At 39.6% G+C, this 72,089-nt stretch overlaps 2 protein-coding genes across 2 annotated transcripts; one reads left to right on the top strand and one right to left on the bottom strand.

Moving 5' to 3' along the window:
• Positions 1–13,110: 13,110 nt before the first annotated feature.
• LOC130706265 (uncharacterized) lies at positions 13,111–13,968 on the bottom strand (the record flags this gene model as incomplete). Its single annotated transcript, XM_057537653.1, has 1 exon — positions 13,111–13,968. A coding segment is annotated over one exon (858 nt), but the record flags the coding sequence as incomplete, so codon positions are not given.
• Positions 13,595–16,644, top strand: PABPC1L2B (poly(A) binding protein cytoplasmic 1 like 2B). The gene has a single exon (XM_057538470.1). The coding sequence runs from the start codon at positions 13,974–13,976 to the stop codon at positions 14,574–14,576; it is 603 nt and encodes a 200-aa protein (XP_057394453.1). The 5' UTR covers positions 13,595–13,973; the 3' UTR covers positions 14,577–16,644.
• Positions 16,645–72,089: the final 55,445 nt, after the last annotated feature.

Raw genomic sequence — 72,089 nt, forward strand, 5'->3', positions numbered from 1 at the left:
ACAGTAACAAACGCAAAACAATTAAGAAAACGGTAATAGGAAAATACATATTGATAAATACCTTAAATGTAAATGGATTAAATGCTCCAACCAAAAGACATAGACTGAATGAATGTCTACAAGAGACACATTTCAGATCAAGGGACACATAGAGACTGAAAGTGCAAGGATGGAAAAAGATATTCCATGCAAATGGAAATCAAAAGAAAGCTGGAGTAGCAATTCTCATATAAGACAAAATAGACTTTAAAATAAAGACTATTACAAGAGATAAGGAAGGACACTACAAAATGATCAAGGGATTGATCCAAGAAAAAGATATAACAATTGTAAGTATTTATGCACCCAACATAGGAGCACCTCACTACATAAGGCAAATGCTAACAGCCATAAGAAGGGGAAATTGACAGTAACACAACCATAGTGGGGGATTTTAACACTCCACTTCCTCAAATGGACATATCATGCAGACAGAAAATTAATAAGGAAAAACAGGCTTTAAATGATAGATTAAACAAGATGAACTTAATTGATATTTATAGGATATTCCATCCAAAAAAAAAAGAATACACATTCTTGTCAAGTGCTCATGGAACATTCTCCAGGATAGATCATATCTTGGGTCACAAATCAAGCCTCGGTAAATTTAAGAAAATTGAAATCGTTTCAAGTATCTTTTCTGACCACAACACTATGAGATTAGATATCAATTACAGGAAAAAATATGTAAAAAATACAAACATATGGAGGCTAAACCATACACTATTTAATAACCAAGAGATCACTGAAGAAATCAAAGAGGAAATCAAAAAATACTTAATAACAAATGACCATGAAAACACGATGACGCAAAACCTATGGGATGCAGCAAAAGCAGTTCTAAGAGGGAAGTTTATAGCAGTACTATCCTACCTCAAGAAAAAAGAAATATGTCAAATAAACAATCTAATCTTACAGCCAAAGCAATTAGAGAAAGAATAAAAAAAGACCCCAACGTTAGCAGAAGGAAAGAAATCATAAAGATCAGATCAGAAATAAATGAAAAAGAAATGAAGGAAACAATAGATAAGATCAATAAAACAAAAAGCTTCCTCTTTGAGAAGATAAACAAAATTGATAAACCACTAGCCAGAGTCAACAAGATAAAATGGGAGAAGACTCAAATCAATAGAATTAGAAATGAAAAGGGAGAAGTAACAGCTGAAACTGCAGAAATACAAAGGATCATGAGAGATTACTACAAGCAACTATATGTCAGTAAAATGGACAACCTGGAAGAAACAGACAAATTCTTAGAAAAGCATAACCTCCCGAGCCTGAAGCAGGAAGAAATAGAAAATATAAACAGACCAATCACAAGCACCGAAATTGAGACTGTGATTAAAATTCTTCCAACAAACAAAAGCCCAGGGCCAGATGACTTCACAGGCGAATTCTATCACACATTTAGTGAAGAGCTAACACCTCTCCTTCTCAAACTCTTCCAAAATATAGCAGAGGGAGGAACACTCCCAAACTCATTCTACGAGGCCACGATCACCCTGATACCAAAACCAGACAAAGATGTCACAAAAAAAGAAAACTAGAGACCAATATCACTGAGGAGCAGAGATGAAAATTCCTCAACAAAATACTAGCAAACAGAATCCAACAGCACATTCAAAGGATCATCCACCAACATCAAATGGGGTTTACCCCAGGAATGCAGGGATTCTTCAATATACGCAAATCAATCAATGTGATAAACCATATTAACAAATTGAAGGAGGAAAACCATATGATCATCTCAATAGATGCAGAAAAAGCTTTTGGCAAAATTCAACACCCATTTATGATAAAAACCCTCCAGAAAGTAGGCATAGAAGGAACTTACCTCAACATAATAAAGGCCATATATGACAAACCCACAACCAACATCATTCTCAGTGGTGAAAAACTGAAACCATTTCCACTAAGATCTGGAACAAGACAAGGTTGCCCACTCTCACCACTATTATTCAACATAGTTTTGGAAGTTTTAGCCACAGCAATCAGAGAAGAAAAAGAAATCAATGGAATCCAAATCAGAAAAGAAGAAATTAAACTGTCACTGTTTGCAGATGGCATGATGTTATACATAGAGAATCCCAAATATGCTACCAGAAAACTACTAGAGCTAATCAATGAATTTGGTAAAGTAGCAGGATATAAAATTAATGCACAGGAAGCTTTTGCATTCCTGTACATTAATGATGAAAAATCTGAAAGAGAAATTAAGGAAACACTCCCATTTACCACTGCAACAAAAAGAATAAAATACGTAGGAATAAACCTACCTAAGGAGACAGAAAACCTGTATGCAAAAAACTATAAGACACTGATGAAATAAATTATACATGATACAAACAGATGGAGAGATATACCATGTTCTTTGACTGGAAGAATCAACACTGTAAAAATGACTATACTACCAAAAGCAATCTGCAGATTCAATGCAATCCTTATCAAACTACCAATGGCATTTTTCACAGAACTAGAAACAAGACAAAAAGGCCACCCACAGAATGGGAGAAAATATTTGCAAACGGAGCAACTGACAAAGGATTAGTCTCCAAAATATACATGCAGCTCATGCAGCTCAATATCAAAAAAACAAACAACCCAATCCAAAAATGGGCAGATGACCTAAGTAGACATTTCTCCAAAGAAGATATACAGATTACCAAAAAATACATGAAAAGATGCTCAACATCACTAATCATTAGAGAAACGCAAATCAAAATTACAATGTGGTATCGCCTCACCCCAGTCAGAATGGCCATCATCGAAAAATCTACAAACAATAAATCCTGGAGAAGATGTGGAGAAAAAGGAACCCTCTTGCACTGTTGGTGGGAATGTAAACTGACACAGCCACTATGGAGAACAGTATGGAGGTTCCTTAAAAAACTAAAAATAGTACTACCATACGACCCAGCAAACCCACTACTGGACATATACACTGAGAAAACCATAATTCAAAAAAGTCATGTATCACAATGTTCATTTCAGCTCTATTTACAATAGCCAGGACATGGAAGCAACCTAAGTGTCCATCGACAGATGAATGGTTAGAGAAGATGTGGAACATGTATACAATGGAATATTACTCAGCCATAGAAAGAAACTAAATTGAATTATTTGTAGTGAGGTGGATGGACATAGAGTCTGTCATACAGAATGAATTAAGTCAGAAAGAGAAAAACAGATACCGTATGCTAACACATATATATGGAATCTAGTAAAAAAAAAAAAAAAGGTTCTGAAGAACCTAGGACCAGGACAAGAATAAAGACAGATACCTAGAGAATGGACTTGAGGACACGGGGAGGGAGAGGGTAAGCTGGAATGAAGTGAGAGAGTGCTATGGACATATATACACTTAGAAATGTAAAATAGATAGCTAGTAGGAAGCTGCCACGTAGCATAGGAAAATCAGCTCTGTGCTTTGTGTCCACCTAGAGGGGTGGGAGGGAGACGTAAGAGGGAGGAGATTTGGGGATATATATTTATGTAAAGCTGATTCACTTTGTTATACAGCAGAAACTAACACACTCTTGTAAAGCAATTATACTCCAATAAAGATTTTTTTAAAAAAAATCTCACTAATGCACACCATTAATTAATTGCTTTAAAAACAAAAACACGTTTAAATACTTAAAAGCAGGCTGAGAATAAAAAGATGCACTACAGAAAGGGGAGTAAAGGTAACAATGACTTTTTTCTTCCTGTCGAAAAAATTTAAAATAAAACACTTGAAACAATCAGGGCATTGTTGCATAAATTCCAGCTTTTCCCCTAGTGCAGATTTTAATAAAACAAAATTAATTTAATCTACGTGTGTTAACCTGCTCTGTGAATGTAGAAAGTCACAGAAAATTGTAATCTTTTTTTGACAAAATAAAAGAATATCTCCTCAGGTTAAGGTCAGTCTGTTTTTATAGATTTCTATGAACCTGAGGAAAGTGTAAAAAAAAAAAAATCAAACAGGTAATTTTGTTCTCTGTAACCTCTGATGTCTGGGATTGGTGGGGGTTTTGAAAGTAGGGTGATTGATGGTCAACCATTATCCATACATCTGTGAGCTGTTCCACCTGTTTAAACAGCATGGGTTAATTTGGCAATAGTTACAGATTCTGATAAACTGAAAGAGAGAAGCTCATTGTAGAATAACATGGTGGTCACCAGGACCAGTTCTGGAACAAGACTGCCTTTCTTTGAATCAATTCCAGGCTCTACCACTTACACTATATGAGACCTTGCCTGTTATTTAGGTCCTTGCTACCAAATTTCCCCAGGTGTAAAATAGAGATTATAAGGACACACATTTTATAAATTGTTATAAGATTAAGTGGTTTAATGATCAATTGCCTGGCAACCATTTAATTGTGTGGTTGTTTGTGTGTGTGTGTGTGTGTGTGTGTGTGTGTGTGTGTGTGAGAGAGAGAGAGAGAGAGAGAGAGAGAGAGAGAGAGAAGGAGAGAGAGAAAGAGTGTTTGATGCATAGATCCCATATAAGTCAAACTCAAATGTGGCAGACCTTTCAGAAATTACTGGAATAAAGATATAGAGAGGATTTGGACTAGACACCAGGATTTAATCTCCTTCTCTGGTCCAGCCTACACTCAGTGAAGAAATGTGGACTTATGATCAAAATTATTAGAGATTCATTAAAAAGTAAAAGACTTGTATTTCTTTTCAAAGCAGAAAATGTTTTTTAGGTTTCCAAAAATGGATGTAAATGATAATGAACCTGGTAAGAAGAGGATGTGGAAATGAGGAAGAGAAGTTGAAGGAAGGGAAGGAGAGAAGTGGTAATATCCTCATTTTATAGAAGAAAAAAGAAAAGAAAAGTTAAAGTGACTAAGGTGTATGCAAGGAACTGAGGGTTAAGTACATTATTTAAAGCTACTAGAGTCATCAATAGAGAAACTAAAAATCAAAAGAAAGTATAAAATCTGAGAGAAAGAGAGGGCAGAATGAAGACACAGTGAATGAGTTAAATTCTCTTCTGTAGGAAGAATGTGGTCACTTGATGATGGCAAAAGTTGATGAATCATGTGAAATAGCAGATTAAGCACTTTATTTAGATGTAATACGGTAACTGCCAAAACAGTGCAAGCAGGAATTATTGAAATGATCTACCCTGGGAAGCACAACTGGGGAGTGGGAAGTGATGGGGTCTCAGAACTTTGCCTTTTATCACAAGCTTATTTGTACTTTCTGGTCACCACTATTTTATTTACCATGTCCGTGACTTCCTTTTAGTAAGAGCAATTTTTATTTTTGAGCATGGTTTCTAAAAGATGGTGTGTATGGAAGGAGGTCCCAAGGCTAATCATCATGACTTTACCAAGGCTTTACCACATGGAAGGAGATTTCATCTTACATCTATTATACACAGTGAAAACTTAAATTGCTCAGCAACTCATGGTAATGAAGATCAGCCACTCTTATGCCAATAACCCATGAAAGTGTCTTAGCACAATCATGAACGTTGGTAGGAGAGTTCCAGAGACATCATGAACACATGAAAACGCATTCAGTGTCCTATAGGAAAGAACTTGAAGGAACGTATTGCCTCATAATAATTTATCTCCAAAATGGTCCCCAAAAAGGGTGCTCAAAGGGATGAATAGCAGCTGAGGGAAAATTCAACACCTGACTCAACACCCCATTCTATGAGACAGTATTAGCAAATCTTCTAGGGGGTTTTCTTGAGTACAGAAAATGGCATTCTTTCATGTGTTGACTTGCAAGGTCCTTGGATCTCAGGGAAGATAAATAAATGGGTCATAAAAAGGTCCTAAGGTCAGGAGAACGAAGGAAAACCTGAATGCGAGTGTAAGTTAGGTGAGTTCAGGCCAGAGAATCAGGCACTTGCCTAGAGTAAAATCCAGCCATAACCTGGGCTATAACCCAGAGGATCAGACTCCCTCTGAACTGATACCTTGCTCTTGGTTAGAGAGAAAGTGCCAAGCTTCCTTGGACACCAGAAAGGAGAGACACTGGGCCTTCAAAAACCAGCTGAACAAGGATATCCTCAGGACAGAGGGAACTGACATTAATAAGGAGTCCCTTGTGTTGGGCACTGAATGCATGCCAGGCACTGTGAAAAGCATTTTCCAAACATTATCACGTCTTTTTGTCCTTACAAATATGCATCCCTTTGTACAGATGAGGACTCCAAAGCTAAAGAAACAAACAAAAAAGGCAAAGCAACTTGACCAAGGTAAGCATAGCTAGTAAGTCATGGACTGGGGATATACCTACAGGTATATTTTTATAAGGTCATGCCTGTAAACTGCCTAAGATTATGACAAAGAAGGTCATTAAAGTTTTAAGCATACATTGGGAGGAGAATTGGTTCCCAGAGAGAAAAGTATCTGAAATTCTATGTAAAAACCATCAGTCAGCCGTTTGTTCTTGGTTCCTAAGTAGGGTTGGGCAAAACTACTTGTTATTTTAAAAATTCCTAAGAACCTTAATTACAGTTTCTGAAATTCAAACTCAAAGCACAAACTGAGGCTCAGAGCGGTTAAGTGTTTTGCTCTGGAACTCTGCCTACAAGAGAGTCCATTTGACTCCAAGGCCCATGTTCTTTGAGGAATTTAAGCCCAGGAATTCAGCAACATACAAGGACTGCTAGGAGTATAGGCTTCTTCATTTCTCACGACCATCCTGAGCCCAAATATCACCAATCATGTTCCCTTTTGTGGACCCTGTCTGTTTCTGAGAGACAAACAGCAAAGGGTCAGAGAAATTCTCATGAAAGGAGTAAGGGAAAAGAGGCAGAGAGAGAAAAAGAAATTAGAGAGAGAAACTGAGGACTTACTTGTATCCTGCCTTTAATCACACCCAGAAGTAACCAAGGTTTGTGCCCTACGGGGTGGTGGCAAGGAGAATGGGATTGGGGGGGGGGGGCTCCAAAAGGGATGGTAGCTGTATTTTGTATTTTTTTATTATCCTAAAAATCTAACCATCTGATACAAAAATAGGACAAATGTTTTATTTTTTTCAGTTTGAGTGATGTGTACTTGGGGGCATGTTCTGTGACCCACTATAATTTTTTGTATGTTTAAAAACCTGTTAATGATATTAAAAAGATGGAGAAAGACAGTTTGAGGTAGGTGGAAGCCCTCAGGAAGGATGGAGATTGGATCATGGAGTAGTCAGAGTATTCTAAGAAGGCCCACAATGACCAGGATAGAGAAAGGTGAGAATGGGGAGGTTGGCAAGGGCCAGGTCATGCAGCTCATTATACTTAAGTCATGTTGAGGAGTTTGCCTTTCAGTCCAAGTGAAGTGGGAAGCGTTCTGGGGTTTTGAGTAGGGGAGGCAAAAGGCGCCATTCATTTTTCTGAAAGGTCAGTCTGGCTACTGGATGGACAAGGAAGTTTGGTGGAAGTGGGAGAACAGTTAGGAGGCTTGGCAGGATCCCATAAGAGGCTTAATGGTGGACTCCAGTGAAGTTGGAGAGGTTCAAGTGGTGTTTGGGAGGTAGAGGTGATAGGAATGGCTGAAGGATGAGACAGGGGCCAGAGGAAGATGTGGGAGTGGGAGAGGAAGGAAATAAGGGTGCCTCTCCATTTTTATTTCACTTGAATACCCAAGTGCATGGTGATGCCATTTAAGGATGAAATGCCTGTGAGACATCCAGGTGGAGATGTCAAGTAGGCATACAAATAAATATGGGATCACAACCTCTTATCTTCCCTCCCGTGCCCTGACCCCCAACATGCAAATGAGACCATATACTGTCCCCTCTCTGCAACTTGCTTTCCTCACTTAATAATAGCATATTTTGAAGGTCCCCCTAAATCAGACCCTATAGACATAACTCGTGCTTGGTAATGATTGCATAATAATCCATGGAATGGCTGTGCCACAATGTCTCCAGTCATTCCCCAGTTGATGAGTGCTTGCTTTGTATCCTAGTTTGCCCAGTGTGAGTCCTCAGGTGATAAATATGCTCGTGTGTGTATGTCCTGATGTCCTGGGGCTCTTATGTCTATTGACTCAATTCTCATTCCTTCCCTGCCCTACATCTCTGCCTCCCTTAACTCTTCACCTTATAAGGATCCAAAGGACCATTTGCTAAATGTGCTGTATTTATTCAAGACAATTTAATAATCATTGTTCTTATTTGTTAAATAACAGGGGCACACACCCAAACACTTTCCAATTCTTCCTAAATAAAAGTCTAAGGCTGCTATTTTTGCTGGCCTGTACGTCAAGATTATTTTCATTCGGGGGAGCTTGGGGGCAGTGTGAATTGACAAAATCAATTTCCCTACTACAAAATACATGTATGTTTTCATTCTCTATTCCCCTGAGCATCCTTCCTACAGCTATGTCAACGAGAAATTCATAGGAAGAGACTTCTTTATGTAGATCCCTGTTTTCAGTGTTTTCATTCATTTTTTACATATAGAGCTGATCTGTCCCTCTCCCCACTGGTACCCACCCCCCCCCATCCCCTACCTTCTTCCATTATTTTCTATTCTTTTCTCCTGCTCTCTGAACCGCATCCCCATTCCTTTCTATTAGTCCCTCCTGATAGGAAGAAGGAGGTGGGCCATATGAAATGGGAAGAGCAGGGCCGGCTCCAAACACTCTTTGAATGTCTCTGTATCTGAACCTATCTCTTTAAAGCTCCACCTTGAAATGAACAGAAAGAGAAATCTAAACCCTAGCACACAAAGTTCTTGTTGTCCTCCCGTTTTAAACCAAGTCCCATGCACATACAGCCAGGAGCACTGAAAGCAGGACCTGAGTGAGGACACTGAGGCTGGACCCTGCCCGGCCCTGGAGAGGAGTCAGGTTTAGGGCCAGCCCGTTTACCGTCCAGTCCTTCTCAATCTCTTCTGCTGGCTTGTTATCCTCAACCCAACTTCTACATGTTGGCGTGTCTCAGGGAATAGCCCTGCACTTTTCTTCTCCTGACAGTACTCTCTCTAGGTGATTCTGCCCAGTCTTGTGGCTTTAAATACTATCTGTGTCCTGTTGTCTTGATAATTCTGTTTCTGCAGCCTACATGGAGAGCGGACTTTTCCAGACTTCAGACACGTAACACGTGCAAATTGAAACTCTTGACACACATCCCCAACTGTCTTTCTCCCTTGTCTAAATCTATCACATCCACTCTCCGTATTGTCTGTGACTATACATAACACCTCCATGACCAAGACTTACAAGAAAAGACTCTCATAGCAATCATTCATTTCTTAAGTTTGTTCACCAACTGCCTTCAATCCACCAGCAAGTGCTGTCTGTTCTCTTTCCAAAATATCACGTGAACCCATGCACTATTCTCTAAATTGGTGCTGCCAGTCTGGGCCAAGCCACTGCCATCTCCCAACTGGGCTACTGCAAGAGGGTCCGAATTGGTCTCCCTGCTTTGCTTTGTGCCCTGCCCACTTGCAGATTTTTCCACAGAGAGCAGCCAGAGAGAAATTACTGAATATAATTAGATCATGGCACTCCCTTGATTCAATTCTCTCTCTGGCTCCCCAGAGCTCTTTGAGTGAAAACCAAACTCCATCATGGCTCCTTCCCACCACTACACTGTCCTTTGTTCCCTCCATCCCCTCTCTCACTGGGCTCCAGCTACACCGGCATCTCTTCTGCGCCTCCAGTGCCCCTCTTTTTTGTCACAAGGCCAGAGGAATTGCAGTTCTCCCTGCTAGGCAGGTTTCCCCCCTGTTTTCCAGCAGGACTGGCCACATATCACTGTCCTCAGAAAGGCCATCCCTGACCTTTGCCACTTCTCTTGGGTTCTAGGTAAGACGTACCAAATCATCTCGTTTATTTCCCTGAGGGCATTTGCAGCAACCTTTAAGTGCTTTTACATTTTCTGCCATGTTTATTGTCTGTCTTCCCCACTAGAAAATAAGTTCCTTGGATGCAGGGGCTCTCTGCCTAGAAGAATGCCTGGTACGAGGTAGCCCTCCATAAATACTTGTTGAATCATCGAGTGAATGAAATGAGTAACACTTCCTCCCACAAGAAAGGGACCTCTCCCTCCCTCCACTGACACTCCACAGGACTCTTCACTTTTGCCTCAATCATAGCAACCAGTAGTCAGGACACCTTTGATTGCAGATGTGACCAGGAACTGAAAAAAAGGAGACAGGAACCCCAGAGAAGCCTCTGTGAGAAAGGACTTGGAGAGCATTCCCCAGCTGCTCTCCTTGTCACTGTAGTAGCCTTCTTCCTGTTGCTGGAGGGTCAAGGGCCTGGGGATTGTCTTCTGGTTTGACAGGTTTGTGGATTCACTGGCCACAGCATGACTTTGCTGAACCTCTTTCTCCTACCGATTTCTGTTGCTCTGTGGGCTGGAAGTCAAAGCCAGAGAAAGAGATCCTGTTGACTCCTGGTCCTTGAATTGGTCCCTCTTGTCACTTCTGTCTCCAAACAATGGGCCAAGAAGCTCTTCTCGTCATCCCCACATCCCCTACCTCCCAGCAATCATGGCTTCCCCCTTGGCCGCTGCCTCCTCAGGTCCCTCTTGGTGACCACCTGGAATGGTGAGGCAAAGCTCATCTGCCTCCTGCCTACAAGCAACCTAGACCCTCAGGAGATGGCTCCTAAGAGTGGTGACAGTGACCACCTTGGTCAAGGCACCAGCTGCCCAGCAGGCTTTTCCTAAGTCTCTGTCCCTGCCCTTTGCTGGCACCCTGTCTAGGAGCAGAGGGCTAGACTTTGCAAGCTGGCGAGACACATGTCTGTATGTCTGCTTCTCAGCCATCTTGGGAGGCTTTCCAGCCAGCGATGAGAAAGTTCTCACTGCCTCACACCCCATGGTGACCCAGTCAGTTCTGAAGGTTCAGGGTTGTTCTATCATGTGCAATTGCCCAGGTCCAGCCAACGCTGCCACCACAGAAAACAGCTTTATTTACCCAAGGAAGGTGGATGGGTGGGAGTGAGGGGGAGGTGAGAATATGTGCTGGGCAGATGAAACTCCATGGCCACCATAGTCCAATCACATAGCACATATAGCCCTCTGCTGGCATTTCTCTTATTTGTATGGGCAGCCTGAGCTTTAGTGGAGTGAGGAAAGGCATTATGGTTTGATCATTTTTTATATCTGACCCCGAAGTCCACAGTTCAATGCCTGGCTCACGGTAAATGTGAAACCCCTATTTATGGAAGGAAAGGAGGGACGGAGGGAATGGTTGTTCTGACTCTTTTGGAACTGGTCACAACTGACTGTCTTCTTTTTGTTCTATCAGCTCTGTCTCAGGGGCGCACGCGCGCGCGTGCACGTGTGTGTGTGTATGTGTGCATGCATTTGCATGTGTATTGATGGGTTTCTCTCCAGTTTCATTGAGATATAATTGACATATAACACCGTATAAGTTTAAGGTGTACAACATAATGATTTGATATAGGTACACATCGCTAAATGATTACCACAAGAAGTTTAATAAACATCCATCACCTCAGTTAGTTACACTTTGTCTTCCCCTTGTAATGAGAACTTTTAAGATCTACTCTCTTAACCACTTTCTGTGTTGATGTTTAGTTTGTACTCTTTCTAAAGATCTGATCATACCGAGTCCCTCCTTGAATGTACTGAGTGGGCCCCGTGAGCTTGGGTATAGAGTCCAAGCACCTTAGCTTGCTTTTCAGGGCCCCCACACTTTCCAGCACCATCTGCTGCCATATACTCTTGGAGATCATGAGCTCTGTCCACACCAGATTATTAGGCATGACCAGAAGTGACCATGCATGTGCTAGCATGCTATAGAGCCTTGGACACGGACTGATGCCTCTGTCTGGAGTGCCTTCCCTTCTGCCTCGATGTGGTGGACTGCTACTCATCTTTCAGAGCTCGCCTTGGGGGTTTTGTCTTCTGTGCAGCCTTGCTTGATTCCTACCAGGAATGGTTAGTGGCTGGGTCCTCCTTTCTGGAAGAAGTGGGACTCTAGCCTCTGTTGTCCTCTACTCTAATGGTTGCTCGCTTGCCTATCCCCTCAGCTTTTGGTCTTGTGTGGCCTCTCTGCTCCCACAATACACTCTGCTCACCTTTCCTCACCTTGCCCCACACCTCCAACACATCAACATTCACTGCTCACTTACCACATTGCCTGTCTCTGAGCCCCCAGTGCCAAGTACTGGATAAGGCTTCCATAAATACTAGCTGGTGAACTGGGATGAGACACCTCATTCTAGAGAGATTTCAGGTTTTGTTTTTGTTTTGAACATGGATGTGCCTTTCTTGGTTCACGTTGGGAACCTCAGCACCTTGAGGGCAGAGACAAGAGCAAACTAGTGCCTGGCTCTGGACCAGGCCCTGTCCCCAGCTCTTGATTTGGCTTACCTCACCTATCATGGAGGACAGCAGTAAGGACAGGGTGTTCTTGATTCCCCCGCTTCCACGCTGCATGAATTGAGACTGGATAGGTGGGAGGAGTTGGTGGGGGGGGGGGAGGTGCTGAAGAACACCAGGTCCCTAGTTCTCCCATAGCTGGAGCAGGGACAGGGTTTCTAGCCCAGACTGTCCACTCCCAAGGTCAACCTTGGGAGTTGACCCGTCTATTTCCTCTTGCCTCCCGGACCCCTGTATATCCCTAGGGACCAGCAACGGCTCCATAAATATTTGTGGCATGGCATTATGGATGAATGAATACGTGTTCTTGTGTTCTTTATTTCCTCTTCTGCAAGTGTTGCAGAGGAGGGAAAGAGCCGGAAAAGGGGAAGGAATCTCTGAGAAAATGGGTCAGCAGGCTGCAGCGGGAGCTTGCCCCACTTGCCCCAGCTCCAGCTCCGAGTAAGAGTTGCTGCCTTGGTGGCGGTGATGTTGGAGAGCGTGTGTGCCTTGAGGTGGGGAGAACCCCTGAACGTGAGAAAACCATTTTTCTTGGCTTTGTTTAGGCCGGGCAAGTGTATTCTCAACGCCACCCACCTTCTCTTGCAAGGTGCTTGACTTAATCATTTAAATGTTCTATGGGGAGAGGAAGGATAAACCCAAACTCCCTAAATCTAACCCAGATTCCCTCGGTCCACATGGAGCCCTTTCCCTGGCTTCCTCTTCAAACACATCCAGCCGATCCGACAGGCTGAGGACTCACGCTCCCGCCCCCCAACCTCAAGCCTCCCGCTCCCGCCCCCTCCCACCGTCCGCGGCCCCGCAGCCCCGCAGCAGCCACAGGGGGAACCAAAGAGACAGAAGCCTTCCCAGCTGCCCGGACCACAGACGCCAACACCCCCCGCCCCCCACCACACGCCGCCCGCCCGCGCCCCGCACGCTAGCCCACGACCGAGCGGCGGCGGCAGCAGCAGCGGGCTGCAGGCTGCTGCGACTCGCACCGGTGCGCTCCTGGCAGCAGTCGCCATACCAGGTGACTGGGACTCGCCAGATCGGCTGGCCCGGGGTCCCCCGCCCCAGCTCGCGCTCGCGCCCCCGGCCCGGGTTCCGGCGCCCACCCGCCCTCCTGCCCTCTCCCGCCTCTCTGCCCCCCAGCTCGCGGGAAGGGAGGTCGCGGCAGCGGCCCGGGGGCACCGGCGACCGTGGCGACAGCGGCGACAGTGGCGGCGGCGGTGGCGGCGGCGGCTGCGGCGGCGGCGGAGGCTGCGGCGGCGACCGTGGCAGAAGCGGTGGCGGAGGCCTCCGTGGCGGAGGCGGAAGCAGAGGTGGAGGCTGAGTTGGAGGCCGAGGCCTCAGTAGAGGAGGCAGTGGCGGAGGCCACCCTGGGGGAGGCAGCGGCAGCCCTAGCGGGGGAGGAGGCGGAGGCCTCCCTGGCGGCAGCGGCAGTGGCCGTGGTGGAGGCCAGTGCGGCCGAAGCCGCCGCCGCGGCAGAGGCTGCGACGCCCCCCTTGGGGGAGGCGGAGGCGGATGCGGATGCGGATGCAGATGCGGAGGTGGCGGCGGCGGTAGCGGCGGCGGCGGCGGCCGCCGCGGATGCTGATGCGGAGACGGGCGGGGGCTCCGGGGGGAATCCGGACTTTCCTATGGCTTCGCTGTACGTGGGCGACCTGCACCCTGAGGTGACGGAGGCAATGCTGTACGAGAAGTTCAGCCCAGCCGGGCCCATCCTCTCCATCCGCATTTGCAGGGACAAGATCACCCGCCGCTCGTTGGGCTATGCGTATGTCAACTACCAGCAACCGGTGGACGCCAAGCGGGCCCTGGAGACCCTGAACTTTGATGTCATCAAGGGCAGGCCAGTGCGCATCATGTGGTCCCAGAGGGACCCCTCGCTCCGCAAGAGCGGGGTGGGCAACGTCTTCATCAAGAACCTGGGCAAAACCATCGACAACAAGGCGCTGTACAACATCTTCTCGGCGTTCGGCAACATCCTCTCCTGCAAAGTGGCCTGCGACGAAAAGGGGCCCAAGGGCTACGGGTTCGTGCACTTCCAGAAGCAGGAGTCCGCCGAGCGGGCCATCGATGCAATGAATGGCATGTTCCTGAACTACCGCAAAATTTTCGTTGGGAGATTCAAGTCGCATAAGGAACGAGAGGCCGAAAGGGGAGCCTGGGCCAGGCAGTCCACCAGTGCTGACGTCAAGGATTTCGAGGAAGACACCGACGAGGAGGCCACCTTGCGATGAAGACATCCCAGGAGCGAGCCAGCCAGCAGAGCCAAACCTTGGCTCCCACCCGGTTTACAATCCCACCCTTTGCCCCCCTAACCCACCAGCAGTGTATTGTATTGGGAGTGCAGGTCTCTCTCCCTCACAACCGCCCCCCCCACTTCCTTCCCTCCATCTCTCCCTCCCTCCGTCTGTCTCAGTCCCTCTCACTCTGTCTCTCTCTGACTTTCTCTCCCCTCCCCTCTCGTCCCTACCCCTCCTCTCCCCTCCCTTCCCCTCCCTTCCCCCAACACCCACCTTGGGTGTTGTGAATAATCTTGCTAATCTGTGCCACTTGACAGGTTAAAGGCTGTCTTCTCCTTGTGGTTTGGTTTAAAAAGCACTTTCTCTCTCTGTTTATTGCACAGGTGATACAATTTCATGGTAGAAACATCAGGAAGGAGAAGGAAATCAGATGAGGGAAACCCAAGAGAGTAATTGCTCCCCATGACCCTACTACCCGGAGACAACCACTTTTACCGTTTCCGTGTGCTGTTTTCCAGGCTCTCTCCTCTCCTTCTCTCTCCCTCCCTTCCTCACCTCCACCCCACCTTCCCTTTTAACACACTGTTATAGAATGGTTCATGTATGTGGTGTTTCTTAATCTGCTTTTTCAAAAACTAAAACCAAACAAAAATCAACCCATTGAACTTCTTTCCATGTTATTCAACAGGCTTCAGAAACGTCATCTTCAGTGCCTGCAGAGTGTATCGATGGACCCTAACATTTCTGTAGTCATTCCTGCATTGTTGGACATTCAGGTGGTGCCTAGTTCTTTCCCTGTGTTTAAACCCAGCACTGTGCATACTCCAATGAGTGAATTCTCCCTTGTCAAGCCAAATCTTCGCTAGCATACCTGATGATCTTAATTGTGGACTTGCAGGATCCACATATGGACATTTTAAAGACTTTTCCTGTGTGTTGCCAAATGGCCCCTTCATAAGCATTGTACCGATTTGCATTCATGCCAGCCAGCTCAGCTAGTAAAAAGAGTATGCCCATTTCCCCTGCATAGTCTCCTGGTCACTGTAATTGATGTGTGTGTGTGTGTGTGTGTGTGTGTGTGTGTGTGTGTGTGTCTTGGCCAGCTTGATGGGCTGCAAATGGTATTTCACTGTCCTTGGTTGTTTTGCTGAATTTAAATACTGTTTTTCACCTCCTTCCCCTGTGCCCACTTCCTGCCCTTTTCCCCATTCTCAGAAAAATAATTCAGCTTCATTGCAGGAAACAAATCACAAAGCGGACAAGTTAACAGAAGGAAATTAATGTCACCTGTAATCAATCCTAATGACCACCCACACCTCCCTGAATAATTTTCATCTGCACCTGCCCAGCATTTTTCATGTGATATATATGTGAATTTTAATGTATATACTGTTTCAATATCGGCTTTTTCACACATAAATATATGATATAGATAGATATAGATGTATAGATAGATATTCTTGAACTTCCTTTCATGTCATTAAATATTCTTCTAAAATAGTTTCCGTGGCTGTTGTATTCCAGTGGATGGGCTAGATAGAGGAATAGATAGATAGATGTATGCATCTATATCCATATTTAGATATAGATATGGGTATATTTGTTTTCACTACTTTGTCATTATTGCACATCTGGGTGGTTTCTTTGCTTTTTGCTTTCTTATTCAAACTCAAGCTGCTTATATCATAGTGCACAAACCTTGCTTACATTCAAGATTATTTCCTGAACAAACATTCCTAAAAGAAGAATTGAACGGTTCAAATTTTGAAATCTTTTTTTTTTTGGTTCATTATTAAGCAACTGTTCACAGATATAATTATCAATTCACCCTCATAAGTACAATAACATTGTGAGAGGACCTGGAAACCTGGATGATTTTCTGGACTTGCTATAGCTGGAGCTTTTTTGTTTTTATTTATTTTAAACATTTATTTTCATACAAATAATACAGTATCATAATAGAAACCTTTTTTAATTGACAAGAAAAAAGTCAAAATCACTCCTAATTCTACCACTTGACGAAAAGAAAAACTTTGAAACACAGGAAACATGTACATAAATAATACTTTAAAAATGTAATATGTATTGTTTCATTATGGGATAATTTCACTATAATCGGTCTTTCTTATCATATTTCCAAATTATTAAATATTCTCTAATTTTATTTTTACTTTATATTCTATATTATGAATGAGCTATAATTCATTAAACTTAGCCCCTTGATGTATGCTTATATTTTTCTGCATTTTCCCAGTAAGTTTAACTCTATGGGGAACACATTTGTAGCTGAATGTTTGCTGACATGTGGAGATATTTAATTGACTTCTATAACTTGCCAGTCTGTTGCTAAATGCTTCTTTCATCAAGTTTATGTCCATCAACAGTGTAAGAGATTGCATATTTCCCTGTTTTTCATCTTCTTAAGTAACTTAGTAGTTTTTTAAGTTTGAGAAACTGGTTTGGCTTTGTGGATGTTTCTTTTATTATTTCGTTTAAAAGTGCATTGCTTGGAAAAGAGGGCATACTTATTAAATATACACAACAACCATTTTAAAGAGATTATTTTTTGCCTTTTCAGGCTTTGCCTATTTGTCCATACAATTTAAAACACATATAGGATCATACTGAATATATTCTGTCAAAATTTCCTTTTCAATATATTGTAAATATATCTAAAACATCTTTGGCTATTCAGTATTCTCCCACAACTCATTATCATTGTATTGGGGGATCAGAATTTTTAGAAGTGTTTCTGTACTTTGGACTTTAAAGTAGTTTCTAAAATTTCCCCATTAAACCCCAGTCTATGGTGAATAATTTTCCTGCAGAATTATTGTACTTACATAAATACGTAGAAGTGGGATTGAAAAGTAAAGGCCTTTTAAGATTTTTTTAACTGTACCATCAGGTGGCCTGGATGTACCAATTTACACTTCAACCAATACTTTGGAAGAATGCCCATTTTTCTACACAGGTTTCTCCCTGGATATTACAAACTTTTTTTTAAAACTGATATAAATGCTATAAAACCCCTAATTTTTTGTTTTGCTTTTTCAGTTTTTAAAAAATATTTTGTTTTGCTTCTTATTCAAGGAATATAAATTCATTAAAAATATCACATAGCATTGATAGGCAAAATAAAGAAAATAAAAGTAGCACTGATAATATAAAGAATTAAATCTAAAACATTTAGCTATACATATATGTATATATCATATTGCCTTGTATAATACATACATCATTATTACATATAATAATTTAAATATTTATATACATAAGATATCAAATCATGCTTTACATTGTATCAAAACCTTATTCAGTATAAATAAACCTTGGTTATATTTTCTTATTTATTTTTTCACATCATTTAAAATGGTCTCTGAACATCTATTGTGTATGGGGATCAATTCATTTCTTAATTCCTACATTGTTAGATATTTTCTTTGTTCCCAATTCTCTTTTAATTTCAGACCACTATGTTGACTACCTTTTGCCTAAATTTACAGTCACTTGCATAATTGTTTCTGTAGTAAACACTCCTAGAAGAAAAAAAAAGCAGAAAAAATTTATAGAGCATTTTTCAGACTATTTGTCCATAAAATGTAAAACAAGTATGGAATCAAATTTTCATTCATAAAGTCGTGTCAAATTACTCTATTATTCTGTTATTTCCAGTCTATATGTGTGACCAGTTCTTTGCCTAGGGCTCTGAATTGGGTATTAGAATTTTTATTAAACTTTACTAAGTTTTCAATGGATAAAAGAATTCATAGTTTAAAACTTTCCTTGTTATAATAACCTTTTTTAATTTTTATTAACCTTTATTATTTGTTAACCTTTATTAACCTCTTTATTTGTTTGCTAGGCAAACAAATCCTAGAAATTTCATAAGGTATTGTTAAACTGAGTGATTAACATGGAACATAACCATAATCCTACCTCCGGCTAAAAACTACATATAAAATGTGGTTGTATAATCCTTCACACGTTTATATATGCATATTGTTAGATGGATACACCTGTATGTACACATTCATAAATACTAATATAATGCCTGCTTTTTAAACTAAAATATCTCATAAAAATATATCCATGTGAATTAATATTACATAATCCTTTTGACGGTTGTCACATAGTATATTATGGTATCTATAGGCCATTAATTTTGTAAACCACATGACTTACCTAGTGGATTTTTGTTTCCAGTTTTTTCATATCAAAATAAAGCCTGTGGGAAGACTATTTTTGCAACCATATCTTCACACACATTCAGGAGTATTTATTTATCATACATTTATTAGAAGTCTAACTACAAAATAAATCACACTGTCAGAAAGACTACAAGATCATTCTACACTAACCATAATCCATTCCCAGTTTACAATTGTGTCCATTGTTTTGCATTGTTGTCTTCAGTTGTAATTCTTTTTAAACTATGGGGAAAAGATGTTTCAAAAGGCAAATCATTTTCTACTTATTTTCAAAAACTGATTTGAAACTGTTTGAGTCAGAACATAATGATCTAATATAATCCTTAATTTGTGGGAGACACTAAGTGCTTCTCACATAATAACTAATTTAATCCTTACAAAAAGCTGTATATGGTATATAGTATAGTTTTCCCAATTTTACAGATGAGGTAACTGAGGCATAGAGAGAGAGGTTAAGTAACAGTCCGAAGTCATACAGCTAACAATTAACACAGATAGGATTTAAACCCACGTAGTGTAGATTCATAGTCTGTGCCCTTAACTACTGAATTATAATGAAAAGAAGACATAATGAATGTTCATAATGATTTATGCCTCCAAATCCCTTTTCCTTATGCACATGTAAGCATATTTTAACAAAAAATATTCGAATAAGTTTTCCTTAAAGGTTTTATTTAATAAAACACATCCTTAAAAATAAGAGGATGGCATCATCAAGATGGTGATGTAGGTCATTCCCATCTTTAGTCCTACTCACAAGACCAGCTTGCAACTATCCATAGCTAAGACATCATTAAGAAAACCTCAGAACCCGAGAGTCAAACTGAAGCAACCCCCTGGACCACAGAGACCAGAAGGACCATGTTAGAAGGGTAAGAGGAGGGACTACACTCTAGCAGCATTGCCTCTCCCCCAGGCTGGCATGGAGCCGCACAAAGAGGGCTCCCTGGGCCCATGGTTTCTCCCGTGGGAAAAAGAGAACCTAAGGTGAACATCCAGCTTCACCAGTATTGCAGGACGCTTCCCAAGAGGCCCACTCAGGTCTTGTATCACAGGGGTCAGTGGGAGAATCTGTGAGGATTGACCACTGGGGATAAGATAGAGACAGAAAAGTGGACCTTACAGCAACCACTGCTCAGACCTTGGCAGATAACATTCCTGCTTGCAGTGATGCCAAAGCAGAGATTCCAACCAGTGGCTCTGCCCATCTGCAGAGCTGAGCCAATGGCCCTGTGTGGCAAGGGAGCTCAGTTGGCAGTTATGCCTGATGTGGGTCTCCAGTCAACAGGCCTTAACAACTGTAGAACCTGTTCTACTGCCCCACCCAGGCAGGGAAGCAAATTTGCAGCCTTTCCCAACAGTTATACCCATTAGGAAACCTGACCAAAGAGCACTGGCAGCCACAGAGCTTATTCTACAGCCTTGCTCGGGCGGGTAGCCGAGCCAGAAGCCCTGCCCAACTATTAAGCATAGCATCTCACCCCACATAACCAGGGAGCCTGAACAGTGACCCTGGGCAGGTTCAGAGCCCAGCCCATGGTACTGCTGAGATGCGAAGCCCAGCCTCCAGCTCTGGATGAACATAGCCTTTGGCCCTGCTCAGGTAGGGAGCCCATCCAGCAACCCTGTCCAATAAAAGAATATAGCCCACACCACCACCTGAAGAGAGAGCTTGAAATGTGATGCCACATGACTGCAAAGCATTTTGCACAGTCTCTAGCCCACCGAACTAAAAGATGAAGCAACCCTCCCCCTCACCCCACCAACCAGATAGCCCAGCCAGCAACCTTACCTAAGAACAGAGCAGAGAACAGCCAGTGGCCTACCTGACTGAGAAGCCCAGCCTGTGGCCCCACCTAGCTTGGGGGCACTGCCTGTGGCTCTGCCTGATCTCAGAGCACAGCCCAAGCCTCCTTCTGATTATGAAGCCCTGCCTGCAGCCCCAACTGAACACAGAGTCCAGCTAGCAGGACCATCTGGTCTGGAAATATAGCCAAATACCCCACCCAACCAGGAGATATTTTGGATCTCAACCCACAGCCTTACTCAATTGCAGAGTCCACCGTTTTCACCACCCTGCCTGTGAACACAGCCTATGACCTCACCTGGTAAGAGGTGGTTGCAGAGCCCAGTTAGTTGTCTCACCTGACCACGGAGGCAGTGGCCTCACCCAACTAGAGATCTCAAAGACAATCCTCACATGCTCACAGATTTTACCAGCTTGATCCATCTAGTTTCCCAAGCTGAACAGACTTGTGAAGGTCTTTCCATGCTGAAGCAAACTTATAAAGTACTGAAGATAAGATCACTTACTCAAATGAGCAGATACTAATGCAAGGGATCAAGCATCATGCAGAATCAAGTAATTATGACTCCACCAATGGAAACTAATAAAGTTCCAATAACTCATCTTAAAGAAATGGAGATCTGTGTATGAACTGTCTTACAAAGAATTCAGAATAATCATCTTAAACTTTAGTGAACTACAAAAACACGCAGATGGACAACTACATGAAATTTAGAAAACAATGCATGAACAAAATGAGAAGTTCAACAAAGAAATAGACACCAACAAAAATCCAAAACAAACAGAAATACTAGAGCTGAAGAATGCACTAACGGTACTGAAGGATTCAATAGAGAGCTTCAACAGCATACTCAACCAAGGAGAAGAAAAAAAGAGACAGAATAGAGAGCCCAGAGATAAACCCATCTCTATATAGTCAAGTAATCTTTGACAAGGGCACTAAAAACACACAATTGGGAAAGGATAGTTTCTTCAATAAATGGTGTTCGGAAACTGAATAACCAGATGTAAAAGAATGAAAGTGAACTCCTATGTTACACTACTCAAATATTAACTTAAAATAGATTAAAGACTTAAATATAAAACTGGAAATCGTAAAACTCCCAGAAAAAGGAAAAGGTTTGGAAAAAGATCCTGACATTGATCTTGGCACTGATTTTTTGCATATAACACCAAAAGCATAGGCAACCAAAGCAAATATAGACAAGTGGAATAATATCAAACTAAGATGCTTCTGCACAGCAAAGAAAACAATCAATAGAGTGAAAAGGCAATGGGAAAAAAAAATTGCAAACTATATATATGATAATTTCCAAAATATACAAGGAAATCATACATATCAATATAAAAATAATAATAAATTTTAAAAGGGGCAAAGGACCTGAATATATAGATTTTTAAAAAACAATATTCAAATGGTCAACAGGTACATGAGAATATGCTCAACATCACTAATAATCAGGGAAGTGCCTATCAAAACCACAATGAGATATCACCTCACACTGTTGAATGACAATTATCAAAAAGGTAAGCAACAACAAATGTTGGCTAGGATGTGGAGAAAAGGGAGCTCTTCTACACTATTGGTGGGAATGTAAAGTGGCACAGCCATTATGGAAAACAGTTTGGAGGTTACTAAAAAAATTTAAAATAGAACTACTTTACGATTCCTCAATCCCAATTCTGGGTATACAGGCATATCTCGTAGATGTGCCTTCAAATCCAGACCACCACAAAAAAGAGAATATCACAATAAAGTGAGTTATACTCATTTTTTGGCTTCCCAGTGCATACAGAAGTTATGTTTACAATATAATGTAGTCTATTAAGTGTGTAATACCATTATGTCTAAAAAAACAATGTACATACCTTAATTTGAAAATAGTTTATTGCTGGAGGGAAGAAATCAAGATGGCAGGGTAGGAGGACATGGAGCTCATGAAACCCCCCCCCCATGAACACATCAAAAATACATCTACATGTGGAGCAATTCTCACTGAAAAAAAAATACTGGAGTCTGGCAGAAAGAGTCTCATAAAACAAAGGCTGTAAGAAAGATCCACATGGAATCAGGTGGGAAGGGAAGAGAGGTGATCATGCCAGGACGTGTGTCCCTGGAAGGAGACACAGAAGAGGAGATGGATTACATGGGCTTGGAGATCTTCCCTGGGGAATGAGTGGTTTGAACCACATATTGGGTGCCCCAGTCCTGAGGTCCCAGAAAGGGAGGACAAGTCCCCTTAGTTGGTTTGAAAACCAGTGAGACTGACAACAGGGCCATTAGAAATCTAGACTCCACATGGGAAGAGCACACACACACATTTGCTTACTCTCAAAACAAAGCATAGGAAGCAGATTGAAACTGCCTGAGACTCTAGCCAATTTCCCATGACTGCTCCAGTGTGTGCCCCAGTCCAGCAAACCCCAATCCTTCCCCTCTTGCTGCATGGGGCAGCTCAACACAAGAGTGAAGACTGCCTCAGCTGAGGAAAGTGCACAGTGGTAGGGGACAGAGCCAGCTCGGAACTGGAATGACATCCACACAGGGCAAGGGCAGCCATTTATTGGCCTTCATGGGGGTGGCAAATTGGAAGTGGTCTAGAGCTCTGACTGGTGCTGGGATGGCCCCAGCACATGCCCTGACTATGCTGAGTGCCCACTCTGGCCCTTCTTACTCTTCCACTGCTCTCTTCTCTGGCAAAGATGCCAATGCTGGGAGGGGGCAGAACACACACTTAGAGGAAAGAGAACTAGCTCAGAAATGACTCTCAGGGATTCTGCTCCAGCAACTGAGAGCCTGACTGTGCCCCCAATATGGTGGTGTTGGCCAATGAGTAGAGGCAGAGTCCCAGCTCATACCTGGCTCTGGTTCTAGCCTCTCCATCTCCAGCCCCACCTCCTACCAAGGTGAGAGCTGCCAGCACACCCTGAGGGAGGAAGTGACTCATGCTCACTTCAGATCCAGATTCCCATCAGGGCCACTGGGCACATGCAGACTGTATAGGGATGCTCCCACACAAGGACACCCCTTCAAGACTGGACTAAGTAACTGTTTCACCTAATTTCATACAGACAGAGAAGTTAAGCAAAATGAGAGGGCACAGAAATTTGTTTCAAATGAAAGAACCAGAAAAAAAAATCCCTGAAAAGAACAACTAATGAAACAGTGAGAAATAATTTACCAGATAAAGAGTTCAATGCATTAGTAATAAGAATGCTAACTGGATTAGACAAAAAATAAATGAACACAGTGATCATTTTAACAAGAAACTAGAAAATATAATAAAAAGAATCAGACTTGAAGAATACAATAACTGAAATGAAAAATATACTAGAAGGAATTAACAGCAAACTAGATGATGCAAAAGAACACACAAGTGATCTGGAAGACAGAATAATGGAAATCACCGAGTCAGAACAGCAAAAAGAAAAACAAATGTAAAAAATGAGAACAGTTTGAGGGACCTCTTGGGTAACATCAAGTATACCAACATCTACATCATAGGGGTCCCAGAAGGAGAAGAAAGAGAGAAAGGTGTCAGAAATGAATTTGATGAAATTATGGTTGAAAACTTCCTGAACCTGAAAAAGGAAACAGATATCCAGGAACAAGAAGCACAGAGTGCCAAACAGGATGGACCCAAAGAGACCCACACCAAGACATGTCATAATTAAAATGGCAAAAGTTAAAGAGAGATTCCTAAATGTCTCAAGAGAAAAACAGAGACACATAGAAGAGAACTCATATAAGTCTATCCATAGATTTTTCTGCAGAAATTTGCAAGTCAGAAGGGAGTGTCCTGATATATTTAAAGTTCTGAAAAGGCAAAACCTACAACCTAGAATAATCTGCCCAGCAAAATTATCATTCAGAATTGAAGGAGGGATAAAGAGCTTCTCTGACAAGAAAGAACTAAAAGATTTCATCATATTAAAATGACTTTAGAAGCACTGAAGGGTCTTTTTTAAGTGGAAAAGAAAAAGTTACAACAAGAAGTAAGAAATAATAGAAAGGAAAAATTGCAATGGTAAAAAAAAAGATAAAATAAAGGCTGCAAATCAGTCATTTAAGTAAGCTATTACAAAGATTAAAAGATGAAAAATTATAAAATTAACTACAACTACAATAAACAGTGGAGAAATGAACATGAAGATATAAAATACGACATTAAAAACACAAAATGTGGGAGAGGTGAGTAAAATGAAGATCATTTAGAAAGTGTTTGAACTTAAATCATTATGAGTTTTAAAAAAGGAGATATAGGTCATGTACGAACCCCATGGCAAGCACAAATCAAAAACCTACAATAGATACACAAGAACTAAAAGAGAAAGGAGCAAACCATATCACTAAAGAAAATCATCAAACCACAAGGGAAGAAACTAAATGAAGAAAAGAACAGAGAAGAATTACAAAAACAACCAGAAAAACGAGTAATTAAATGGCAATAAGTACATACCTATCATTAATCATTTTAAATGTCAATGAACTAAATGCTCCCATCAAAAGACGTGGGGTGGCTGACTTGATTAAAAAAACAGATCCATCTAGATGCTGCTTAAAAGAGACACACTTCAGAGCTAAAGAAACACACAGACTGAACATGAGAGGATGGAAAAAAATATTTCATGCAGATGGAAATGACAAGAAAGCTGGTGTAGCAATACTCATATTAGACAAAGTAGACTTTAAAACAAAGTCTACAACAAACGGCAAAGGAAGGTATTATATACTGATAAAGAGATCAATACAAGAAGAGGATATAAAATTTCTTAAAATATATGCACTTGAGCCATAAAAAGAAGGAAATCCTGACATTTGCGACAACACTGATGAATCTGAAGGACATTATGCTAAGTGAAATAAGCCAAGCAGGGAAAAACAAATATGTATGATCTCACTTTTATGTGGAATCTTTTAAGAAAAAGACACACTCATTGAAACAGAAAGTAGAATGGTGGTGACCGAGGAGTGGGGGTTGGGAGAAATGGGGATATGTTGGTCAAAGGGTACAAAATTTCAGTTATGAATAAGTTTTGAGGATCTAATGTACAGCACAGTGAATATAGTTAATAATATTTTATTGTACACTTGAAATTTGCTCAAAGAGTAAATCTTAATCATTTTCACCACACCAAAAAAGGTAACTATGTGAGGTAATGGATATGTTAATTAACTTGATGGTGGTAATAATTTCACTATGTATATGTATATTAAATCCTCATGTTGTACACTTTACACGTATACAGTTTTATGTGTCAATTATACCTCAATAATGCTACAAAAAAATAAATAAAAATAAAATAAAAATTTGAAACTTTTGCTCTGTGAAAGTCCCTGTTAAGAGAATGTAAAACCATGCCAGAGGCTAGGAGAAAATATTTGCAAATCACATATCTGGTAAGGGACTTGTATCCAAAATACTCAAAGAACTCTTAAAGCTCCACAATAAGAAAACAAACATTCTGGGACTTCCCTGGCAGCCCAATGGTTAAGACTCCATTCTTCCACTGCAGGGGGCACGGGTTCAATCCCTGGTCGGGGAACTAAGGCCCCACATGCCCCATGGCACAGACAAAATTTTTTTTAAATAAATAAATAAGAAGAAAACGAACGTTCCAATTTAAAAATGGGCAAAATATTTGAACAGAAGCCCCATCTAAGAATATAAGCAGATAGCAAATAAGCACATGAAAAGATGCTCAGCATCACAGGTCATTAGGGAATTGAAAATTGAAACTACAATGAGATCCACCACACACATACTATAGAATAGTCAAAATCCAAAACACTGATAACAACAAATGGTGGCAAAGATGAAGAGAAACAGACACTGCCATCATAACTGCTGGTAATACAAAATGTAGCAGCCACTTTGCAAGAACATTTGGCAGTTTTGTACAAAGCTAAACATAGGCTTACTGTAAGATCCAGAAACACTGCTCCTAGGTATTTACCCAAATGAGTTGAAAACATGTCAACACAAAAACCTGCATATAAATTTGTATAGTACCATTATTCATAATTTCCAAAATCTAGAAATAGCCAAGATATCATTCAATAGGTAAATGGATATACTTTCATACTGTAGAGTGGAATATTTTTCAGTGTGAAAAAGAAATGAGCTACCATGCCACAAAAACACATGGAGGATACTTAAATGAATTAAATACAAAATCAGTCAGTCTGAAAAGACTACATACTATACTATTCTAACTATATGACATTCCAGAAAAGGCAGAACAATAGAGACAATAAAAATATCAGTGCTTGCCAGGGGTTCTGTGGGAGGGAGAGAAGGATGGATAGGTAAAGTACAGAATGTTTTTGGTGAAATTATTCTCTATGGGACTTTAATGATGGATACATAATACTATGCATTTGCTAAAACCGATAGAACTGCACAACAAAATTAATAAAACTTAGTGTAAAGTATAGATCTTTGTTAATGATAAGGTATCAGTATTGCTTCATTTATTGTAACAAATGTACCACACTAACAAGATAATAAGGGGAACTACTGTGCATAGAAGGACTGGGTTATATGGGAATGCCCTGTTTTACCTGCTCAATTTTCCTGTAAATCTAAAATAGTTCTACTATATAAAGTCTATTAATTCTTAAAAATCAAAGCTGCTATGATCATAGGATAATTCTCATCTTAAATATTATTAATTTGGTACACATTGTCAGAAGAATTCATAGATAAAAATATCTTGAAGATTTTTTAAGCTATGAATATGAATTCTGTAGTTTTGATGATTCCACAATTGAGCTGAATGCTCTTATATTTGCATTTTAATCTGGCATTGTAAAATATCAAGATAAATGGTAAAATACATTCTAAGTAAAGAAAAATTAAAATCTTAAAATTAAAAAAATGTACCATTTACCTTAGCATCTTGATGGTTTCTTATTATAATCTCCAATTGCAATTTATTATGGTTGTAGTAATATATACTCCTATCAACACTGGGAGACTCTTCATTTCCATAAACAAACTTCATCACTTATTATTAAAACTGTTTTTAAACTTTATGAATTGGATGGTCTTAAATGATAGCTTTAGGTTTTTTGGTTTTGTTTTGTTTTATCTTTATTGGGGTATAATTGTTTAACAATGTTGTGTTAGTTTCTGCTGTATAACAATGTAAATCAGTGATATATATACATATATCCCCATATACCCTCCCTCTTGTATCTCCCTCCCACCCTCCCTATCCCACCCCCCTAGGTGGTCACAAAGATCTCCCTGTGTTATGCAGCAGCTTTCCACTAGCCATCCATTTTACATTTGGTAGTGTATATATGTCAATGCTACTCTCTCACTTTGTCCCAGCTTACCCTTCCCCCTCCCCATGACCACAAGTCGATTCTCTACATCTGAGTCTTTATCTTTATTCCTCTCCTGCCCCTAGTTTCATCAGAAACATTTTTTTTAGATTCCATATATATGTGCTAGCATACATTATTTGTTTTACTCTTTCTGACTTACTTCACTCTGTATGACAGACTCTAGTTCCATCCACCTCACTACAAATAACTCAATTTCATTTCTTTTTTATGGCTGAGCAATATTCCATTGTATATATGTGCCACATCTTCTTTATACAATCATCTGTCGATGGACACTTAGGTTGCTTACATGTCCTGGCTATTGTAAATAGTGCTGCAATGAACATTGTGGTACATGACTTTTTAAAAATAAATTTATTTCTTTATTTCTTTATTTCTTTATTTATTTCTTTATGGCTGCATTTGGTCTTCATTGCTGTGTACGAGCTTTCTCTAGTTGCAGCGAGCAGGGGCTATTCTTCGTAGCAGTGTGTGGGCTTCACATTGCGGTGGCTTCTCTTGTTGCAGAGCACGGGCTCTAGGAGCGAGGGCTTCAGTAGTTGTGGAACACAGGCTCAGTATTTGAGGCTCGTGTTCTCTAGAGCACTGACTCAGTACTTGTGGAGCACAGGCTTAGTTGCTTCACGACAGGTGGGATCTTCCCAGACCAGGGCTCGAACCCATGCCCCCTGCATTGGCAGGAGGATTCTTAAACACTGCGCCACAAGGGAAGTCCCAACATGACTCTGTTTGAATTATGGTTTTCTCAGGGTATATGCCCAGTAGTGGGATTGATGGGTCATATGGCATTTCTGTTTTTAGTTTTTGAAGGAACTTCCATACTGTTTTCCATAGTGGCTGAATAAATTTACATTCCGATCAACAGTGCAAGAGGGTTCCTTTGTTTTCTCCACACCCTGTCCAGGATTTATTGTTTCTAGATTTTTTGATGATGGCCATATTGATCCGTGTGAGGAAATACCTTGTTGTGGCTTTAATTTGCATTTCTCTAATGATTAGTGATGTTGAGCATCTTTTCATGTGTTTGTTGGCAATCTGTACGTCTTCTTTGGAGAAATGTCTATTTAGGTCTTCTGCCCGTTTTTGGATTGGGTTGTTTGTCTTTTTGATATTGAGCTGCATGAGCTGCTTGTATATTTTGGAGATTAATCCTTTGTCAGTTGCTTCATTTGCAAATATTTTAGCCCATTCTGAGGATTGTCTTTTCATATTGTTTATGATTTCCTTTACTGTGCAAAAGATTTTAAATTTTATTATGTGTCGTTTGTTTATTTTTGTTTGTATTTCCATTACTCTAGCAGGTGAGTCCAAAAGCATCTTGCTGTGATTTATGTCATAGAGTGTTCTACTTATGTGTTCCTCTAAGAGTGTTTTAGTGTCTGGCCTTACATTTAGGTTTTTAATCCATTGAGAGTTTATTTTTGTGTATGGTGTTAGGAAGTGTTCTAATGTCATTCTTTTACATGTAGCTGTCCACTTTTCCCAGCACCACTTATTGAAGAGGCTGTCTTTTCTCCATTGTATATTCTTGCCTCCTTTGTCAAAGACAAGGTGACCACATTTGCCTGGGTTTATCTCTGTGCTTTCTATCCTGTTCCACTGATCTATATTTCGGTTTTTGTGCCAGTACCATACTGTCTTGATTATTGTAACTTTGTAGTATAGTCTGAAGTCATGGTGCCTGATTCCTCCAGCTCAGTTTATCTTTCTCAAGATTGCTTCTGCTATTCTGGGTCTTTTGTGTTTCGATACTAATTGTAAAATTTTTATTCTACTTCTGAGAAAAATACCATTGGTAGTTTGATAGGGATTGCATTGAATCTGTAGATTGCTTTGTGTCATTTTGACAATGGTGATTCTTCCAATCTAAGAACATGATATATCTTTCTATCTGTTTGTATCATCTTTAATTTCTTTCAACAGTGTCTTATAGTTTTCTGCATACAGGTCTTTTGTCTCCCTAGGTAAGTTTATTTCTAGGTATTTTATTCTTTTTGTTGCAAAGGTGAATGGGATTGTTTCCATAATTTCTCTTTCTGATCTTTCGTTGTTAGTGGATAGGAATGCAAGAGATTTCTGTGTATTAATTTTGTATCCTGCTGCTTTACCAAATTCATTGATTAGCTCTAGTAGTTTTCTGGTGACATCTTTAGGATTCTCTTTGTATAGTATCATGTTATCTGCAAACAGTGACAGTTTTACTTCTTCTTTTGTGATTTGGATTCCTTTTATTTCTTTTTCTTCTCTGATTGCTGTGGCTCAAACTTCCAAAACTATGTTGAATAATAGTGGTGAGAGTGGGCAACCTTGTCTTGTTCCTGGTCTTAGAGGAAATGGTTTCAGCTTTTCACCATTGAGAATGATGTTGGCTCTGGGTTTGCCATACATGGCCTTTATTATGTTGAGGTAGGTTCCCTCTATGCCCACTTTATGGAGAGTTTTTACCATAAATCAGTGTTAAAGTTTTTGAAAGATTTTTCTGCATCTATTGAGATTATTATGTGGTTTTTATCCTTCAATTTGTTAGTATGGTGTATCACATTGATTGATTTGCGTATCTTCAAGAATCCTTGCATTCCTGGGATAAACCCCACTTGATCATGGTGTATGACCCTTTTAATGTGCTGTTGGATTATGTTTGCTAGTATTTTACTGAGAATTTTTGCATCTATGTTCAATGATATTGGTCTGTAATTTTCCGTTTTTTTGAGACATCATTGGTTTTGGTATCAGGGTGATGGTGGCCTCATAGAATGAGTTAGGGAGTGTTCCTCCCTCTGCTATATTTTGGAAGAGTTTGAGAAGGATACGTGCTAGCTCTTCTCTAAATGTTTGATAGAATTTGCCTGTGAAGCCGTCTGGCTCTGGGCTTTTGTTTGTTGGAAGATTTTTAATCACAGTTTCAATTTCAGTGCTTGTGATTGCTCTGTTCATGTTTTCTATTTCTTCTTGGTTCAGTCTTGGAAGGTTGTAGTTTTCTAAGAATTTTCCATTTCTTTCAGGTTGTCTGATTTATTAGCATATAGTTGCTTGTAGTAGTCTCTCATGATCCTTTGTATTTCTGTCATCTCAGTGGTTACTTTTCCTTTTTCGTTTCTAATTCTGTTGATTTCAGTTTTCCCCCTTTTTTCCTGGTGAGTCTGGCTAATGGTTTATCAATTTTGTTTATCTTCTCAAAGAACTAGCTTTTAGTTTTATTGATTTTTGCTATTGTTTCCTTCATTTCTTTTTCATTTATTTCTGATCTGATCTTCATTATTTCCTTTTGCTAACTTTGTTTCTTTTTGTTGTTCTTCTTCTTTCTCTGATTGCTTTAGGTGTAAGGTTAGGTTGTTTATTTGAGATTTTACTTGTTTCTTGAGGTAGGATTGTAGTGCTATAAACTTCCCTCTTAGAACTGCTTTTGCTGCATCCCATAGGTTTTGGGTCATCGCATTTTCATTGTCTTTTGTTTCTAGGTATTTTTTGATTTCCTCTTTGATTTCTTCAGTGATCTCTTGGTTATTTAGTAGCATATTGTTTACCTCCATGTGTTTGTATTTTTTACTGTTTTTTTTTCCTGTACTTGATATCTAGTCTCATAGCGTTGTGGTCGTAAAAGACACTTGATATGATTTCAATTTTCTTAAATTTACCAAGGCTTGATTTGTGACCCAAGATATGATCTATCCTGGAGAATGTTTCATGTGTACTTGAGAAGAAAGTGTATTCTGTTGTTCTTGGATGGAATGTCCTAAAAATATCAATTGTGTATCTGGTCTAATGTGTCATTTAAAGCTTGTGTTTCCTTATTTATTTTCATTTTGGTGGATCTGTCCATTGGTGCAAGTGGAATGTTAAAGTCCTCTACTATTATTGTGTTACTGTCGATTTCCCCTTTTATGGCTGTTAACATTTGCCTTATGTATAGATGTGCTCCTATGTTGGGTGCATAAATATTTACAATTGTTATATCTTCTTCTTGGATTGATCCCTTGATCATTATGTAGTGTCCTTCTTTGTCTTTTGTAATAGTCTTTGTTTTAAAGTCTATTTTGTCTGATATGAGAATTGCTACTCCAGCTTTCTTTTTTTTTTTTTTTTTTAATAATTGACTACTGGAGACAAATGCTCCCTGCTTTTTAATTTTATTTATTTATTTATGGCTTTGTCAGATCTTCGTTTCTGTGCGAGGGCTTTCTCTAGTTGTGGCAAGCGGGGGCCACTCTTCATCGCGGTGCGCGGGCCTCTCACTATCTCGGCCTCTCTTGTTGCGGAGCACAGGCTCCAGACGCGCAGGCTCAGTAATTGTGGCTCACGGGCCCATTTGCTCCACGGCATGTGGGATCTTCCCGGATCAGGGCTCGAACCCGTGTCCCCTGCATTAGCAGGCAGATTCTCAACCACTGCGCCACCAGGGAAGCCCTCCAGCTTTCTTTTGATTTCCATTTGCATGGAATATCTTTTCCCACCCCGCACTTTCAGTCTGTATGTGTCCCTAGGTCTGAAGTGGGTCTCTTGTAGACAGCATATATATTGGTCTTGTTTTTGTTTCCTTTCAGCCATTCTGGGTCTTTTGGTTGGAGCATTTAATCCATTTACATTTAAGGTAATTATTGATATGTGTGTTCCTATTACCATTTTCTTAAATGTTTTGTGTTTGTTTTTGTAGGCCTTTTCCTTCTCTTGTGTTTCATGCCTAGAGAAGTTCCTTTAGCATTTGTTGTAATGCTGGTTTGGTGGTGCTGAATTCTCTTAACTTTTGCTTGTCTGTAAAGGTTTTAATTTCTCTGTCGAATCTGAATGAGATCCTTGATGGGTAGAGTAATCTTGGTGTAGGTTTTTCCCTTTCATCACCTTAAATATGTCTTGCCACTCCCTTCTGGCTTGCAGAGTTTCTGCTGAAAGATCAGCTGTTAACCTTATAGGGATTACCTTGTATGTTATTTGTTGCTTTTCCCTTGCTGTTTTAAATATTTTTTCTTTGTGTTTAATTTTTGTTAGCTTGATTAATATATGTCTCATCATGTTTCTCCTTGGATTTATCCTGTATGGGACTGTCTGCACTTCCTGGGCTTGATTGACTATTTCCTTTCCCATGCTGGGGAAGCTTTTGACTACAATCTCTTCAAATATTTTCTCATACCCTTTCTTTTTTCCCTCTTTTTCTGGGATGCCTATAATTCGAATATTGGTGTACCTAATGTTTTCCCAGAGGTCTCTGAGACTGTCTTCCATTCTTCTCATTTTTTTCTTTATTCTGCTCTTTGGCAGTTATTTCCACCATTCTATCTTCCAGGTCACTTATCCGTTTTCTGCTTCAGTTATTCTGCTATTGATTCCTTCTAGAGTATTTTTAATTTCAGTTATTGTGTTGTTCATTACTGTTTTTTGGCTCTTTAGTTGTTCTAGGTCTTTGTTTGTTTGATCTTTAGTTTTCCTAGACCTTTGTTTTAGGTCTTTGTTTGCTCTTTAGTTGTTCTAGGCCTTTGTTATACATTTCTTATATTTTCACTATTCTATTTCCAAGATTTTGGATCATCTTTATTATCATTACTCTAATTCTTTTTCAGGTAGTTTGCCTATTTCCTCTTTATTTATTTGGTCTTGTGGGGTTTTATCTTGCTCCTTTGCCTGCAAGGTATTTCTCTGTCTTCTCATTTTGTCTAGTTTATAGTATTTGAGTCCTCCTCTCTAGAGGCTGCAGTGTCATAGTTCATTTTGCTTCTGTTCTCTGCTCCCAGTGGTGATGTTGGTCCAGTGGCTTATGTAGGCTGCCTGATGGGAGGGATTGGTGCCTGCGTTCTGTTGGGTGGAGCTGTGTATTTTCCCTTTTGATGAGCAGGCCCATGTCCAGTGGTGTGTTTGGGGGTGTCTGTGAGCTTAGTATGACTTTAAGTAGTCTGTATGTTGATGGGTGTGTTTGTTTTCCTGTCTTCTTTGTTGTTTGTTGTGAGGCGTCCAGTGCTGGGAACTGTTAGCAGTTGGGTGGAGCCAGGTCTTGGATTCAGATAGAGGCCTCCGTGAGAGCTCTCAGCAATTAATCTTCCCAGGAGCAGGGAATTCTCTACTCTTCCAGCATCCTGGGGTGAGAGCATCAGTACTCTCACCTCAAGGCCTCAGGCCTGACTTCCTGTCAAGAAACCAAGACCCTGCAATTCGCTCATCCCAGAAACAGAGGGGATTAAAAAAAAATAAGACTAACAAAACCCTAGACAAATGGTAAAAAGTAAAATCAAACAAACAAAAACAGAAACAAGGAATCCCGCACACACACAAAAGAAACAAAAACAGAATCAAATAAATCAAAAAGCAAGAGAACAGCCAGGCAAAAAAAGAACCCAAGAATGAAATCAAGCTATTAGAAAGAAAATTGACAAAAACAGAAAACCAAAAAACAAAACCAAAGCAGAGTGTCAACTGAATAATGAAGCAAAGAAACATAACAAACCGACAAAAATGATTTAAAAAAGAAAGAAAAAAGAAGAGAAAACTGAAAGAAGGCAGAACAACAGAAAAGCAACATAGAAATATAAATATATATATATATGAAAATATATTAAAGAAAAAAAAGGACAAACAAGACTCCAGAGAAACTGTAGAAAAAAAACAAACAAAGAAAAACAGAAACAAGGAAACACACACACACACACACACAATATACAAAAACAGAACCGAATAAAACAAAAATGAGAACATCCAGACAAATAGAAGAACTCAAAAACGAAATCAAACAGTTAGGCTCAAAGCTAACAAAAGCACAAAACCTAAAAACAAAACCAAAGCAGGGTGCCAACTGAAGAATAAAGCAAGGAAACAGAACAAACTGATAAAAATGATGAAAAAAATATAAAATAAAATGAAATAAAAAGGGAAAAATCACAGGACAACCGAAAAGCAAAGTAGAAATGGAAATATAAAAAATAAAAATAAAAAATATAGGAAAGAAAAAGAAGAAAAAAATAAGAGAAAAGAACACAGAACAATAGCAAAGCAAAGTAAAAATTGAAATATATAAAAATAAAAAATATGTTAGAGAACATGAATATCCCAAAAGACTAAATAAAAAAAATACTAAAACAACAACAAAGAAACAAAAAAAAGGAAAGTAAGGGGGGAAAAGCCAGAACTAACAACAGAATGAAACAAAACATAATAAAATTAATAGTAATAATTACATTTCCCTTGGGTCTCAGCTGAAAGTGTCCTTGCACATGCCCTGAGCCACAGCCTACCTCCACCTCCTCAAGAGGCTCTCCTCTGCCTCTGGGCTGGTCTTCGGAGATTTTGTGGGCCCTGTGTGGACCACTCAGACTCTGATCTGGCCCATTTCCTGCGTGTGCTTGCCCCCAAAGTCCACAGCTGCCAGAGCTAGACCGTTTTCATTTGTGGGAACACTCATTGTCTACTCAGATATTCCATAGGTTCAGAGTCTATGTAGATGATCATGGGGATTTAATCTGCAACTTGTACAGCTGATGGAAAGATTTTTGATCGTCTTCCTTAGTTGCCCTGTTCCTGGGGTTCAGCTTTGGTTTTATCTCCACATCTGTGTGTGGTCCACCCACAGGAGTCTGGCCCTGAGGCTGCCTTGGAGCTCTTGGGTCTGCCCCAGTGAGGAAAGGGCACAAAGGTGGTATGACTGCTTGGACTGTGGGAGCCCCAGTGGTGCCAAATGTGCAGGGAAGCCATTGGCCAGAGATGCAAGAGATATGGCCCTAGGCAGCAGACACATGAGGGCCAGCCCTGAGGGGGCGTTTTCTATTGCTTGGCAGCTGGTGCATGAGAGCCAACCCTGAGAGGGCTTCTTTTATTGTTCATCAGCAGGAGCCAGCATGTGGGGAGAGAGAGGCTACAATAGTGGTTCCACCCCTGCATGTGATTCAGCAGTAGTGACCTGCTTCCATGGCAGTCCGGTCTTCCTCCGTAGGCATTCTCTGTTGTGGTTTTTCTCCCTTCCATCCCCTCAGTCCGTGTCCCCACAGCCAACAGCAGTTCTCGCTCTAGGCCTGTTCTCCAATCCCCATTCTTCAGCTCCCAGCCTCCTTGCACACCTGTGAACACAAGTGCCAGTCCATGTCATGTAGGGCCACAGTACGGACCATCTGTGTATTTTTCACTTTTTCCTGTCTGCCACTGATTGGCTGCTTCACCCTCTTCTGACAGCCTCAAATGCTTCTGTCCCAATCGATTTCCCCATCAAAGAGGGGGTTTCCCCATAGGAGAGGGGGTTTCCCCAAATTCGGGAATCTCTCCTCTGCTTCAGCTCCCCCACCATGGGGTGCAGGTCCCATCCTGCTTCCTCTCCTCCACCCTCTCCCTTCTTTTTTCCATCCTATCCAGTTGTGCAGGGATTTTTATAGTTCTTTCCGGTGTCCAAGGTCTTTTGCTAGTTTTCAGCCATTGTTCTGTGAGAACTGTTGCATCTATAGATGCATTCCTGTTGCATCCATGGAGAGAGATAAACTCCACGTCCTCCTACTCCTCTGCCATGTTGAATCCCCCAGACCACAATAGGGTTTTTTTAATGAATGTTACCAGATATGTTTTTGCCAAACTTAAATATAATTTTTATGGTACTAGTTGATCAAATAGTGAGAAACCCATCAAAACAAATTAAACAGATGGAATTTTTAAAATAAATTGAGAATTTTGTTTATTTATCCTTTCATTTCTATCAGGTTATGTTTCTTGTGTTTTGATGCTTTGCTTTTTGATGCATTACACATTTTATGCTGTCCTAGTGAACCATAGTCCTTTGTCTTTTAGTACTTTTCTTTGCTCTAAAAGAGTCCACTCTTTTTATATTAATATAAACACTACTTTTAAAAAATTAATATTTTAAAAATTAAATTTTAAAAATTAATATTTGCATGGAATACATTTTTCCATTCTTTTACTTTTAAGCTACCGATGCTATTGAATCAGCAGTGAGTTTCTTGTAGGCAATATATAATTGGATTATGTTTGTTTTTAATCTATTCTGCCAATCTCTGTCTATAAATTGTTTTATTTAGAACATTTAAGTTTAAGGTAGTTCATAATATATTAGTAATTAAGTCTTTCATTTTATTATATGCTTTGTGTTTGTTTCCTCTTGTTCTCATTTCCCCTAAAACACTTTTCTTGCCTTCCTTTGAGTTACTTAAATATTTTTAGGATTCCATTTTCATCTACTTATTTGTTGTTTGATTGTTTGCGTTTTTTTAGTTTATTACTTTATATAGTTTTCTTAGCTGTTGCTCTAGATGTTAAAACGTATATACATAACTTATTACACTATACTGGTATTGGTGTTTTAGAGCACGTCAAGTGACATATATAAGCCTTATTTCCACTTAAATTCCTTTACCTTCCTTACCTAAAAATATAAAGTGTACAGAAATGCCACTGATTCTTTGTGTTGGTCTTGTATCCTGCAACTTTTCTAAATTTGTTTATTAGTTCTAACTTTTTTTGTGGAATCTTTAAGGTTTCTTCATGTAATGACACATAACCTGCAAACACATATAATCTTACTTCTTCCTTTACAATTCTGATGAACTTTTTTTCTTTCTTTCTTTGTCTTCCTTTTTAAAAGTTTGTTGTTGTTGCTGTTGTTTTGTGTGTGTGTGTGTGTGTGTGTGTGTGTGTGAATAGCTCTGGCTAGAACTTCTGCTACTATATTGAATAGAATTGGCAAGAGTGAGCATCCTTGTATTATCCCTGACCTTAATGGAAAAGCTTTCAGCCTTTGACAAAGGAAGATAATGTTGGTTCTGGGGTTTTTATACACGGATTTTATAGTGCTGATGTAGCTTCCTTATATTTCAAGTTTCTTGAATGTTTTATTAATTTATTATAAAGGGGTGTTAGATTTTGGCAAAAGTTTTTTCTTTATCAACTGAGATGATCCTGTGGTTTTTGTCCTTAATTTCTGCTAATGTAATTTATTACATCATTTATTTTTATATGTTGAAATATCCTTCCATTCCAGGAATAAATCCCATTTGATCATGATCATCATGTATAATACTTTTAATGTGCCGCTTAATTCAGTTTGCTAGTATTGTCTTGAGGACTTTTGCATTGATATTTATGGATACTGGGCTGTAATTTTCATGTAGTGTCTTTGTTTGGCTTTATCTGCTCTCATAGAAAAACTTTGGAAGCATTCTCTCTTCTTCAATGCTTTGGAAGAGTTTGAGAAATATTGGTGTTAATTCATTAAATGTTTGGTAGAATTCTCCAGAGGAACCATTTGGTATTAAGCTGTTTTTCTTGGGAGGTTTTAAGTTACTGATTCAATTTCCTTATTTGTTATTGATCTTTGTAGAATTTCTATTTCTTCATGATTCAGTCTTGGTAGGTTTGGTGTTTCTAGGAATTCATCTATTTTTTCTATGTTATTCAATTAGTTGTTGTATAATTGTTCATACAACTCTCTTATAATAGTTTTAATGTCTATAATTGTTAATAATGCCCTCTCTTCAGTTAAAATTTTAATCATTAGTCTTCTTTCTTTTTCTCTTGGTTAATCTAGACACTTTTACCCCTTCCTTTCTGACTTGGATGCCTTTTATTTCTTTTTCTTGCTTGATTGCTCTGGCTAAGACTTCCAGTACTATGTTGAATAGGAGTGGTAAGAGTGGTCACCCTTGTCTTGTTCTTGATCATAGAGGAAAAGCTATCAACCTTTCATTGTTGAGTACACTGAGGTACCTTCCTTCTATATCCAATTTGTTGAGAGGTTGTTTTTTTTTATCATGAACAGATGCTGAATTTTGTCAAATGCTTTTTTGGTATCTATTGAGATCATATCATTCTTAGCTTTCATTTTATTAATGTGATGTATCAAATTTATTGATTTGCTTATCTTAAACTATTCTTACATCCCAGGGTTGAATCCCATTTGTTCGTGGTATATGCTGCTTTTAATGTGCTGTTGGATTTAGTTTGTTAGTATTTTGTTGACAATTTTTATATTTATGATTATCTTAAATATTGGCCTGTAGTTTTCTTTTCTTGTAGAGTCCATATCTGGCTTTGATATTAAGGTAATGTTAGTCTCATAAAATCAGTTTGGGGGTTTTCCTTCCTCTTTAATTTTTTCAGAAGAGTTTGAGAAGGATTGGTAATAATTCCTCTCTTTGCCCACCAGATATACTGAGATATAATTGACATATAAGTTGTGTAATTTTAAGGTGTACACAGTAGTGATTTTATATATGTATGTATTGCAAAATGGTTACCAAAATAAGGTTAGTTAACAAATCCATCATCTCACATAGTTACAATTTTTTTATGGTGAAAACTTTAAAAATCTACTCTTGGCTTCCCTGGTGGTGCAATGGTTTAGAATCCACCTGCCAATGCAGGGGACACGGGTTCAAGCCCTGGTCTGGGAAGAACCCACATGCCGTGGAGCAACTAAGCCTGTGTGCCACAACTACTGAAGCCCGAACACCTAGAACCCATGCTCCACAACAAGAGAAACCAATGCAATGAGAAGCCTGTTCAGCACAATGAAGAGTAGCCTCCACTCACTGCAACTAGAGAAAGCCCGCACACAGCAATGAAGACCCAACAAAGTCAAAAATAAATAAATTAATTAATTTTAAAAAATCTACTCTCCTAGCAACTTTTGAATATATTATACAATACTGTATTATTAACTATAGTCAACATGCTGCATATTATATTCCCACAACTTATTTATCTTATAACTGGAAATTTATACCATTTGAACAATTCACCCCTTTTCCCCACCCCTATGCCCTGTCACTGGCAACCACCATTCTGTTCTCTGTTTACATTTTTTGGGTTTCTTTTTTTTAGACTTCCCATATAAGTGAGATCATACAGTATTTGTTTTTCTCTGACTAACTTATTTAACTGAAAGTAATGCCCTCAAGTTTCATCCATGTTTTCACAAATGGCAAAGTTTCCTTCTTTCTCATGGTTGAAAAATATAGATATAAATATAGATATAGATGTAGATATCTCACATTTTCTTTATCTGTTCAGTCATCAATGAACACATAGGTTGTTTTCATGTCTTAGCTATTATAAATAATGCTGCAGTAGAATTGGTTTGCAGATATCTCTATGAGTTAGTGATTTCATTTTCTTCAGATATATACCCAGAAGGAGAATTGGTGCATCATATGTTAGTTTTATTTTAAATCTTGAGAAACCTCCATTCTGTATTCCATAGTGGATGTGCAAATTTATATTACCACCAACAGTGTACCAGGGTTCCCTTTTCTCCACGTTTGTCAGTACTTGTTATCTCTTGTCTATTTGATAGTAGCCATTCTAATAGGTGTGAAATTATCTCACTGTGGTTTTGATATGTATTTCTCTGATGATTGGTGGTGTTGAGCACATTTTCATGTATCTGTTGTGTAAATATCTTCTTTGGGAAAATGTCTACTAAGGTCCTTTGCCCTGTTTTTATTTAGATTATGTTTTATTTTTAATTGAGTTGTATGAACTCCTTATATATTCTGGGTATGAACCACTTATCATATAACTGGTTTGCAAATATTTTCTTCCATTCCTTAGGTTACCTTTTTATTCTGTTGATCATTTCTTTTGCTATGCAGCAGTTTTTAAGTTTGATGTATTCCCACCTGTAATTTTTTGCTTTTGTTGCTTGTGCCTTGGGGTGTGATAGTCATAAAATCACTGTCAAGACCAATGTTAAGAGGGTTTGTCAATGTCTTTTCTTCTAGGAGTTTTACAGTTTCAGGTCTTACATTTAAGTCTTTGATCTATTTCGAGTTAATATTTGTGAAGGGTGTAAGATAGTGGTCCAGTTTCTTTGGCATGGAAATATCCAGTTTTCTCAGCACAATTTATTGAAAATACTCTCCTTTTGCAATTGAGTATTTTGGCTCCCTTGTCTAATATTAGTGATCATACATGAATGGGTTTATTCCTAGGCTTTTGATTTTGTTTCACTGGTCTTTGAGTCTGTTTTTATACCAGTACCATATTGCTTTGATTACTATAGATTTGTAATATCATTTCAAGTAATGCGTGTACATGATATGGTTTCATAAGCCAAGAAGTGTGATTCCTCCAGCTCTGTTCTTCTTCCTCAGGATTGCTTTGGCTCTTTGGGATTTTTTGTGGTTCCATATGAAAATTAGGGGTTTTTTCTATTTCTGTAAAAAAAATGCCATTGGAATCTTTATAGGGATTGCACTGAATTTGTAGATCACTTTAGGTAGCTTGGACATTTTAACAATATTAACTCTTCCAATCTGTGAAAATTTCTGTTTATTTGTGTCTTTTAAAATTTCTTTTATCAATTTCTTATAGTTCCCAGTGTACAGATTTTTCACCTCCTTGACTGTACTAATTCCTAAGTATTTTATAGTAAATTAAATTTTTTAAAATTTCTTTTTTGCATAACTCCTTGTATGTATAGAAACACAACTGATTTTTATATATTGATTTTGTATCCTGCAAGTTTACTGTATTTATTTATTAGTTCTAAGAATTTAGGTTAACAAAAAGCTGACCAAAATCTTTAAAAGAAGTAGCTGGGGAATGAAATTTTCATAGAAGTCAATGAAAAGCTCCAACATAGTCTTGGGAGTCTGAAAGGGTGGAATTCAGGGCTTTGTGCATAACCAGGGCTGTTCATATGCTCAGAAAAGAACTGAGAAAACCCGTAGTGTTTATCTGTTGCTGATGTTGAGGCTTTGTAAAAGCAAGAAGTAAAAAGTAGGGCAGAGTTTTAAACTGCTAGCTGGAGCCTTGAAAATGTACCTCAACACACATTTAAGGAAATATCTGTCCAATTATTAGCTAACCACTAATAACAACAGCAGAAACTTCAGAGGCCACATTCTTTACAAATCATTTCAGGTAGTTTACTAAGGAGCAACAACAATAAATTGTGGTAAAGGATGGGGAACTAATTTCCTGAGTTGTCACATTATAATATTAAAAATGTCTTATTTTTACCAAAAATTACAGATATGCAAAAAAATACAGATATGCCCATTTACAGAAAAAGAAGCAGTCAATTGAAACCTCTCTCCAAAGAGGAAGCCCAGAAATTGGAGGTGCTAGACAAAGACTTTAAACCTGCTATTTTAAATATGTGTCAAACCCAAAAGGAAATCAAATATAAAGAACTAAATAAATGTATAAGAATCATTTCTAAACAAATAGAGAATACCAATTTATAAATAGAAATTGTAAAATACAACCAAATAGAAATTCTGGAGTTAAGAAGTGAAATAATTGAAGTAAAAAATTGGCTAGTGGGTCTCAATAATAGATCTGAATAACAAGAAGAAAGAATGAGCCTACATGAAGATAGGTAAATTGGAATTTTAAAATCTGATAAACAGAAAGAAAAAACGGAATGAGAAAAAAACATATCCTCAGAGTCCTGTTGGACACTATAAAAGTAAACATACATATAATGTAAGTTCCACAAGAAGAGAGAGCAAAAAGGGGCATAAAGTTTATTTGAAGAGATAATGGTGGAAAACTTTTCAAATATGAAGAAAACATTAATCTACGTATTCCAGAAGTTCAATCAACTCCAAGTAGGAAAAATTTAAAGACACACACACACACACACACACACACACATCATAATCAACTGTTGAAAGTTAAAGGCAAAGAGATAATCATGATAGCAAAAAGAAAGAAGCAACTGATCACAAAAATTTATACGATCATCAGCAAAATACTTTTCAGAAAGTCTGAGGACATTAAGGAAGTGGAAAGACATATTAAAGTGCTGAAAGAGGGTGTGCTGTTTCCTTTGGCTGTGATTCAAGGCTGAGGCCAGCCATTCCCTTCTCTTCCCCCAGCCCAACTGAAGAGGTCGTCACCTCCTCCACCGCTGCAGTTGTCCCTGCCTTCTCCTTTCTTTGAATGGGGGAAACTGTTTGGTGAAGTGTGATGTATGAAGAGGTAGGAGGAAATGAGCTTGAGCATCTCAGAAGGTTCAATTCAGATGCATCAAGAATACATCTACAGATGGAACAGTTCTTGAAAAACATCAGCTAAACACTAGCAGAAGACCTTGGACACTGGAAAGGACAATAAAGATCCCTGCATAACCAGGTAGGATGAAAGAAAGAAGAGGGAAAGAAGAGGAGAGGAAGTAGGAGAGGACCTGAGCCCATGGGGGGGAGCTGAAGCAGAGGAGAGGTTCCTGCATCTGGTGAAACCCCTTCACCGACAGGAAAATTGGTTGGGACAGAAGGTAAAAATCTGAGGCTGTAAGAGGAGGGTGAAATGGCCAATCTGTGGCAGACAGGACAGAGTGAGAACTACTAAGATGGTCCATGCCATGGCCCTGTGTGCCACAGACTGGGACGTGTGTCTACCGGTGTGCATGGGGGCTGGGAGATGGAGTATGGGGATTGGAGAGCAAACCCAGGGGGAGGACTGCTGTTGGCTGAGAGGAGACAACCTGAGAGGATGGGAGGGAGGAAATCCACAACATGGAATGCCTGTGGAGTAAACCCGGACTGCCATGGAAGCAAGGCACCACTGTTGAGTAACACGCAGAGGGTGGAGCAGCCATTGCAGCCTCTCTCTCCCCACACACTGGCCCCTGCCCCCCAGGAACTAGGAAAGAGCTCCACCAGGGGTGACCATTGTGTGCCTGCTGCTGGGCACTAGAAAAGGCTCCCAATAGGGCCGAATCTCTCACACCTGTGGCCGTGGGCTTCCCCATGCACCTGTTGCCACCAGAGCTCCCTTGACCCAGGCAGCCATGCCAACTCTGTGCCCTGTCCTCACCAGGGCAGACCTGAGTCCTCCAAGGCAGCCTTGGGAGTGGACACCTGTGGGTGGCCCACACATAGAGGTGGGGCTAAAACCACAGCTGAGCACCAAAGGCAGGGCCACTAAGGAAGAGGAACAAAACTCTTTCCATCAGCTGCAGAAGCCTCAGATTAAATCTCTGCAAATGGCTTGGTAGACCCTACAACTGTGGAATATCTGAATTGACAACAAGTGTTCCCTCAAATGAAACCAGTCTAGCTCTGGCAGCTGTGGACTTTGGGGGCAAGCACAGGTGGGAGTTGGGCCCGATCAGAGTCTGAGCTGTCCCCACAGTGCACACAGTAGGTCAGAGACCAACCTATAGGCATTGGAGGGCCTCCTGGGGAGGTGGAGGGGGGCCGTGGCTGACAGCAGGGGCAAGGATACCAACAGCTGAGACCCCAGGAAAATATTAGTACTACTATTTTTTTGGCTTTTTAAAAACATCTCTATTGGAGTATAATTGCTTTACAATGGTTTGTTAGTTTCTGCTTTATATTAATTTTATTAGGCTTTGATTCATTCTGTTGTTTGTTTTCCTTTTTAAAATTATTATTTTAATTTTATTTTATTTAGTTCTTTCAGATTTTATTGGTTTGTTTTTTCTTTTTAAATTTTTTTAATATATTTTTATTTTTATTTTTCTATTTTTACTTTGCTTTTTCATTGTTCTGTGTTTTTTCCCTTTTTTCTTTCTTTCTTTGTTCTATTTTGTTTTTTTTTCTCTTTGCTCTGTTTTGTTTTTCTCTGTTTTAAAAATCATTTTTCTGTGTTTTGTTTTCTTTGCTTTATTCTTCAGTTTTCATTCTGCTTTGGCTTTGTTTTTTCTTTTCTGTTTTTGTTAGTTTTGTATTTAGTTGTTTGATTTCATTGTTGGGTTCTTTTCTTCGCCAGGTTGTTCTCTGGTTTTTCGTTTTCTTTGGTTTTGTTTTTGTTTGTGTGTGTGTGTTTCTCTGTTTTAGTTTTTGTTTGGTTTTCCTTTTACCATTTGTCTGGGGTTTTGATTGTTTATTTGTTTTGCTGCTGTTGTGTTTGTTTCTGTCTTTGCTATTTGTCTTGGGCTTTGTTTCTCTGTTTGTTTTTTTCCCCCACTTTTCTTCCTTCACCTTTATTGCCATGACCTGTGGCTTGCAGGGTCTTCATTCCAGGACAGGGGTGGGGCCTGAGTCTCTGGTGTGGGAGCCCTGAATCCAGGATGCTGGACTGCCAGTGAATTACTGGCCCCAGGGAAAAATAATTGGTGAGAGCTCACCCAGAGATCTCCATCTAGAATCCAAGACAAGGCTCCAACCAACTGCCTGCAGGATCCAGTGCTGGACGCCTCATGACAAACAACAAGCAAGACAGGAACACAATCTCACCCATCAGCAGACAGGCTGCATAAGGTCGTACTAAACTCACAGACACCCCAAAAGACACCACCTGACATGGCTCTGGCCATCAGAAGGACAAGATACAGCTCAACCCATCAGAATGCAGGCACCAGTCCCTCCCACCAGGAAGCCTACCCAAGAACCAGGACCAAATGCACCTACTGGGGGCAGACACCAGAAGCAAAAAGAACTATGACCATGAAGCCTGAAGAAAGGAGACCTCAACCACAGTAAGTTAGACAAAATGAAAACACAGAGAAATATGTTGCAGATGAGGAGCAAGACAAAAACCCACAAGACCAAATAAATGAAGAGGAAAAAGGCAACCTACCTGAAAAAGATTCAGAGTCATGATAGCAAAGATGATCCAAAATCTTGGAAATAGAATTGAGTCACGGAACGAGAAAATACAGAAATGTTTAACAAGGACCTAGAAGAACTAAAGAACAAACAAACAGAGAGGAAGAACACAATAACTGAAATCAAAAATACACTAGAAGGAATCAATAGCAGAATAACTGAGGCAGAAGAATGGTTAAGAGACTTGGAAGAACGAATGGTGGAAATAACTGCTATGGAGACGAATAAAGAAAAAAGAATGAAAAGAAATGAAGACACTCTAAGAGACCTCAGGGACAACATTAAACACAACAACATTTGAATTATAGGGATCCCAGAAGAATAAGAGAAAGAGAAAGGGTCTGAGAAAATATTTGAAGAGATTATAGTCGAAAATTCCCTAATATGGGAAAAGATATAGTCAGTCAATTCCAGGAAGCACAGAGTCCCATACAGGATAAACCCAAGGAGAAACATGCCGAGCCATATATTAATCAAACTAACAAAATTTAAAAACAAAGAAAAAATATTAAAAGGAGCAAGGAAAAAGCAACAAATAACATACAAGGAAATCCCCACAAGGCTATCAGCTGATTTTTTTCAGAGGAAATTATGCAGGCCAGAAGGGAGTGACAGGATATATTTAAACTGATGGAAGGGAAAAGTCTACAACTAAGATTACTCTACCCTGCAAGGATCTCATTCAGATTTGACAGAGAAATCAAAAACTTTACACACAAGCAAAAGCTAAGAGAATTCAGCACCACCAAACCAGCTTTACAACAATTGCTAAAGGAACTTCTCTAGGTGGGAAACAAAAGAGAAGAAAAAAGACCTACAAAAACAAACCCAAAACAATTAAGAAAATGGTAATAGGAACATACATATCTATAATTAACTTAAATGGAAATGGATTAAATGCTCCCACCAAAAGACACAGAATGGATGAATGGATACAAAAACAAGACTCATGTGCATGCTGTCTACAAGAGACCCACTTCAGACCTAGGGACACATACAGACTGAAAGTGAGGGGATGGAAACAGATATTCCATGCAAATGGAAATCAAAAGAAAGCTGGAGTAGCAAGAGTCATAACAGACAAAATAGACTTTAAAATAAAAACTGTTATAAGAGACAAAGAAGGACACTACATAATGATCAAGGGATAAATCCAAGAAGAAGATATAACAATTGTAAGTATTTATGCACCCAACATAGGAACACCTCAATATTTAAGGCAAATGTTAACAGCCATAAAAAGGGGAAATTAACAGTAACACAACAATAGTGGGGGATTTTAACACTCTACTTCCTCAAATGGACAGATCATGCAGACAAAAAATTAATAAAGAAACACAAGCCTTAAATGACACACAGACCAGATAGACTTAATTGATAATTATAGGACATTCCATCCAAATGCAACAGAATACACTTTCTTCTGAAGTGCACACAGAACATTTTCCAGGATAGATCACATCTTGGATCACAAATCAAGCCATGGTAAGTTTAGTAAAACCAAAATTGTGTCAAACATCTTTTCCAACCACAATGCTGTGAGATTAGAAATCAATTACATTAAAAACCAGTAAAAACCACGAACACATGGAGGATAAACCATGTGCTACAAAATAACCAAGTGATCACTGAAGAAATCAAAGAGGAGATAAAAATATACCTAGAAACAAATGACAATAAAAACATGACAACCCAAAACCTATGGATGCAGCAAAAGCAGTTCTAAATGGAAGTTTATAGCAATATAATCTTACATCAAGAAACAAGAGAAATCTCAAATAAACAATCTGACATTACACCTAGAGCAACTAGAGAAAGAAGAACAAACAAAACCCAAATTTAGTAAAAGGAAAGTAATCAGAAATATCAGAGCTGATATAAATGAAATAGAAATGAGGAAAACAATAGCAAAGATCAAGGAAACTAAAAGCTCGTTCTTTGAGATGATAAACACAATTGATAAACCTTTAGCCAGACTCATCAAGGAAAAAAGGGAGAGGATTCAAATCAATAAAATTAGAAATGAAAAAGGAGAAGTTACAACTGACACCACAGAAATACAAAGGGTCATAAGAGACGACTACAAGCAACTATATGCCAATAAAATGGACAACCTGGAAGAAACGGACAAATTCTTAGAAAAGTACAACCTTCCAAGACTGAACCAGGAAGAAATAGAAAATATGAACGGACCAATCACAACTAATGAAATTGAAACTGCTATTAAAATTCTTCCAACAAACAAAATCCAGGACCTGATGGCTTCACAGGTGAATTCTATCAAACATTTAGAGAAGAGGTAACACCTATCCTTCTCAAACTCTTCCAAAAAATTGCGAAGTGAGAAACTCTCCCAAACTCATTTTACAGGTCCACCATCACCCTGATACACAAACCAGACAAAGATGTCTCAAAAAAAGAAAATTACAGGCCAATATCAATGCTGAAAATAGACGCAAAAATCCTCAACAAAATACTAGCAAACTGAATCCAACAACACATTTAAAGGATCATAAACCATGATCAATTGAGATTTATCCCAGGAATACAAGGAGTCTTCAATATAAAAAAATCAGTCAGTGTAATACACCATATTAACAAATTGAATTATAAAAACCACATGATCATCTCAATAGATGCAGGAAAAACTATTCACATAATTTGACAGCCATTTATGATAAAAAACTTTACAGAAAGTGGGTATAGAGGGAATCTACCTCACCATAATAAAGGCTATATATGACAAAACCACAGCAAACATCATTCTCAAGGGTGAAAACCTGAAAGCGTTTCCTCTAATGTCAGGGAGAAGACAAGTGTGTCCACTTGTCTCTCACCACTCTCACTACTATTATTCAGCATAGTTTTGGAAGTCCTAGCCACAACAATCAGAGAAGTAAAAGAAATAAAAGGAATCTAAATTGGCAAATAAGAAGTAAAACTGTCACTGTTTGCAGATGATAAGATACTATACATAGAAAATCCTAAAGATGCCACCAGAAAACTACTAGAGGCAATCACTGAATTTAGAAAAGTTGCAGGATACAAAATTAATACACAGAAATTACTTGCATTCCTATACACGAAAAACAAAATATCAGAAAGAGAAATTAATGAAACAATCCCATTTACTATTGCAACAAAAAGAATAAAATACCTAGGAATAAACCTACCTCAGGAGGAAAAAGACCTGTATGCAGAAAAATAGAAGACTCTGATGAAAAAAATCAAAGATGACACAAACAGATGGAGAGATATACCATGTTCTTGGATTGGAAGAAACAATATTATCATGATAACTATACTATCCAAAGCAATCTACAGATTCAATGCAATCCCTATAAAATTACCAATGGCATTTTTCACAGAACTAGAACAAAAAAATCTTAAAATGTGTATGGAGACACAAAAGAACCCAAATAACCAAAGCAATCTTGAGAAAGAAAAACAGAGCTGGAGGAATCAGGCTCCCTGACCTCAGACAATACTACAAAGCTACAGTAATCAAGACAGTATGGTACTGGCACAAAAACAGAAATATACATCAATAGAATAAGATAGAAAGCCCAAAGACAAAGCCATGCACATATGGTCACCTTATCTTTGACAAAGGAGACAAGAATATACAATGGAGAAAAGACAGTCTCTTCAATAAGTAGAGTTGGGAAAACTGTACAGCTACATGTAAAAGAATGAAATTAGAACACTTCCAAACACCAAATACAAAAATAAACTCAAAATGGATTGAAGACCTAATAAGGCCAGACACTATAAAACTCTTAGTGAAAACATAGGCAGAACGTTCTTTGACATAAATTGCAGCAAAATCATTTTTGACCCACCTCTTAGAAAAAAGAAAATAAAAATAAAAATATACAAATGCGACCTAATGAAACTTAAAAGCTTTTGCACAGCAAAGGAATCCATAAACAAGACGAAAAGGCAAGCCTCAGAATGGGAGAAAATATTTGCAAACGAAGCAACTGACAAAGGATTAATCTCCAAAATATACAAGCAGCTCATGCAGCTCAGTACCAAAAAAAAAAAAAATCCAAAAATGGACGGAATATCTATACCTAAATAGACATTTCTCCAAAGAACACATACAGGTGGCCATGAGGCACATGAAAAGATGCTCAACATCACTGATTATTAGAGAAATGCAAATCAAAACTGCAAAGAGGTATCACCTCACACAGGTCAGAATGGCCATCATCAAAAAATCTAGAAACAATAAATGCTGGAGAGGGTGTGGAGAAAAGGGAACCCTCTTGCACTGTTGGTGGGAGTGTAAATTGATACAGCCACTATGGAGAACAGTATGGAGGTTCCTTAAAAAAACTAAAAATGGAACTACCCTTTGTCCCAGCAATCCCACTACTGGGCATATACACTGAGAGAACCGTAATTCAAAAAGAGACATGTACCACAGTGTTCACTGCAGCATTATTTACAATAGCCAGGACATGGAAGCAACCTAAGTGTCCATTGACAGATGAATGGATAAAGAAGATGTGGCACATATATACAATGGAATATTACTCAGCCATAAAAAGGAAATGAAATTGAATTATTTGCAGTGAGGTGGGTGGACCTAGAGTCTGTCATACAGAGTGAGGTAAGTCAGAAAGAGAAAAACGAATACCTTATGCTAACACATATATATGGAATCTTAAAAAAAATGGTTCTGATGAACCTAGGGGAAGTATAGGTATAAAGATGCAGACGTAGAGAATGGACTTGAGGACACGGGGAGGGGGAAGGGAAAGCTCATACGAAGTGAGAGAGTAGCATTGACATATGTACACTACCAAATGTAAAATAGATAGCTAGTGGGAAGGAGCTGCGTCACACAGAGAGATCATCTTGGTGCTTTGTGACCACCTAGAGGGGTGGGAAAGGGAGGGAGGGAGGGAGGCACAAGAGGGAGGGGATATGGGGATATATGTATACATACAGCTGATTCATTTTGTTATACAGCAGAAACTGACACAACATTGTAAAGCAATTATACTCCAGTAAAGATGTTATAAAAAAAAAACTACAATGAGTTATCACCTGACATTGGTCAGAATGGCCAACATCAAGAAATCTACAAACAATAAATGCTGGAGGGGTTGTGGAGAATAGGGAACCCTCTTCCACTGTTGGTGTGAATGTAAGTTGATACAACCACTATGGAGGCTCCTTGATAAACTAAAAATAGAACTACCATATGACCAAACAATCCCAGTCCTGGGCATACACCCAGAGAAAACCACAATTCAAAAAGACACATGCACCCCTATGTTCATTGCAGCACTATTTACAATAGCCAGGACATGGAAGCAACCTAAATGTCTATCAACAGAGGAATGGAGAGGAGGGAGAAGATGGCGGAAGAGTAAGACGCGGAGATCACCTTCCTTCCCACATATACAGTAGAAATACATCTACACGTGGAACTGCTCCTACAGAACACCCACTGAACGCTGGCAGAAAACGTCCGACCTCCAAAAAGGCAAGAAACTCCCCCTGTACTTGGGTAGGGCAAAAGAAAAAAGAAATAACAGAGACAAAAGAATAGGGACGGCACCTGCACCAGTGGGAGGGAGCTGTGAAGGAGGAAAGGTTTCCACGCACTAGGAAGCCCCTTCGCGGGCGGAGACTGCAGGTGGCAGAGGGGGGGAGCTTCGGAGCCACGGAGGAGAGCGCAGCCACAGGGGTGCGGAGGGCAAAGCGGAAAGGTTCCCGCACAGAGGCTCGGCGCCGAGCAGCACTCACCAGCCCAAGAGGCTTGTCTGCTCACCCGCCGGGGCGGGCGGGGCTGGGAGCTGAGGCTCGGGCTTCGGTCGGATCGCAGGGAGAGGACTGGGGCTGGCGGCGTGAACACAGCCTGAAGGGGTTAGCGCACCACAGCTAGCCGGGAGGGAGTCCGGGGAAAAAGTCTGCAGCTGCCGAAGAGGCAAGAGACTTTTTCTTCCCCCTGTGTTTCCTGGTGCGCGAGGAGAGGGGATTCAGAGCACCGCCTAAACGAACTTCAGAGACTGGCGCGAGCCGCAGCTATCAGCGCGGTCCCCACAGCAACAGGGGCACAGAGGGAAAAACGGAGAGATTCCCGCACAGAGGCTCGGCGCCGAGTAGCACTCAGCAGCCCGAGAGGCTTGTCTGCTCACCCGCCGGGGCGGGCGGGGCTGGGAGCTGAGGCTCGGCTTCGGTCGGATCGCAGGGAGAGGACTGGGGCTGGCGGCGTGAACACAGCCTGAAGGGTTTAGTGCACCACAGGTAGCCGGAAGTGAGTCCGGGAAAAAGTCTGCAGCTGCCGAAGAGGCAAGAGACTTTTTCTTGCCTCTTTGTTTCGCGGCGGGCAAGGAGAGGGGATTCAGAGCGCCGCCTAAACGAACTCCAGAGAAGGGCGCAAGCCGCGGCTATCAGCGCGGATCCCACAACAACAGGGGCGCAGAGGGAAAAACGGAGAGACTCCCGCACAGAGGCTCGGCGCCGAGCAGCGCTCACCAGCCCGAGAGCCTTGTCTGCTCACCCGCCGGGGCGGGCGGGGCTGGGAGCTGAGGCTCGGCTTCGGTCGGATCGCAGGGAGAGGACTGGGGCTGGCAGCGTGAACACAGCCTGAAGGGGTTGGCGCACCACGGCTAGCCGGGAGGGAGACCGGGAAAAGGTCTGCAGCTGCCGAAGAGGCAAGAGACTTTTTCTTGCCTCTTAGTTTCGCTGCGCGCAAGGAGAGGGGATTCAGAGCGCCGCCTAAACGAACTCCAGAGAAGGGCGCGAGCCGCGGCGATCAGCGCGGACCCAAGAGACGGGCGTGAGACGCTGGGGCTGCTGCTGCCGCCTCCAAAAAGCCTGTGTGTGAGCACAGGTCACTCTCCACACCGCCCCTCCCGGTAGCCTGTGCAGCCCGCCACTGCCAGGGTCCCGGGATCCGGGGACAACATCCCCGGGAGAACGCACTGCACGCCTTGAGCTGGTGCAACGTCACGCCGGCCTCTGACGCTGCAGGCTCGCCCCGCCTCCTCTGTACCCCTCCCTCCCCCCGCCTGAGTGAGCCAGAGCCCCCGAAGCAGCTGCTCCTTTAACCCCGTCCTGTCTGGGCGGGGAACAGATGCACTCAGGCGACCTACACGCAGAGGCAGGTCCAAATCCAAAGCTGAACCCCAGGAGCTGTGCGAACAGGGAAGAGAAGGGGAAATCTCTCCCAGCAGCCTCAGAAGCAGCGGATTAAAGCTCCACAAACAACGTGATGTGCCTGCATCTGCTGAACACCTGAATAGACAACGAATCAGCCCAAATTCAGGAGGGGGACTCTGGGAGCAGGAGATATTAATTTTTCCCCTTTTCCTTTTTTTTGTGAGTGTATATGTATATGCTTCTGGGTGAGATTTTGTCTGTATAGCTTTGCTTTACAATAGCTTTATTTTACTTCACTATATTATAGCCTCTTTCTTTCTTTCTTTCTATTTTTTCTCCCTTTTACTCTGAGCTGTGTGGACGAAAGGCTCTTGGCGCTCCAGCCAGGCATCAGGGCCGTGCCTCTGAGGTGGGAGAGCCAACTTCAGGACACTGGTCCACAAGAGACCTCCCAGCTCCACATAATACCAAACGGCAAAAATCTCCCAGAGATCTCCATCTCAACATCAAGACCCAGCTTCACCCAACGACCAGCAAGCTACAGTGCTGGACACCCTATGCCAAACAACTAGCTAGACAGGAACACAACCCCATCCATTAGCAGAGAGGCTGCCTAAAATCATAATAAGGCCACAGACACCCCAAAACACACCACCAGACATGGACGTGCCCACCAGAAAGACAAGATCTAGCCTCATCCACCAGAACTCAGGCACTAGTTCCCTCCACCAGGAAGCCTACACAACCCACTGAACCAACCTTAGCCACTGGGGACAGATACCAAAAACAACGGGAACTACGAACCTGCAGCCTGTGAAAAGGAGACCCCAAACACAGTAAGATAGGCAAAATGAGACGACAGAAAAACACACAGCAGATGAAGGAGCAGGCTCAAAACACACTGGACTTAACAAATGAAGAGGAAATAGGTAGTCTACCTGAAAAAGAATTCAGAATAATGATAGTAAGGATGATCCAAAATCTTGGAAATAGAATAGACAAAATGCAAGAAACATTTAACAAGGATGTAGAAGAACTAAAGAGGAACCAAGCAATGATGAAGAACACAATAAATGAAATTAAAAATACTCTAGATGGGATCAATAGTAGAATAACTGAGGCAGAAGAAAGGATAAGTGACCTGGAAGATAAAATGGTGGAAATAACTACTACAGAGCAGGATAAAGAAAAAAGAATGAAAAGAACTGAGGACAGTCTCAGGGACCTCTGGGACAACATTAAACGTGCCAACATTCGAATTATAGGGGTACCAGAAGAAGAAGAGAAAAAGAAAAGGACTGAGAAAATTTTTGAAGAGATTATAGTTGAAAACTTCCCTAATATGGGAAAGGAAATAGTTAATCAAGTCCTGGAAGCACAGAGAGTCCCATACAGGATAAACCCAAGGAGGAACACGCCAAGACACATATTAATCAAACTGTCAAAAATTAAATATAAGGAAAACATATTAAAGGCAGCAAGGGAAAAAAAACAAATAACACACAAGGGAATCCCCATAAGGTTAACATCTGATCTATCAGCAGAAACTCTGCAAGCCAGAAGGGAGTGGCAGGATATACTTAAAGTGATGAAGGAGAAAAACCTACAATCAAGATTACTCTACCCAGCAAGGATCTCATTCAGATTTGATGGAGAAATTAAAACCTTTACAGACAAGCAAAAGCTGAGAGAGTTCAGCACCACCAAACCAGCTTTACAACAAATGCTAAAGGAACTTCTCTAGGCAAGAAACACAAGAGAAGGAAAACACCTACAATAACAAACCCAATACATTTAAGAAAATGGGAATAGGAACATACATATCGATAATTACCTTGAATGTAAATGGATTAAATGCTCCCACCAAAAGACACAGGTTGGCTGAATGGATACAAAAACAAGACCCATATATATGCTGTCTACAAGAGACCCACTTCAGACCTAGAGACACATACAGACTGAAAGTGAGGGGATGGAAAAAGATATTCCATGCCAATGGAAATCAAAAGAAAGCTGGAGTAGCAATTCTCATATCAGACAAAATAGACTTTAAAATAAAGACTATTACAAGAGACAAAGAAGGACACTATATAATGATTAAGGGATCGATCCAAGAGGAAGGTATAACAATTGTAAATATTTATGCACACAACATAGGAGCACCTCAATACATAAGACAAATACTAACAGCCATAAAAGGGGAAATTGACAGCAACACAATCATAGTAGGGGATTTTAACACCCCACTTTCACCAATGGACAGATCATCCAAAATGAAAATAAATAAGGAAACACAAGCTTTAAATGATACATTAAACAATATGGACTTAATTGATATTTATAGGACATTCCACCCAAAAACAACAGAATACACATTTTTCTCAAGTGCTCATGGAACATTCTCCAGGATAGATCATATCTTGGGTCACAAATCAAGCCTTGGTAAATTTAAGAAAATTGAAATCGTATCAAGTATCTTTTCCGACCACAACGCTATGAGACTAGATATCAATTACAGGAAAAGAGCTGTAAAAAATACAAACACATGGAGGCTACACAATACATTACTTAATAACGAAGTGATTACTGAAGAAATCAAAGGGGAAATCAAAAAATACCTAGAAACAAATGACAACGGAGACACGACGACCCAAAACCTATGGGACGCAGTAAAAGCAGTGCTAAGAGGGAAGTTTATAGCAATACAAACCTACCTCAAGAAACAGGAAACTTCTCGAATAAACAACCTAACCTTGCACCTAAAGCAATTAGAGAAAGAAGAACAAAAAAACCCCAAAGCCAGCAGAAGGAAAGAAATTATAAAGATCAGGTCAGAAATAAATGAAAAAGAAATGAAGGAAACAATAGCAAAAATCAATGAAACTAAAAGCTGGTTCTTTGAGAAGATAAACAAAATTGATAAACCATTAGCCAGACTCATCAAGAAAAAAAGGGAGAAGACCCAGATCAATAGAATTAGAAATGAAAAAGGAGAAGTAACCACTGACACTGCAGAAATACAAACGATCATGAGAGATTACTACAAGCAACTCTATGCCAATAAAATGGACAACCTGGAAGAAATGGACAGATTCTTAGAAATGCACAAACTGCCGAGACTGAACCAGGAAGAAATAGAAAATATGAACAGACCAATCACAAGCACTGAAATTGAAACTGTGATTAAAAACCTTCCAACAAACAAAAGCCCAGGACCAGATGGCTTCACAGGTGAATTCTATCAAACATTTAGCGAAGAGCTAACACCTATCCTTCTCAAACTCTTTCAAAATATTGCAGAGGGAGGAACACTCCCAAACTCATTCTACGAGGCCACCATCACCCTGATACCAAAACCAGACAAAGATGTCACAAAGAAAGAAAACTACAGGCCAATATCACTGATGAACATAGATGCAAAAATCCTCAACAAAATACTAGCAAACAGAATCCAACAGCACATTAAAAGGATCATACACCATGATCAAGTGGGGTTTATCCCAGGAATGCAAGGATTCTTCAATATACGCAAATCAATCAATGTGATACACCATATTAACAAATTGAAGGAGAAAAACCATATGATCATCTCAATAGATGCAGAGAAAGCTTTCGACAAAATTCAACACCCATTTATGATAAAAGCCCTGCAGAAAGTAGGCATAGAGGGAACTTTCCTCAACATAATAAAGGCCATATATGACAAACCCACAGCCAACATTGTCCTCAATGGTGAAAAACTGAAACCATTTCCACTAAGATCAGGAACAAGACAAGGTTGCCCACTCTCACCACTATTATTCAACATAGTTTTGGAAGTCCTAGCCACAGCAATCAGAGAAGACAAAGAAATGAAAGGAATCCAAATCGGAAAAGAAGAAGTAAAGCTGTCACTATTTGCAGATGACATGATACTATACATAGAGAATCCTAAAGATGCTACCAGAAAACTCCTAGAGCTAATCAATGAATTTGGTAAAGTAGCAGGATACAAAATTAATGCACAGAAATCTCTTGCATTTCTATACACTAATGACGAAAAATCTGAAAGTGAAATTAAGAAAACACTCCCATTTACCATTGCAACAAAAAGAATAAAATATCTAGGAATAAACCTACCTAAGGAGACAAAAGACCTGTATGCAGAAAATTATAAGACACTGATGAAAGAAATTAAAGATGATACAAATAGATGGAGAGATATACCATGTTCCTGGATTGGAAGAATCAACATTGTGAAAATGACTCTACTTCCCAAAGCAATCTACAGATTCAATGCAATCCCTATCAAACTACCACTGGCATTTTTCACAGAACTAGAACAAAAAATTTCACAATTTGTATGGAAACACAAAAGACCCCGAATAGCCAAAGCCATCTTGAGAACGAAAAATGGAGCTGGGGGAATCAGGCTCCCTGACTTCAGACTATTTTACAAAGCTTCAGTAATCAAGACAGTTTGGTACTGGCACAAAAACAGAAATATAGATCAATGGAACAGGATAGAAAGCCCAGAGATAAACCCACACACATATGGTCAACTTATCTTTGATAAAGGAGGCAAGCATATACAGTGGAGAAAAGACAGTCTCTTCAATAAGTGGTGCTGGGAAAATTGGACAGGAACATGTAAAAGTATGAAATTAGAACACTCCCTGACACCATGCTCAAAAATAAACTCAAAATGGATTAAAGACCTAAGTGTAAGGGCAGACACTATCAAACTCTTAGAGGAAAACATAGGCAGAACACTCTATGACATACATCACAGCAAGATTCTTTTTGACCCAGCTCCCAGAGAAATGGAAATAAGAACACAAATAAACAAATGGGACCTAATGAAACTTAAAAGCTTTTGCACAGCAAAGGAAACCATAAACAAGACCAAAAGACAACCCTCAGAATGGGAGAAAATATTTGCAAATGAAGCAACTGACAAAGGATTAATCTCCAAGATTTACAAGCAGCTCATGCAGCTCAATAACAAAAAAACGAACAACCCAATCCAAAAATGGGCAGAAGATCTAAATAGACATTTCTCCAAAGAAGATATACAGATGGCCTGCAGACACATGAAAGAATGCTCAACATCATTAATCATTAGAGAAATGCAAATCAAAACTACAATGAGATATCATCTCACACCGGTCAGAATGGCCATCATCAAAAAATCTAGAAACAATAAATGCTAGAGAGGGTGTGGAGGAAAGGGAACACTCTTGCACTGTTGGTGGGAATGTAAATTGATACAGCCACTATGGAGAACAGTATGGAGGTTCCTTAAAAAACTAAAAATAGAACTACCATACGACCCAGCAATCCCACTACTGGGCATATACCCTGAGAAAACCATAGGTCAAAAAGAGTCATGTACCAAAATGTTCATTGCAGCTCTATTTACAATAGCCAGGACATGGAAGCAACCTAAATGTCCATCGACAGATGAATGGATGAAGAAGATGTGGCACATATATACAATGGAATATTACTCAGCCATAAAAAGAAATGAAATGGAGGTATTTGTAATGAGGTGGATGGAGTTAGAGTCTGTCATACAGAGTGAAGTAAGTCAGAAAGAGAAAAACAAATACAGTATGCTAACACATATATACGGAATCTAAGGGAAAAAAAAGGCCATGAAGAACCTAGTGGCAAGATGGCAATAAAGACACAGACCTACTAGAGAATGGACTTGAGGATATGGGGAGGGGGTGGGGTGAGATGTGACAGGGTAAGAGAGTGTCATGGACATATATACACTACCAAATGTAAAATAGATAACTAGTGGGAAGCAGCCGCACAGCACAGGGAGATCAGCTCGGTGCTTTGTGACCACCTAGAGGGGTGGGATGGGGAGGGTGGGAGGGAGGGAGATGCAAGAGGGAAGAGAAATGGGAACATATTGTATATGTATAACTGATTCACTTTGTTATAAAGCAGAAGCTAACACACTATTGTAAGGCAATTATACTTCAATAAAGATGTTTAAAAAAAACAGAGGAATGGATAAAGAAGATGTGGTACATATGTACAATGGAATATTACTCAGCCATAAAAAGGAAAAAATTGGGTCATTTGTACAGATGTGGAAGGACCTAGAGTCTGTCATACAGAGTGAAATAAGTTAGAAAGAATAAAACAAATATCATATATTAACGCATATATGAGGAATCTAGAAAAATGGTATAGATGATCTGATTGGCAAAGCAGAAATAGAGACACAGACGTAGAGAACAAACTTATGGACACCAAGGTGGAAAGGGGGGGTTGGGATCAATTGGAAGATGGGGATTGACATATATACACAATTGATACTATGTATTAAATATATAACTAATGAGAACCTACTGTATCGCACAGGGAACTCTACTCAGTTCACTGCAGTGACCTAAATGGGAAGGCAATCCAAAAAAGAGGGGATATATGTATCCGTATAGCTGATTCACTTTGCTGTACAGTAGAAACTAACACAACATTGTGAAGTAACTATACTCCAATAAAAAATTTTTTTAAAAAGGAAAAATGTGCTGAAAGAAAAAATCAACCAAAATTTCTTTATATGGTAAGACTATCATTTAAAAATGTTTGAGAAATTAAGACATTCCCAGACAAGCAAAACTGAAACATTTTGTTGCTATCAGACCTACCCTAGAATAAGTATTAAAGTGATTTGCTCAGGCTAAAATGAAAGAACACTAGACAGTAATTAAAAGTCACGTGAAGAAAGGACAATGGTAAAGTTAATAAGACAGTACAGGAGACAGTATTAATATATTTTCATTTGTGATTCTTTTTTCTTCTAATGATTTAACAGACAGGTAGAAAAAATAGTAATTATAAATATTTATTGATGAACACATAATTTATAAAGATATAATTTGTATGACAAGAATAGCATAAAGTAGGAGGGAGCGAATAAAGCTTTATAGGATAAAAGTTTTCATATACTACTTAAATTAAGTTGTCATTAATCCAACCTAGTTTGCTTTAAGTTAACATGTTAATTGTAATCACAGAGTAGCCACTAAAGAAATAACTCAAACAATTTAGTAAGAGAGAGTACAAGAGATTTAAAAGAATACATAAAAATTTTATTTTTAAAAAGGCAGTAATAAAGGAATAGAGGGATAAAATACAGAAACCAAATAGAAAAATGTCAGATGTAAATCCTCGTTTAACTATGATTATGTTATATGTGAATGGATGGAAAACTCCAGTTGAAAGGAAGATATTGGCAGAATGCATAAAAAATGATCCATCTAAATAATCACTATCAGAAAAGCACTTTACAAAGACACAAACTGGTTAAAAACAAGGAGATGAAAAGGATATACTTGTTTGCAACAATACCATGCAAACAGTATCCAAAAGATACTGAGTGAAGTGACAATAGAATCAGACAAAACAGACATTAAGACAAAAAAATTTACTAGAGAGAAAGACACACATTTTATAAGGGCAAAAAGGGAAAATCCATCACAAAGATATAACAATCCTAAACATATGCACTTATCAGCAGAGCTGAAAAATACACAAAGAAAAATCTAACAGAGTGGAAGGGAGTTTAATAACAAAAGAGTTGGAGACTTCAATACCCCACTTTCAACAATGATAGAACAGCTAGGAAGATCAAGAAAGTATTAAAAGATGTGAAAAAACTGAACATAAACTAGACCTAACAACATTCATATAACACTCCACCCAAGAACATTAGAATGCATATTTATCTCAAGTGTAAATGAAATGTTCTCTTTGATAAACCATGTGATAAGCCATGAAGCAGGCTTCAACATATTTAAAAGTTTGGAAATCATACAAATTAAGATGTTTCTATAATGTCTTAAGCTTTTTGTTGCCATTTCTAATGAAAAGTCTCTTTTCATTTTGATCATTTTTCCTAAGTTCATAATATGTCTTTTATTTTATTGAGCTAAACATCACATAGCATATCATTAACCTTTTTAAAGTGTAAAATTCAGTGGCACTTAGTTAATTAAGTGTTTTACAACCACATGAATATTATGATCAGTTTTTCCATTTCTGAAAAAAAGTCCCCTGGTATTTTGATAAGAATTGTATTGAATCTGTAGATGTCTTTGAGGGTATTTTCATCTTAACAAGTCTTCAAATCCATAAATACAGATGTTTTTTATTTACTTAGGACTTTAAAATTTTCTTTCAGAAATGTCTTGTAGTTTTCAGTGTACAAGTCTTGTATTCCCTTGTTTAACTTTATTGCTAAATATTTTATGTTTTAATTCTGTTGTAAATTGAATTTTTTTCTTAATTTTATTCTCATTTATTACTGGTGTATAGAATACAAATGATTTTTTTAATTGATAAGCTGGACTTTGTTAAAATTAAAAACTTCTGTGAATGACAGTGTTACGATAATGAAAAGACAAATCACATACTTGGAGAAAATATTTGCTAAACACATATATGATAAAGGATTTAGAATACAAATGATTATTGTGTTGATCTTAGATCCTGAAATTTGCTGACTTTGTATATTAGCTCTAATAATTTTTGTGGCTTATTTAGGACTTTCTACATGTAGGATAATGTCATCAGCAAACAGAGATAATTTTACTGTTCCTATTCCAATTTGGGTACTTTTAATTTTTCTTGGTTAATTGTTCTAGCTAGAACTTCCAGTACAATATTAAATAGAAGAGGCAAGAGTGAGCACCCATGTTTTGTTCCTGATCTTAAGGGAGATTTCAGGTTTTCACCATTAGTCTAATATTAGCTGATAGTTTTTCATAAATGTCCTTTAACATAATGAGGAATTTTCCTTTAATTCCTATTTTTCTGAGTGTTTTTCTATCATGGAAAGGTGTTAGATTCTGTGAAATAAAATGCTTTTTCACATGTATTGAAATGGCCTTGTGGCTTTTTTCATTAATCCTATTAATGAGATATATGACATTGATTGATTTTCTTATGTTGAGCCAAACTTGCATTTCTGGTATAAGTCTCACTTGATCATGGCATATAATTATTTTAATGTGTGTTGCATTTGTTTCCTAGTAGTTTTTAAAAGAATGTTTGACTATAAGGTGTAATGTTTTGTAGTTTTGTTTTTTTTCTGGTGTGTTTTTTGACTAGCTTTGATATCTGGGTAACGCTTGCCTTATATAATAAGTTAGGAAGTGTCTCTTCGTCTTCAACATTTTGGAAAAGTTTAAGAAGAAATGGTGTTAATTATTCTTTAAATGTTTGGTAGAATTCACCAGTGACACTATCTGGTCATAGGCTTTTCTCTGTTGGGAGGTTTTATACTACTGATATAATTTCTTTAATTGTAATAGGCTTACTCAGATTCTTTTTCTTCTTGAGTCAGTTTTGGTAATTTGGATGTTTTGAGGAGTTTCTCCATTGAATCTACCTTATCTAATTTATTGCCATAATATGGTTTATAGTATTTTCCTATAGTTTTTATTTCTATGCAGTCCTTTATATTGTCTGTACTTTCAATTCTGATTTTATTTATTTGCAGCTTCTTTGTTTTTTCCTTAGTAGACCTTAAGCCTATAAATTTTGTATCTCTTAAAATAAGCAACTTTTGCATCTTTCACTTGCTTTTATTGTGAAAAAACACATAGCATAAAATTTACAATCATAATCATTTAAAGTGTACAGTTCAGTAGTATTATGTATACTCATATTTTACTTTTTTAAAATTTAATTTGATTAACTCTTTTTAAAAATTTTTATTGGAGCATAGTGGATTTAAAATGTTGTGTTAGTTTCAGGTGTACAGCAGAGTGGATCTGTTATATATATACATGTATCCACACTTGTTTAGATTGTTTTCCCATGCACAATATTGAATAGAACTCTCTATGCTATACAGTAGGTCCTTAGTAGCTACCTATTTTATATATAATAGTGTGTATATGTCAATCCCAATCTTCCAATTAATCTCCCCATTACTCCCTTGTAACCATAAGTTTATTTCCTACATCTGTAACTCTATTACTGGTTTGTAGATAAATTCACTTGTACATCATTTTTTAGATTCCACATATAAGCGATATCATAAGATATTTGTCTTTCTCTGTCTGACTTGCTTCACTCAGTAAGACAGTCTCTAGGTCCATCCATGTTGCTGCAAATGGCATTATTTCATTCTTTTTTATGGCTGAGTAACATTCCATGGTGTATATGTACCACATCTTCTTTTTCCATTCCTCTGTTGATGAACATTTAGGTTGCTTCCATGTCCTGGCTATTGTAAATAGTGTTGCAATGAACATTAGGGTGCATGTGTCTTTTCCAATTATGGTTTTCTCCAGATATATGGCTAGGAGTGGGATTGCTGGGTCATATGGTAGTTTTTTAGTATTTTAAGAAACCTCCATACTGTTCTCAACAGTGGCTGTAAAAACTTACGTCCCCACCAACAGTGTAGGAGGGTTCCCTTTTCTCCACACCCTCTCCAGGTTTTATTGTTTATAGCTTTTTAATGATGGCCATTCTGACCAGTGTGAGGTGATACCTCATTGTACTTTTGATTTTCATTTCTCTAAGAACTAGTGATGTTGAGCATCTTTTACTGTGCTTTTTGGCCATCTGTATATCTTCTTTGGAGAAATGTCCATTTAGATTTTCCACCCATTTTTAGATTGGGTTGTTTGGTTGCTGTTTGTTTGTTTTGATATTGAGCTGCATGAGCTGTTTGTATGTTTTGTAGATAAATCTCTTGTCAGTTGCTTCATTTACAAATATTTTCTCCCATTCTGAGGGTTGCCTTTTTGTTTTGTTTATGGTTTCCTTTTCTGTGCAAAAGCTTTTAAGTTTAATTAGATCCCATTTTTAAATTTTTATTTTTATTTTCATTACTCAAGGACGTGGATCAAAAAAGATCTTGCTGCAATTTATGTCAAAGAGTGTTCTGCCTACGTTTTTCTCTAAGAGTTTTTATAGTGTCCAGGCTTATATTTAGGCCTTTAATGCATTTTGAGTTTATTTTTGTGTATGGTGTTAGGGAGTCTCTTAATTTCATTCTTTTACATGTAGCTATCCAGTTTTCCCAGATCCACTTATTGAGAAGACTGTCTTTTCTCCATTGTATATTCTTGCCTCTTTTGTCATAGATTAGACAAGTATATGTGCACGGGTTTATCTCTTGACTCTCTATCCTGTTCCATTGATCTGTATTCCTGTTTTTGTGCCAGTACCATACTGTTTTGATTACTGTAACCTTGTATTATAGTCTGAAGTCAGAGAGCCTGATTCCTCCAGCTCCATTTTTCTTTCTCAAGAATGATTTGGATATTCAGGGCTTTCTGTGTTTCCATACAAATTGTAAACTTTTTTGTTCTAATTTTGTAAAAAATGCCATTGGTAATTTGATAGGGATTGCATTGAATCTATAGATTGCTTTGGGTAGTAAAGTAATTTTTACTCTTCTTTTCCAATTTGGATATCTTTATTTCCTTTTCTTCTCAGATGGCCTGGCTTGGACTTCCAAAGATATGTTGAATAAAAGCGGTGAGAGTGGACATCCCTGTCTTGTCTGATCTTAGAGGAAATGTTTTCAGTTTTTTACCATTGAGAATGATCTTTGCTGTGGGTTTGTCATATAAGGCTTTTATTATGTTGAGGTAGGTTCCCTCTATGCCCACTTTCTGGAGATTTTTTATCATAAATGTGTGTTGAATTTTGTCAAAAGCTTTTTCTGCATCTATTGAGATGATCATATGGTTTTTATTCTTCAAATTGTTAATATGGTGTATTACATTGATTGATTTTTGTATACTGAAGAATCCTTGCATCCCTGGGTTAAATCCCACTTGATCATGTTTTATTATCTTTTAAATGTGTTGTTGGATTCTGTTTGCTAGTATTTTTGTTGAGTATTTTTGCATCTATGCTCATCAGAGATATTGGCCTGTATTTTTCTTTTTTGTGATATCTTTGTCTGGTTTGGGTATCAGGGTGACTGTGGCCTTGTAGAATGAGCTTGGGAGCACTCCTTCCTCTGCAATTCTTGGAACAGTTTGAAAAGGATAGGAGTTAGCTCTTCTCTAAACGTTTGATAGAATTTGGCTGTGTAGCCATCTGGTCCTGGACTTTTGTTGTTGGAAGATTTTTAATCTCAGTTTCAATTTCATTACTTGTGATTGGTCTGTTCATATTTTCTATTTCTTCCTTGTTCAGCCTTGGAAGGTTATACCTTTCTAAGAATTTATCCATTTATTCCAGGTTGTCCATTTTATTGGTATATAGTTGCTTTGTATTTCTGTGGTGACAGTTGTGCTTTCTCCTTTTTCATTTCTAATTTTATTGATTTGGGTCCTCTCCCTTTTTTCCTGTTGAGTCTGGCTAATGGTTTATCAATTTTGTTTATCTTCTCAAAGAACTAGCTTTTAGTTTCATTGGTCTTTGCTACTGTTTCTTTGTTTCTATTTCATTTATTTCTGGTCTTATCTTTATTATTTCTTTCTTTCTACTAAATTTGGGTTTCGTTTGTTCTTCTTTATCTAGTTGTTCTGGTGGTAAGTTTAGGCTGTTTGTTTGAGATTTTTCTTGTTTCCTGCGGTGAGATTGTATTGCTATAAACTTCCCTCTTAGAACTGCTTTTGCTGTATCCCATAGGTTTTGTGTCATTTTGTTTTCATTGTCATTTTTTTCTAGTTTTTTAAAATGTCTTCTTTGATTTCTTCAGTGATTGTTTGGTTATTTAGAAGTATACTGTTTAGCTTCCATATGTTTGTGTATTTTCCTGTAATTGATTTCTAATCTCATATTGTTGTGGTCAGAAAAGATGTTTGATATGATTTCAATTTTCTTGAACTTACCAAGGCTTGATTTGTGACCCAAGATGTGATCTATCCTGGAGAACGTTCCGTGTGCACTTGAGAAGAAAGTGTATTCTGCTGCGTTTGAATGGAATGTCCTATAAATATCAATTAATTCCATCTGGTCTAGTGTGTTATTTAAGGCTTGTGTTCCTTATTACTTTTCTATCTGGATGATATGTCTATTGGTGTAAGTGGGGTGTTAACGTCCCCCAGTATTATTGTTACTGTTGATTTTCCCTTTTCTGGCTGTTAGCCTTTGCCTTATGTATTGAGGTGTTCCTTTGTTGGGTGCATAGATATGTACAATTGTTATACCTCTTCTTGTATTGATCCCTTGACCATTATGTAGTTTCCTTCCCTGTCTCTTGTAATAATCTTCATTTTAAAGTCTAATTTATCTGATATGAGTATTGCTACTCCAGCTTTCTTTTGATTTCCATTTTCATGGAATATCTTTTTACATCCCCTCATTTTCAGTCTTTATATTTCCCTATGTCTGAAGTGGGTCTCTTGTAGATAGCATATATATGTGTCTTGTTTTTGTATCCATTCAGACAGGCTGTGTCTTTGATTGGAGCATTTAATCCATTTACATTTTAAGGCAATTATTGATATATATGTTCCTATTGCCATTTTCTTGTTTTGGATTTGTTTTTGTAGATCTTTTTTCTTCCCTTCCTCTTTTTTCTCTTCTCTTGTGTTTCTTGCCTAGAGAAGTTCCTTTAGCAATTGTTGTAAAACTGGTTTTGTGGTGCTGAATTCTCTTAGCTTTTGCTTGTCTGTAAAGTTTTTGATTTCTCTGTCGAATCTGAATGAGAGAGTGTCTGGGTAGAGAAATCCTGGTTGTAGTTTTCCCCCTTTCATTACTTTAAATAAATCCTGCCACTCTCTTCTAGCCTGCAGAGTTTCTGCTGAAAAATCAGCTGGTAATGTTTGGGGATTCCCTTGTATTTTATTTTTTACTTTTCCCTTGCTGCTTTTAATATTTTTCTTTGAATTTAATTTTTTAGTTTGATTAATATGTGTTTCATCGTGTTCTTCCTTGGGTTTATCCTGTATGGGACTCTGTGTGCTTCCTGGACTTGATTGACTATTTCCTTTCCCATGTTAGGGAAGTTTTCATCTATGATCCCTTCAAATATTTTCTCAGGTCCTTTCTCTTTCTCTTCTTTTTCTGGGACCCCTATAATTCAAATGTTGGTGTGTGTAATGTTGTCCCAGAGGTCTCTGAGACTGTCCTCATTTCTTTTCGTTCTTTTTTCTTTATTCTGTTCTGCAGGAGTGATTTCCACCATTCAAACTTCCAGGTCACTTAAGTGTTCTTCTGTCTCAGTTATTCTGCTATTGATTCCTTCTATTGTATTTTTCATGTCAGTTATTGTCTTGTTCATCTCTGTTTGTTTGTTCTTTTGCTCTGCTAGGTCTTTGTTAAACTTTTCTTGTATCTTCTCAATCCGTGCCTCTATTCTGTTTCTGAGATCTTGGATCATCTTTACTATCATTACTCTGAATTCTTTTTGCATAGATTTCTTATCTCCTCTTTATTTAGTTGTTCTTGTAGTTTTTTATCTTGCTCCTTCATCTGCAACTTATTTCTTTGTCATCTCATTTTGTCACACTTCCTGTTTTTGTGGTCTCCTTTCCACAGGCTGCAGGATTGCAGTTCCTCTTGTTTCTGGTGTCTGACACTGGTGGGTGAGGTTGATATAGAGGCTTGTGCCATTATACCCTTGATAGGGGGTTTGATTGGTGTTGTGGTGATCAGAGCCTTCCCCAGATATTGAGCGGGGCCTCCCCTTTGCTCTGTGGTTGTCACTGCCCTGTCAGGGGTGGGGCCTGCTCCCTAACTGTTGGAGTAGAGGCCCCCAGATCTGTTTCTTAGCTGTGATTTTATCTGCAGTGTGAGGTAAGAGGGATTGGAGCACTCCCACTGAGAGAGAAGCCAATAAGATTTTCTCCTTTGGAGCTGATCACCTGTGAATGTGCTGTGTTGTGTCTCCTTTTGCCTGTTGTGCAGACTCACAAAGTTTACTGTTGTTGGCACTGCTCTCAGTCCTGCCTTAACTGTGGGTATGCTGGCAATCGGCCCTGGTGGCTCTCAGGCATTGTTTTCACCTGGCCACCAGTGCAGGTCCACTGAGGTTAGGTCCCAGTACTGCAGTAGTCAAGCACCTGGATCTGCTGTGGGAGCTATGGAGGCAGCTCGAGCTCTGGTCTGGCCCTAACCCCACGTGTATGTGCCCACAGAGCCCACAGCTGCTAAAGTCTGACCCGTCCTAGCTACAAGAGCACTAGTTGTCCTTTTGGATGTTTCACAGGTGCTGAATTTAGGAAGCCATCAGCAGAGGTGTAACTCCACAGATCACACAGCCATGAGGAGAGATTTCAGCTCTTCTTCCTTAGTCACATAGCCCCTGGGGCTCAGCTCTGGTTTGAGCCCCTACTCTGGATGAATTTCCTAGTAGTGGGAGCTATCTGTGCCCTCCTGGGACAGCAGAGCAGGTCCCACACTCACTGGCAGATTTCCTAGTAGTGAGAGGTTTCTACATGCTCCCGGGATGGCAGGGCAGCTACTGGAACTCACTGACAGATTTCCTAGTGGGGGGAATTATCCACACCCTCCTGGGACAGTGGGACAGGTCCCAGCACCCACTGAAGGATTTCCCCATATTCAGGGCTATCTGAGCCCTCCCGGCATAGCAGTGTGGGTTCCAACACCCACTGACAGATTTCCCAGTTGCAGAAGCTTTCTGTGCCCTCCCAGGACAGCAGGGTGCGTCCTGGCACCCACTGGCGGGCTTCCAGTTGCAGAAGTTATCCGTGTCTTCCTAGGACAGCAGGACAGGTCCTGGCACCCACTGACAGATTTCCTAGTAAGGAGAGCTATCTGCACGCTCCCGAGGTGCCAAGGCAGGTTCCAGCATCCACTGACGGACCTAGTCACAGAAGCTATCCGCACCCTCCTGGGACAGCAGGTCCTGGGGCCCACTGGTGGAATTCCCAGTGGCTAGATCAGTCTGCGCCCCTCCAGGTCAGCAGGGGTGGGTCCTGGGGCCCGCTGGCAGAATTGCTAGTTTTGGTAGCTGTCCAAGCCCTTCCTTGTCAGGAGGGGTGGGGCTTGACGTCTACCTGTGGGCCTGGAAGAGGCGGCCAGTGCCCACCTCTGGAGCCCAAGATGACAGCGGGACCCGCGTTTGCCCCTGGAGCTCCTGTAAGTGGTGTCCTGTTGCCTGGGAGCACTCACAGGGAAAGAAGCTTTTACGGTGGTCCCACCCCTCTCCTCGTGTACTTCCCAATAATGGTGCCTTGCCTCTCTGGTGGGACCAGGCTTCTTCCTAGTACACCCTCAGTTGCCAAGGCCCAAACTCTTCAGGCTGTTTCTATACCTAACCCTTGTCTTCTCTCTGGGACTGAGCTTCAGCACCTGACTCCCACCATCACCGACAGAGGAGTAAATCAGGTTGGGGAGGGCAGGGTGGCAGTGCTGACCCTCTGTACAGGTTACTCTCCATTTTGCCTTCCACAAACCGGTTGCTGCTCTCCCCTTTTAGGTTCCAAAACTCCCCCTCTGCTCAGTATAATTTCTCTGCTAGTGAGGAGACTTCCCAAGGTGCAGAAAATTTTCCTCCTTTACAACTCACTCCCTGGGGCGCCAGTCCCATCCTGATTCTTTCTTTTTCTTTTTCCTTTTGTCCTACCCTGTTACAAGGAGGTTTTCTTGTCTTTTCGGACTTTTGAGGTCTTCTGTCGACACTCAGTAGCTGTTCTGTGTGAACCGTTCCACTAGTAGATGTATTTTCAATGTTTCTGTGGAGGAAGTTGAACTCTGCTTCCTACTCCTCAGCCATCTTGATCTCAACCTCAATGAATTGATCCAGTCATCTGTCAATGGACATTTAGGTTGCTTCCATGTCTTGGCTATTGTAAATAGTGCTGAAATGAACATTGGGGTGCATATGTCTTTTTGAATTATGGTTTTCTCTGGAGATATGCCCAGGAGTGGGATTGCTGGATCATATGGTAGCTCTATTTTTAGTTTTTAAGGAACCTCCATACTGTTCTCCATAGTGGCTGTAGCAATTAATATTCCTACAGTGTAGGAGGGTTCCCCTTTCTGCACATCCTCTACAGCATTTATTGCTTGTAGACTTTTTGATGATGGCCATTCTAACCAGTGTGAAGTGAAAACTCATTGTAGTTTTGATTTGCATTTCTCTAAGAATTGGCAATGTTGAGCAACTTTTCATGTGATTTTTGGCCATCTGTATGTTTTCTTTGGAGAAATGTCTATTTAGATCTTCTGCCCATGTTATGATTGGGATGCTTGGTTGGTTTTTTTTTTTTTGATATTAAGCTGCATGAGTTGTTTGTATATTTTGGAGATTAATCCCTTGTTGGCTGCTTTGTTTGCAAATATTTTCTCCCATTCTGTAATTGTCTTTTTGTTTTGTTTATGGTTTCCTCTGCTGTGCAAAAGATTTTAAGTTTAATTAAGTCTCATTTTTTATTTTTGTTTTCATTTTCATCACTCTAGGAGGTGGATCAAAAAAGATCTTGCTACGATTTATGTCAAAGGGTGTTCTGCCTATGTTTTCCTCTAAGAGTTTTATAGTATGCAATCTTATATGTAGGTCTTTAATCCATTTTGAGTTTATTTTTGTGTATGGTGTTAGAGAATGTTCTAACTTCATTCTTTTACATGTAGCTGTCCAGTTTTCCCAGCACCACTTACTGAAGAGACTGTCTTTTCTCCATTGTATATTCTTGCCTCCTTTGTCATAGATTAACTGACCATAGGTGCATGGGTTTATTTTTGGGCTTTCTATCCTGTTCCATTGGTATATAAGTCTGTCTTTGTGCTGGTAACATACTGTTTTGATTACTGTAGCTTTATAGTGTAGTCCGAAGTCAGGATGCCTGATTCCTCCAGCTCCATTTTTCTTTCTCAACATTGCTTTGGCTTTTCAGGATCTTTTGTGTTTCCATACTAATTTTAATACTATTTTTCTAGATCTGCAAAAAAAATGCCATTGGTAATTTGATATGGATTGCATTGAATCTGTAGATTACCTTGCATAGTATAATCATTTTGATGATATTGATTCTTCCAATCCAAGAACATGGTATACCTTTCCATCTGTTTGTGTCATCTTTGATTTCACAACCAAGAATCCTCTATCCAGCAAGGCACTCATTCAGATTCAATGGAGAAATCAAAAGCTTTACAGACCAGCCAAAGCTAAGAGAATTCAACACCACTAAACCAACTTCATGACAAATGCTAAAGGAAATTCTCTAGGCAGAAAAGGAAAGGCCACAACTAGAAACAAGAAAATTATGAATGGAAAAGCTCACTGGTAAAGACAAACATACCGTAAATGTAGGAAATTATCCACACACAAATACGATATCAAAACCAGCAATCATGAGAAGAAGAGAGTATAAATGCAGGATACTGGAAATGAATTTTAAATTAAGAGATCAGAAAATTAAAACAATCTTGTATATATATAGACTACTAAATCAAAACTTCATGATAACTGCAAATCAAAAATCTACAATAGATATACACACAAAAAAGAAAAAGTTATCCAAAGACAGCACTAAAGGTAGTCATCAAATAGTAAGAGAAGAGAATAAAAGAGGAACAGAAGAAAAAAGGTCTTCAAAAACAAATCCACGGGGCAAAGTAAAGATGCTGGAGTAGAAGGATGAAGAGTTTGCATCTCCTCACAACTAGGGCACCTACTAGATGTTGGTGGGGAACCTCAGACACCTAAGGGGACAGAAGGAATCTCCGCACGATGGGGTAGGATGTGGGAAGGAAGCAGGGGGGCAAGAAAAGTGGAGGCAGTATGGGACCAGTGACCCTGAGGGGGGGCTGGGGGAGGGGAGAGGTTCTTAAGCTCGGAGGGGCCCACTCACAGTGAGGGGATCAGTGAGGATGGAGAGGGGCCTTCAGGGGATCAGGGGATTGGAGGGGAACACGGCCAGTGTCTCCCCCGCTCACTTGTGTCCCAGCAAGCCTGCTGGTGTCCTGGGCCTTAACCCCCAGCCCCTGGGGCCCCCTCTGGCCACACAGGTACCCGGCCTGAGTGCCCCCCAACAAAAGCCTCTTCTGGCCACGTGGATCCTGGGCCTGATCCCCCTCAACGCTTCTTCCTTCTGGCTGTGCAGGTCCTGGGCATGAACCCCACCGCCCCTCCACGAAAACCTCCTCTGGCTGTGTGGGTCCTGGCAGCCTAAGTACCACCCATGACAGGGCTTCCTCGGGCCACGTGAGTCCAGGTGGGCTGAGCACCACCCCTCTCCAAGTCTTCCTCCAGGTGCACCGGGCCCTGTGGGTACACATGTGGAAGATTGCACCCCAGATGGCCTGTGTGGGCATATGTGCTACGGGCTTGTTCCAGTAACAGACACTGGTGAGAGGAGCAAGTGCCGAGGTGGGAATGACACACTGGGTCCAGAGACCTACCTAGAGGTCTTGGAGGTCTAATGGTGAGGCAGGAGTAGGCTGTAGCTCACTGTGGGGGCAAGGACACAGATAGAGGAGGCACCAGGGAATTATTTTTTTTAATTTTTTAAATATATATATATATATATATTTTTTTTAAAGAGGACGCAGTTGCATCATTACTGACACTGACTTTTTTTTTTTAAAAACACACTTTTTATTTTAGAAGAGTTTTATGGATTTTTT

Source organism: Balaenoptera acutorostrata, chromosome X (assembly GCF_949987535.1).
Source record: "Balaenoptera acutorostrata chromosome X, mBalAcu1.1, whole genome shotgun sequence".
Lineage (NCBI taxonomy): Eukaryota > Metazoa > Chordata > Mammalia > Artiodactyla > Balaenopteridae > Balaenoptera > Balaenoptera acutorostrata.

Excerpts from the sequence above, each read along its gene's own strand:
- PABPC1L2B (XM_057538470.1), top strand. The coding sequence starts at position 13,974 with ATGGCTTCGCTGTACGTGGGCGACCTGCACCCTGAGGTGACGGAGGCA.